Raw genomic sequence first — 61,997 nt, 5'->3', positions numbered from 1 at the left:
CAGGATCATGACCTGAGCCGAAGGCAGTCGCTTAACCAACTGAGCCAACCCAGGCGCCCCAACATTAAATTTTTTAATGTCACCTTAAACAGAATTCTCTAATAAAGGCCAAACATTAAGAAATTGTAAAAAGAGGGCACCTGGGTGGCTCAGTTAGTTAAGCGACTGCCTTCGGCTCAGGTCATGATCCTGGAGTCCCTGGATCGAGTCCCGCATCGGGCTCCCTGCTCGGCAGGGAGTCTGCTTCTCCCTCTGACCCTCCCCCCTCTCATGTGCTCTCTCTCATTCTCTCTCAAATAAATAAATAAAATCTTAAAAAAAAAAAAAGAAATTGTAAAAAGGTAATCTGAGCTTTGGTACTATGTTCAGAAATGCCTTCTGTTAACACAGATAATAGATCTATAGGTCAGAAGTAAAATCTTTCTCAAATGCATTGGCACAAATTACTGAAATAGTGAGGACTTGGGTATACTCTACCCATTCATTGAAATTAGTGCAAATAAAACAAAAGACTGGGAGGAAGCCAATAAATGATAGGCATGGTATTTCTGTCAATAATGCCAGATTAAGATTTAAATGATGCTCTCAAGTAAGAAGATACTTTTAACAATGAAGAACTACATTTTTAGAAAGAAATCACTTGAGAAAGTTCTGCTTTTGTGTCTTTATGTCAATTAATGACATTCCTATTACTAACAAAAATAACTTAGCACTACATGGCAGGCACTGTATTAAATGCTTATATGTATTAGCACATTTATCTTTCCAAGAATCTTTGAAGTAGGCACTTACTATTTTTCTAATTTTATGTAAGAGGAAACAGGCTTAAGGAGGTTGAGCAATGTGTCCAAAGTCACAAGCTAGTTAAGTGCAAACAGGTTGTCCACTCAGGTCATGTGACTATACAAAATGACCCTATTTACTACCGTGCTATTTTGCAGTAAGGTGACAATATGACATTCCCTAAAGACTTTAATTTATTCCAACAACTTTAGGACAGTAGGGTAACTGCAGTAATAATAACAACAGTAACTTAGTAAGTACTTACTATGTATCTGGGTGCTGTTACAAACACAAACGTGTCCATTCCTTTAATCCTAGCAGTCGTCCAATGAGGTAGAAACTATCAGTATGCCCACCCACAGCTTAGGAAACCGAAGCACAGAAAAGTGATTAGTCCAAGGCCCTAAAGCCAGATGAAGCCAGAATTCAAATATGAGAAGTCTGATTCCAAAGCCTTTTGTCTTAAACTGTCTCTGGAGGAAAACAGGTTAACATTAAAAAATAATAGTAATAATTAATGCAAATTCTAAAGTAAATCTTGGGATCTATATCTCTTCAGTCCAGTCTCTACAGAAATAATGCAACATAAATAAAAAATGTTGCAGCCTGGAGTAGTTCAAAGAGCTGTAGATTATAAGTAGAAGACAGCACATTCTGAACCTGTTCTGCTATTTTTTTAGCTCTGTAATCCTGGAGCCATTTGCTCTCTGAATCTCCTCTTATGTTAAAAAGGACAATCAGCTAGCAATAGATGAATGAATAACAAAGAGGTGGTACATATATACAGTGGAATACTACTCAGCCATCAAAAAAAATAGAATCTTGCCATTTGCCATGACATGGAGCCAGAGAACATTGTGCTAAGCAAGTAAGTCAGAGAAAGACAAATGCCCTATGATCTCACTCATGTGTGGAATTTAAGAAACAAAATAAATGAGCAAAGGGGAAAAAAAGAGAGAGAGAGAGAGAAAGCAAGAAGCAGACTCTTAATTATAGAGAACAAATTGACGGTTACCAGAGGGGAGGTGGGAGGATGGGGGGAATAGGTGAAGGGGATTAAGAGTACACTTCTCATGATGAACACTGAGTAATGTATGGAAGAGCTGAATCACTATATGGTACACTTGAAACTAATATAACGCTGTATGTTGACTATACTGGAATTAAAAAACAAAACAAAAAAAAATGGCAATCACACTACCTGCCCTACTTTGTAAGTTTCTTCTAAGGATCACATAAGAAAATATATGAAAAAACATTTTTGCCTTTGGAAGGTTTTTCTGTACATCAAAATCAACTTATAGGGGCACCTGGGTGGCTCAGTCAGTAAGTGTCTACCTTGGGCTCAGGTCATGATCCCAGGGTCCTGGGATCGAGTCCCACATCGGGCTCCCTGCTCAGTGGGGGAGTCTGCTTCTCCCTCTCCCACTCGCCCTGCTTGTGTTCCCTCTCTCACTGTGTCTCTCTCTGTCAAATAAATCAATCTTAAAAAAAAAAAAATCAACTTATATAATGATTTGAGAAAAATTCAAGTCATTCAAAATTCAATACTTATAGTTCACGTATTAAGCTATACATAAAAGGCACAATTTCATTACCTTTTCATATGCCATAATACAATACATTTAGCAATGCATAACACTAACAACCTCTATCCTAAGTGCATTGTAAAATACTGAGGCTATACAAGTTATGATCATTTCAGTAATTTATACTGTGAACTGGGGAAATTATCTTTGTAAATAGATTTTGATTCTTAGTCAAGCAATTTTAAGCATATGTATGATGCAACAAAAATAACTAACAGTACAAAAGTCTTAAATTGGACAGTCTTACTGATGCTGATAACAGCTAGAGGACAGTGACCTAATATTTTAACAACCTGGTAGCCTCTAAAATTAACTTGGTTGTAACAACATTTACAGTATGCCCAAAATTTGCTAGGGTGCTATTTTACACATTTGCTAAAGTTGGTCCCTATGGTAAAATTCCATTAAGTTGTATAAACATCAATTGAGCACCTAACTATGTGTAAAGGACTGTGCCAGGTACTATGCAAAACCAGGATGAGAATACTAAGCCCTGCTTTCAAAACTTACAGACACCACACTCATATGCAACACATATACACAAGCTATATGCTAATTACTACCGTAGACATTCCTAGTTTTTAAAATTCTTACATTTTGCTTTAGATTATTATCTGCCTTTAGATGACATATAATGTGGATATCATGAGGGAAAAAAACTGCAGCATGAAAATTTAAGGATGCTGTGACTCTTCAAGTAACCTACTGAAAGAGTCTAAAATCTCCTTTTGTTGTCAATACTAAAAATACACACCCTGTAAATAAATATTTCTATGTTAGTGAATTAGCACAATATTAAAACATTTATAAAGAAACTGTCTACTTAACACACTCTATACAACGTATGCTAATGAAGCAAACTTGTCACGTGGCTACAAAAACTTATGAAAATATAAAAATATGTTAAAATTATGGGGCACTGAAGAATGCATCTAGATTTAGAATTTTAAATGACATAAAATACTGATCTTAACAAGTACAGGTCATTATATTTTTATTTTTGGAAAATGACTTATAAATAGTTCACCTGAGTACATTTCTCATTACTTAAGTCACAATTCACCATATAGTTAATTAACTTATGTCTAAAGATAATCTTTTCCTGTATGATTTCATTTTCTTAAGAAGCAAAATACTTTATTTTCAGTAAAAAAAATTTTACATATGAAAGTCAAAGACAATAATTTCAGTAAAAATGAAAATCAACCACCATATCTTTTCTTGAGTTCTTCAACAGACTTATCCTTCAATCCTGATTTGTCTATGTGATTGAACAATATATGTGCAACTGAAAAAAGAGAAAAAATTCATTTTAATCTCCATTTTCTAAAAACTAAGTGAGACAAAAATTAAAGAGAGTAATCTGATAAAACTTTTTATATTTTAGAGCAATAACCATTAGGATTATTTATAAATTCTAATTCAGATATTTAAAAAGCTAATCTGAGAATATTATATAAGAATCTAATGTTTCTTACCAGAATATTTTCTAAAAAATTTCCCCTTTCTCAATAACATTAATCTTGCAGATTTAAAAACTTAACTCATTCCGTACTACCTTAAACATTTTGCCCTCTGTAACAAGTATCCTTTATTACTTAATATTTCAATTAACTCTTTTTCAAACTGAAACCATTTTATAAGAAAATTTTTTATCTACTACTGTAAATTGAAACTTAGTAATAACATCTACAAAATATTAGCTATACATTTTTATAATATCCAATAAACTATGTAACTATTAAAAATTAAAACAAAACTTCTCTGTAAATCATATAAAATCACCTTTCATACCACTGAATGGTCCACACTCAACACTTTGGAAAACTCTGTATAGTTCAAAATTAACACTGGCTACCGGTTGTTACTGATAAAAAAGGTAACAACAGCTAAGATTGATTGAATGCTTATTAGTTACACTCCAGGAACCATTCCAGGTGCTCCCTGTGTTTAGCTTAGCTGACAGTGGTGACCCAACCAAGACAGTAATGTTGGTAGGCCAGTCTAAAGAACCAACTCATATTCTTTGAGTATACTTGTACTTATCACATTACAGTAGCAAGAAATTCATTTACTCAATGCATTTACACTGACATGTTGTTATGCACTGTTCTACACCCTGAGACCTAGAGAACAAGGTATACAAAGTTCCTGCTCTCACGGAGCTTTCATTATTTCAGGGAGAGAGAAATAATAAACAAATACATGAAATATTTTCAGCTAGTTACATATTATGAAGAAAAATAAAGGAGGGGACGCCTGGGTGGCTCAGTTGGTTAAGCGACTGCCTTCGGCTCAGGTCATGATCCTGGAGTCCCAGGATCGAGTCCCGCATCAGGCTCCCTGCTCAGCAGGGGGTCTGCTTCTCCCTCTGCCCTCTTCCCTCTCATGCTCTCTGTCTCTCATTCTCTCTCAAATAAATAAATAAAATCTTTAAAAAAAAAAAAAAAAAGAAAGGAGGGTAAGAAGCCAAAGGGTGATAAAGGGAAGCGGACAGTTGTTTTGAGTAGGTCTGTTGAGTAAATAGTGTCTCTGAGGTGGCAACTCTAAGGTGGAAACTGAATGAAGTCAAGAAGCAGGCAAGGGGAAGATCTTCTAGGCTGTGGAAATGGCCAAATGCAAAGCACCTAAGGCCAAAATAAGTTTACCAGCTTGGTATATCAAAAAATATAAAGTCCGTGTGGTGGGGCAGAGTAATCAAAAAAAGTAGTAGTAGAGGTTAGAATAGTAGTAAGAGAAGCTAGTATTTTTCAGGGAACTTCAGGGACTGTTTTTGAGTAAAGATAAACAGAAACGTCTTTTAGCTTAAACCCTATTTAAAAATCTCATGTAAAATGATGTGTCCTCTTCTCTAAGTACAATGTAAAAAGTATTTTTCTTAGTGATTCAGACTCATTCAATGTCGCTGCTAGAAACATAAAGAAACAAGAAAAAGAGCCCGAGGTATGTTTAGTCCAGGAGATCTGTGAAAATGGTACCCAGAGTTTCTGCAATTTTTAAAACTAAAAACCTGGTACTCTTGTGTTCTAATAATTTTTCCTTTTCCTAAAACTAGAGTAAAGCCCAAAACTCTGAAGTAACTGAAGTTCCTGAATAATTTGATTTTATTTAAGGTTTCCCTAAACTGGCACTTCATGGGAAAAACTGAGATGCAGAAATAGATAAGGAAGAGAATTCTGCAAGCTCATCACCTGCCAATTGTCCCCTGACTCTACAATCCAGCTGCACCATACTTCTTTTAATTTTCTGAAGGCAATTTCCTCTTTCCTGCCTCAGAACTTCTGCATACATCATTACCCGGGTCTAAAACTCCTCCCCACCCCTTTCATCTAACTGACTCCTGCATGTCTCCATCACACACACACAAGGAAACGGGCTCTCACAGAATGGGGTGGACCTCCCCTGCACCCATGCCCAGTGACATGCGTCTGTGGTAGGTACCCTTTACGTGTCCCACCACAGCAAGCTCTCAACCATTACACTTTCATGCATTTTCAAGTAGAAGAGTCCAGACTATAAAGCCTAACTTTAAATCCTGGGTCTGGCTTCCTACCTAGGTGACCTTGGTCAGGTTCCTTACCTCTCTATGCCTCAGTTTCTGCCTCTGTAAAAGGGAATTGATAATCACACCTAAACCTCATAATGCTGTTGTCAGGATTAAAAGATCTGATTTTACTTAACTGTAATTCAATTTAACTTGTGATTAATTTAAATTTAATTGTATGTATCTTAGAGTAAATATTCAATAAATGTCCACTATTTTTGTTGACTAAATAAAGGAACGTCAGAATAAAGAGATCTGGAAAAGCTTTCTTCACAGACTTACTTTTTTTCTCAGGTTCTGACATAAACATCACTGCCATATCAAACCTTTTTAGTTCAGAAAGTTTTTGTAAGATTTCAAAGATGAGTGATGGTTCTTCTTTCCTGAAACAATCCAAATATAAAACAAATGATCAGTTAAAAGTAGCTCATGTAATTCTGTTTTTCTAATACAATATTTCCAATTATATATAAATAAGGTCATTTATCTTTTTTCCCTGGATGTGATCTACATTTTAAGTGCCCAAATGAAGAGATTTATCAAGTCAATTGAAGAAATTATAATTTTCTTTATTTTTTTAAATTTATTTTTTAATTAAAATTCAATTAACATATAGTGTATTAATAGTTTCAGAGGTAGAGTTCAGTGATTCATCAGTTGCATATAACACCCAGTGCTCATTACATCCCATAGCACAGACTTAATTAATCTGCTATCACATTTGTCACTTCTACACCTCCCTTTCGTTAAAAAAAGTTTTAAAGATCTTTTTCCTCCTACCTAATCATTTCCCTTTTTATTGCTTGCACTTGTCATCTCTTCACAACTTATACTAGAGAGCTAATTTTGCTTTACAGAAGGTAGTAATATGACATCAAGGAGAATGACTTTCCCAAATCACCAGAAATAGCATAACATTACAATATGCAGGTATAATGAAAAAAATTCCACTTACTCAATATAAAAGTCATGCAGAATTTTAATGATTTGGTTGAATACATCTGGATCTAGATTTTTCTGAAACAACTTAGGATACATGGATGGCTCAATTTGCTTGGAAAAGATACAAAGAGTTAGAAAATTACATCATGACAACATTCACATATCACAAATTATGTATCTAACAACTGCATAGGTGAATATAGGGAAGAGTAACTGCTATGCACTAGTCCTTACTGAATAATAATGGGGTCACAGTGCAATGTAACTGTGACAGAAGAATGGAAGTCAGAGTAACTCTAAGATAATCACTGTTCAAGGCAGAGAAAAATCTCATGAACAGAGAGATGTTCCCTGAGACAGGAACTTGAGAGAGCGCTCAAGGAGCAATAAAAATAACTAGATAGTTTAAAAAACAGAATGACATGAGATAATGTACTTAGAAGTAATTGGATATTAGAAAATTGTAAGGGATTATTCCTATAGTCACACTAGAAAAAGACAATGCTAAAATCCATTATTTGGTAAATTTCGTAAGATCTGGTCTTTTTTCTCGGGAGCAAATAAGAGCTCATTTTCAGGAGAATGATTGTCTAAATACTGCAAGCACAGTGCTTGGGGCACATGGAAGGCACTCAATGTATTTTAACTTCCTTCCCCATCTTGAAGAATGAAGAATTAAGTTTAAGTTATGATTTCTGAAATTAGAATAAGTTGTTTTAGACCACAGAACTTAACACAGACCTATTTCCAAAGGTTTCCTGGCTGCAAATATTTAAAACAGTCTGGCCGAGGTAATACATGCAGCAGGCAAGGAAGGGGTCTACAATCATATTATACAAAAAGCAGATACAGTGTCATTGCACAGTACTAGCGACAAAAAAAGTTCTTTGACCTTCTCCTTAAACTAGAACTACCAGCTTCCTCTTTCTTACCTTCAAATACTGATACAACATATCCGGAGAATTTTTCAGTTGTCTGAAATCAGACTCAAGCTGGAATGAGTTTGCAGGAACTGGAGGGAGAACAGTTGTGACAAACTGAGCAGGCGTCTTGTCTATCTCTACAGAATTCTTCTCACTGAAAGACTGACATACATCCTGTTTCAAGTTGACTGGAGGCCTGAAATATTTCAGAGGCATCAGTCAAACAATTAGAAAAGAACCAGAGACAGTTACAGCTTATATAAGGAAACATCAATGGTGATTTCTCAATTTCTGACTTTATTAATATAGTATTGTTAACTATTTATATTCTACATGTAGCAGATTCTCTCAGCTGATAAAAATATACCTGTATTTTTGCCAAGACAGATTATGCTTTTGCCAATTTTCACATGCTGGCTACGTAATGACTGTTCTCATCTGCTGGGCTAATGTAGCCTGGCCACCTTCCGAAGCACGCCATTTCTATACACTGCGTTACTACATCCTATCACATATACTCACAACTCAGCCTTTCAGAAATCTGAATTATCACAGTTTCAAGAGAGATAGCCCTAGACACCAAGAAATGCTTCCTCCTTTAAAAAAATCTGCCTGGTTAGCGTTTTCCCCAAATCACTAAATAATCACTATCACTTTAAATAAAACCACTCAAGTTCAACATTAAAAAAACTTTTAATAGGATTGCTGAGTGGCAATACAAGAATGCATGAATAAAGTTTCAACATCCCCAAATAAACCTAATTAATCTAGATCTTTTATATTCTCACCATCAAGCAAACACATGACTATTTTTTAAAATTCCACACATAATTTAAAGAGCCCACAAAAAATCTTAAATATTAATGGCTAGAATAATGATAACTAAATTCTACACTTTTTATGAAGTTTCCTTTTAAAAACTTTAAAAAGTGAAATGCATATACTGAAGTTCTAGAATAAAAATGCACAAAATCAATTTGTTCAAGATACTTTCTTACCTCTAAATTCCCCACGATGGTGTAGGAATAGTGATCATACCTTAAGCAAAACCTCTCTTAAGTACAAATAAAAATCTAGAATGTGAAGTTGGGCAGTTCAAAGAATTACGGTGATAAGCACAAACCAGAAGTCTCATCAGTAACACCAATTCTCTAGTGAATTATTACCATTCTCGAGGAGTATCAAGTAAGAGTATTTCCTCTGGGGCGCCTGGGTGGTGCAGTCAGTTAAGCATCCAGCTCTTGGTTTCGGCTCAGGTCATGATCTCAGGGTCATGAGATGAAGCTCCACATAGGGCTCCTGCTCAGCACAGAGCCTACAAAAGACTCCCTCTCCCTGTCCCTCTGCCTCTCCCCTCGCTCTCACTCCCCCACTCTCTAAAACAAATTAATAAATCTTTAAACAAAAAGAGTATTTCTTCTACTCACGGCAGGGCTGAGGTATCACTGATTTCTTCTACTTTCAATACTTTTGCTTTTGGAGTATCACTTGCGGGCAAAGGGCCACCCTGGCTTGAATTCTTCTTACTTGCAGGGCCTGCACTCGCTCTTCCGTTTGCCAGGTGAATAGGATTACTCTGTGCAGCAGCAGCAGCAGCGCTTTCTGGCACATCAATAGTCTGCATCAAATCACCAGTTTCTTCAATAACAACTTTCTTGAGCGGTTGCTAAAACAATTAAAACCAATTCTTCACATCAACGTATAAAGGTTTCCTATTTGAGGGTCACAAGTTGAAAGGCTGCCGTGTTCTTATAACTAATATCTGCTCCACATTTAGAGAATGTACTTAGATTTTAATTTCATAGACTAACAGCTGTAAGTCAGTTCAGTCTGATGGCTAGACAGACAGGAGTCATACTCTGAGAATACAAAGAATAAAAAGATGCAGAGCACCTAGCACGTGTAAGTGTGATTGGGAGAAGAAGAGATGTACGGATCCATAATTCCAAGGCAACGGGCAGCATGCCGTAAAAGGGGAAAGCACCACATGCCAAGGGAATACAGAGGAAGGAAGACAAACAGTGGCATCAGGGGAGTCGTCACAGAGAAGTACACACGAACGGCAATGTGGAAGGGCAAGCACGGTCAGTGGGAAGATGAGAAGTCCAAAGGGGCTAGAGCAAGGCGAGGAGTTGGGGGGACAAAGCCTGAAAGGCTGCTGCTTAAAGACAGCTTATAAAGGAATTGTGCGCCATGTCAAGGAGTTTGGACTTTATCCGAGAGGCAACAAAGCCAAGAAACATTATGGCCAAACCTACAGTGGGCTAACTGAAGGCAAGCAGAACAAGGTCAGACAATAACCAGTATCCTGTATGAAACAGAGTAACGTTAAAATCTAACTAGATTAAAACATAACAATAATAAACAAAAAACACCTAAGTAGATTTTCTAAATATGTAGCTGCTGGATAAAACCAGCCCAGGATTAAAGATTTGCCAAATATATTCACAAAGTTTCTAAGACGTGACCACAATGGTTTCTAATTTAACAAAATATAAATAGGATTCACTGTTTATTTCAATCATTACAAATGTCAAAAATGTTCAATTTCTTCTTAAGTTTACATATAGTATTCTATTTTTAACAAAAAAACTTTTCTTCAATTTATCCTAAGTGTTCATTCCAACTGTATGGTTGAACTTTAAATCAAAAAGTTGTAAACATAAAAACTGTAGACATATATATTAAACTCAATGTTAAATCCAGACATTCTATTAACATAGCTAAGACCTAACAGCAACAACCAAGTGTTACTGGATGAACAAACATAAATTTTAAAAGCTATTAGCAAAATTGTTAACAGAGTCCTAGTAGCAGTTCTATTTAAAGTACAATCATGTTAAGCTGAAGCCTTTGCCTTGCTGAGAACTCTCAACAACAACAGTTTTCTCTGAAGATATGGGCATGTCTTAGTGCTGCACAATGGACTATCATTTCTGACAGGCAATAATCATTGGATTAAATTAATACAGTCCCATTTAAAACCAAATCCCTTCACTGACAACAGATGTGTGAACATGATAATAATTTTAAAATTTCCTAATCAGTGGTCTCTATGAAGTGTAGACCAGCGGGTACTGGGAGCTGCTGAGGGCTACTGATGGTTGGGAGGGATGGGGGCGGGGGGAGGCAGTGACAGTATGCTGGTTAACAGGAATGAAACACAAAAGATATCACTACAGAAAGATTTAAGAAAATATGAAAGGTTGAACTAACCCTTTCTCAAAACTAAGACTTAGATGCATAACATTTTATTTAGCTCTACGTTATGGCCATTTCAAGAAAAGAGCCTCTCATGATAAAGCATGGGAATTTTATACCAGAAATCAAAACACATTTGCGTTAATTCTGTTATTTAGAATTTTTGCCTCCTTCTTCCACAGAACATAATTACTCTGTGTCTCATAGTGTCCTTAGAACTACCTATGAATTGATAAGATAAACATAGCTGAGCTTAGCTGACATTTATAAGGAACATGTTCCTCCCAGAAAACACCATCTCAGTTCCCCTCCAAGACTGCAGGCATCCCCATCTCCCAGAGGTCTCTGAGGCCACTGACAGAACTTCCAGAGAGAAGACCCCTTTGTCAGGGAGGGAAACAAAGGAAGGTGGTCATGGGCTGGCAGGCAGAACTCTTCCACAGGAGTGGAGAATGGGCTTTTTATTCTCACTCATTCTTCCTGTTCTCAATATCCAAAGAACCACCTCCTGCAGCCACGGAGGAGGGACACAGGGTTATCCTGGACACAGACGCCTGCCTGTCTGGAGTACACGACTTTATTCGTTTGTAATTACTTCCGATAATCCTCTAGGATGGAACCCCTTGCCGTTCCACACTGCAGACATGGGCAGTGACGTGTGGTGACAGTCATTTAACCTCCTGGCCTCTAGTCCCCCGAGCTGCAGGCGGCACCCAGTGGAAGGGCCAGAGTTTTCTGGCGCTGATGCTGCCCTCTGGGAACCTGGTGATAGGAAAGGTAGCAGGTGCTGATGCCTGCTTTTCTGGGGTTCAGCTGTTGTTGGTATTGGCTCTTTTGTCTGTCATATCAACATAGCTTCCACTTCTGCTCTGCAAGTCAGTATGGCGACAAGAAGATCCCCTTCCTTACCAGGACCATCCTGCCCGTGCTACTCCACGGGCCCCCCTTTATCACTATCCATGGGCTATGAGCCACCTCCACCTCCTGCACCTCAGGGGCCCCAGGGACCACATGCACCACCCCCACCTGCACCAGCTGATAAATGATGTGAGCAGTGTGAGATGACTTGTAAAGCACGTTCATCTTTTGTTGTTGTTGGGATTAAGTGCTAATTTTAGATCTAACCCCATATGAGATGCAAGGCTATTATTATAATAAAATCATAATCCCAAATAAAAATGGTACTAGAAATTAAAAAATAATTATTATAAAATGTAAAACTACCTAAAATTCCTTTAATATCAGAAAATATGTCAAAATATTTAAATTTATAGTGCTAAATTAAGTCACTGAAAAAGTTTTCCCAGAATTCTAAACAGCTGAATTTTCCCCATTTTTATTATGTCAATAATTATCCTAAGAGTGCTTTTTAAAGATTCTAAGAGGAGTTTATTAACTCAACAGTGTGCTTCCAACTCTTATTAATACAACACTGATATTTAAAAAGGAAGGAAAAAAATGAAAGAAAAGTGCTTCACTTACAGTTGACCCAAGATGAGATGGATTATCAATAGGTTTTATCACATTTTGCCTTTGTGTAGAATCGAGAAAAACGTCATCCCAGTGTCCTTTCTCAATTAAATCCTTGAAAATAAATTTGTAAGCATGACTACCAAAATACATTCTCAAGTTAATTATGTAACAGATAATGTGTTTCTGTTTTAGAAAATAAGACCATATTTTGGTGAAAAGATTACATTACCTTTTTAATTTTGGAAAGTTCAGTTACTGCTTGCTTATTCCCAGGTTCCAAAAGTAAAACAGTTTCAAAATCTAAAGTGAATTTTTAAGAAACAGAATAAATTAGTGAAAATATTGACAGAGTTCAAGCCATGATACATTTAGTTAATAACCCATGTTTCTCTCTAGAAACTTTACTCAGGACGCTAGGAAACAGGTGAGCAATAATAAGAGCTAAACATTGACTAAGTGCTCCTCTAGTTACTTTATGTGAATTCTCGTGTCACCCTCATTACAATCCCACTTTCCAGATGTTACAACTGAGGCCTAGAGGTCATCTTACTTATCAAAGCTCATACTATTAAAAAATGACAGGGTTACTCACCAAATGTAAGACAGAATCTAAGAGAATTCCATATAATGGAATATTATTCAGCCTTAAACCTTGAAGACATTATGCTAAGTTAAAGAAGCCAAACACAAAAGGACAAATACTGCATGATTCTACTTATATGGGTTACACCTAGAATAGTCAAATTCATTGAGACAGAAAGTACAGTGGTGGTTACCAGGGGCTGGAGAAGGGGGGAATGGGCAGTTCTTGTTAATGGGTAGATTTTCAGGACTGGGTGATGAAAAAGTTCTGAAGATGTATGGTGGTGATGGTCGCACAACAGTGTGAATGTACTTAATGCCACTGAAATGTACACTTAAAAAATGGTTAAGATGGGGGCGCCTGGGTGGCTCAGTCGGTTAAGCAGCTGCCTTCGGCTCAGGTCATGATCTCAGGGTCCTGGGATCAAGTCCCACATGGGGCTCCCTGCTGAGCAGGGACTCTGCTTCTCCCTCTCCTCCCAACTTGTGCTCTCTCTCGCTATCTGTCCCTCTCTCTCAAAGAAATAAAATCTTTAAAAAAAAAAAAAAAAGGTGAAGATGGCAAATTTTTATGTTATGTATATTTTACTATTTTTTTAAATGCATGAGCTTCAGCTGAAGCCAGGCTTAGAGAGAAACTGTCAGATTTAAATGTACATATCAGAAAAGAAGGAAGGCTTAAAATCAATTATCTAAGTATTGATGTCAAGATATCAGAAAAACATCAAATTAAACCTAAACAAAATTGGGGCGCTTGGGGGCTCAGGTCATGATCCTGGGATCCTGGGATCAAGCCCTTGTTGGGCTCCCTGCTCAGCAGGGAGTCTGCTTCTTCCTCTCCCTCTGCCCCCCACCCCCACTCATGCGCATGCGCGCGGCATGCTCTCTCTCTCTCTCTCTCTCTCTCAAATAAATAAAATCTTTTTTTTTTTTTTTAAAGATTTTATTTATTTATTTTGACAGAGAGAGAGAGAGACAGTGAGAGAGGGAACACAAGCAGCAGGAGAGGGAGAAGCAGGCTTCCTGCTGAGCAGGGAGCCCGATGCGGGGCTCGAGCCCAGGACCCAGGGATCATGACCTAAACCGAAGGCAGACGTTTAACAACTGAGCCACCCAATAAAATCTTTAAAACAAAATAAACCTCAACAAAATTGAAGGAAAGGAATAAAGAGCAGAAATAAATGAAACAGAAAACACCCACAATAAAACCAAGCTGGTTCTTCAAAAGGACTAATAGAACGAATACTTAAAAGATAGATCCTGGAAAAATAAAATAACTAGTAGCAACACTGCTACTAGTTATTTATAAAAAGGAGCATCACTGCAGATCTCACGTTATCCTCTAACCTTTAACGGCTGATTCCCTTTCTTTTTATTTTTGCCTTTTCCTTCTCACCTATAATTCAAATTATTCATTAACTTTGATTGGCAATTAGCCAGGTCAGACTGTACACTATTAAAGTAAAAGATAATCTGGTCGGGCGCCTGGGTGGCTCAGTTGGTTAAGCGACTGCCTTCGGCTCAGGTCATGATCCTGGAGTCCCTGGATCGAGTCCCGCATCGGGCTCCCTGCTCGGCAGGGAGTCTGCTTCTCCCTCTGACCCTCCCCCCTCTCATGTGCTTGCTCTCTCTCAAATAAATAAATAAAATCTTTAAAAAAAAAAAAAAAAGATAATCTGGTCCAGTATGGAAGCTGCATTCCTTCAAATCTGCAAACTATTCACGATCTGAACTGTGAAAGAAAATTTACTTCTCTAAGTTCTGTATCCTTGAACAACAGAAAAGCTACATAAATCTCTGTGTCTGTAACTTAGGAGTCTCATAAGGACAAGTGAGTGATAGTTGTTTTAAAAATAGTCGTACCTTGTTTGGCCTCATTTAACTTTCCCAAAAATGTTCTTGCCGTTCCTCTTCTGGCAAAAGCTTTAGAGTATGAGCCATCTAATAAAATAGCTTGTGTGCAGTCTTTTTCGGCTTCTTCGTATCTATTTAATATGACAAAATTACCAACTGGAAAATGCAGCTTATAGATAAACTTCACATACACGGAGTTTCTAACGTAAAACGCAGGCATATTATTTTAATTAAAAACTCCCAAATCTGTCTTTGAGGGGAAAGACTATTTTTTTTTTTAATTGTTCACTCACCAAATCTTGGAAACATCTAGGAAGGAGTGAAAAGGTACGAGGTTAAAAGAAAGTCAGGAAGAGTGTGCTGGAAGAATGTAAGAAATGATGGCAAAATACAAGCAGAGCAGACAAAAGAATACCACGTGCTGGCAGCCCACTTCCCCCTCAACATTCAAAACACAAGGGTACTACATTGACAATTAAAACTGGCATTAATTTTCTAATATTTACCCACCTAAGGATCACCTAAGGTATACATCACCTAAGGAAAACCAACCTACGCAAAACTTAGGACGCGTTATATGTGTGATGGCATATCATCTAATGTTTTCATAAATTCTACTCAACCATGCAACCAGCCATCAATTCAGTCAGACTGGGTAGTGCTCTAAAAAACAAAAAGTTAAAGAGAGCTAAACAAAACAAAACAAAACAAAAACCAAACAAAAAAACTGAAGACCCTCCTATATGTCAAAATGACATTAATGAATTACTGTAAATTTATTTGGCATGATAATGGTATTACAGTTATGTACAAAAGATCCTTTAGGGACAAGATGTCATCATGTCCTAATTTGCTTTGTAACAATTCAGATGGGAAAAAAGCTAACTAAATATAATGACAAATGTATGGCTTGTTAAAACTAGATGATTTGGTACATGGGATTTATTATATTACTTTCATGAAAGCCATAAAAGTTTCATAATAAAAAATTCCAAAAAAAGAGACTCTCCCGTGATTACATTCTCCCCAAAGCCTAAAATGAATGCCATTCTACCCTCAAAACAAGACCTCTTAAGAACAAATCAAAATTTCTAATGAAACATCTTTTAATTCTTTAATTCACTTTTCAATGAAATTATGTCTGTCTGTACAAGTGTGTGTGCCCACGCCCCACTAACAGATTTTCTATTTTGCTGATTGTATCATTCTCTCATTCCAGACACATGCATGCCCTCCTCCCCCCGCCCCAGTTTTCAGGGTAAAGTACTTTAAGGAACACAAAGTCAAGGGCTTGCCTGACTCTCCAGCCTTATCTCTACCACTGTACCCTGTGTAACAGCCATAATATGGGCCACTTGCCCTTTCCAGAAGTTACATCAACTTTTCCACTCTTGTGCCTTTAAGCCTATACTGGGATACTCAACCTGTTTTTCAGCTCACTTACTCTAACCAAAATAATGTATCTCTATTGTGTCTGTTAGTTTAAATGAGAATAAATATGCAAACAAAATTTACTCCTGTGACAGGAGTTCCTAACCTGAGGGCCTTTGAGAGATCTGAAAAGTTGGATGGGAAAAATATTACTCACTCCTTATTTTCACTAACTCTTAAATGGGATTTGGCTTTTCTATTATAACTGCAGACAAGAAAACCACAGTAGCAAAAGCAATAGCTAGGACTTCGCCCCAATAAGTATCATTGATATTTTCATATCACAACTGTTACAGATATCTCAAAATATTAATTATGTTCACCACTATTTCAGAATTATAGTAGTAATGAAACCTGCTATTTGTTTGTATGTGATCATAGCATCCCGGTCTATAAATGCTCCTAGAACCTAACTGGCCAACTATTAGGCAACTAACTCTGCCCCTAGTAGTCATTCAGATACCAAAGAGCAAAGTCATATGTCACCACACTGGTAACATAATCATCTGTGTTACTTTTCTTACTTCCTATCCACACTTATTAGTTCATCAGTATGTGGAAGAAGATGTCACAGATCAGCCCAAATTTAAATTTTCATATTATGTCTTCAAAGCAAATTTTTAGCTTTAAATCTACCTGTATTTTAAATGTAGCTTCTCATTTTGTTGTGTCAATAAAAAAGTATATATACCACTGTGTCACAAATTGTAGTATCTTAAAAACTATATTTCAATATAATTGGCTCCTCTGTAGTCTCAAATGTATAATTATGCATTCAAAGATATCCTGAGAAAGGTTCCCCATGCAGCCAAATGGATCCACAGCACCAAAAAAAGTTCAGAATCCCTATTCTAAGTATTCAGGGTTTTTTCTTAAATTCTGTCACTAGTATATAAAATATTATTACAAGAGATGTAAAGAACTGTGAGACAGTTTCTGCGAGCAGATATATCCAGCTGATTGTTCAACTTGGAACCCTTGAGTGCATCCAGAAACAGCTGTTAGTATACCACAGGACCAAGTCTTAGCTGTATATATAATCAATCAGCCGATCTCAATGGCAACAATTCTCTTTTGTTATGTATGGATATGCATATATAAAACACTGCCAGATAAGAATTTGCCCAAAAGGTTCTGAGGTTAAAAATAATTTTTAAATCACTAATTCAGAGTAACATGCATTAAACAATTAATGAAATGTTAAATTGTGTAATGCCACACTATTACAAGTGGGAAAATAATAACAAGAGCTAACACTTACTGAATATGTACTGATACACACTCAGTTTCTCTCTCATTTAAATTTAATGCTCATGAGTAAATAAATTATATTTTATTATTTATCTAACATGCCAATTTATGGTAAATTTCATTTTCATCCTGAAAAGCATTAAATAGAACCAATACTTACTTCTGAATCCTCAGATAGGCCATCGCTCTGTTACCTGGAAGAAGGGCATTAGTGCCATCTGCTGCTATCCCCCGAGTATAGCATTCAATTGCTCTTTCGTATTTCCCCTCTTTGAAAAATCCATTCCCCTATCATTTTGGAGAGAAGTATAAAGAAGAATGACAAAATATGCAAAAAATTAGCTGAATTCAAATCTTAAGTAAACACTACAAGAATACTCATCAACACTGTATCAGTAATGAAAGTATATTTTAATGTTAAAAATTTAGTCCATGATACATGTTCTAGAATCTGTTAGTTTAGGTTGTTTTTTGTAATGGCATTATTCTCTTTTCAGTACTAAAAAGAAAAAAATGTATACTACTATACTACTTTTTACCATTAATCATTATTCTACTAATTAAATATTACACAAAGCTTAAATCTAAAAACACACTTCAATAAATAGAGGCCCAAATATTATACTCCTTAGTTGTATTGGAAGCTGTACAATAGAATTTCATTAACTCAAATAATTTTTGTGAAAGAACAGAGTACCAGAATTGTACAACTCATTCTTTGGTAATACTAACATGCCTAAAACACAGGATAAATCAAACCATATTGGAATGTGTACCAGATTTCACTGTAATATTTATTTATAATCAGTCAGGTTTATCACAGTCAGTATCATTCTGTAAGTACTTATCATTCCGTAAGTATTTTTCCAAGAAAAGCTACAAATATGTTAAACTAAATCTCAACTCAGGATTTCTAAAGGAATTTTGACCAGAAAACAGTCCAGTGTGAATTAATGAAAAAAAAATTCTATGTAAGAATGAATTGTAACTTATTTCTATGTTAAATTTATAACCATCTATATGTAAATATGTTAAAATCCTCAAAAGTAACTTCTTCCCTAAACTATACTATTTTTTTAAATTATGTATTAAATCATCAATTACTCAAATTTTGAATTAGTAACCTCCAGGGGTTTTTTAGTATAATTTTCAGTTCCTACTGAAGAATTTTAATATTAGAGAAGACAGAAAGAGACACAAGAAATGAAGAGTAAACTCAGCAAAACATATGTATGTTGAAATCCCTCTGGATTACCAGATCTTTCTCTGAAATGGCCTGCTGCTTATTCTTTTGCTCTTCAATTTGTTTTTTCTCTCCTTCAGTTGATTTAATCATTGTATCAGCTCCCTTTGGATATGAATTTTCTTTGGATGTTAAAGCCTAGGAGACACAGTAGTCAGCTAAAATAAAACAAGTAACGCAAGATGCATATACATTTGACTTTAAAATACTAAATCATTCAAATGTATTAGAACTTGTCACATTTCAAATTAATATTGAAATAATAGTTTTTACGCTAATCAAAGTCTAATTCAAATTAAAAAACAAAATAGTGGATTTAATATACATCTTATTCCAATTAAAATAAGCCATATCCACTAATGGTAGTTGTTCATTTATTTATTCAAGAAATATTTATTGAATTTTTACACAGGCCAGGCACCATTCTAGTAACTATTTTCAAAAATAAACAGATAATTAAGACCACATCACCAAATTTCTCAGATTTAATATTGTCATTATTTAATCTCAGACAAAATACAAAAATATGTAACATAATTCACCATTATATAAGCGAGTTGATGAATTTATCAGCAGATTATGTGCAATAAGTAATGGCAATACTTAAAAGCAGATTTTCCCCAAACATTGTCACTTTTTTCTCAAAGTTTCAACAGATGGCACAATACTTGTAACTGATTCAACAGCAACATGAAAGGAATATGTAACATCATTTGACAGCAAATTTTATAGCTAAGTAACAACTTTTTCTCACTGTTAAGTAATTAGTATTGCTTTTGCTAAAATATAAACTATGAGGATGGAGCAACTTAAAATTACAAAATCAAACTTACTTACTTTTACTTACAAAAGTAAAAGTTTAGTACAGAAATCAAAGCACAAGCCAAAAAAGAAAAATCAGTGGGATAAAGAGAAATAATTCTATCATCTGGGAAAAAATAAAGCAGCAGGAGTTCACAGACCTCAGATGACTTTTTTTTCTTTTAAGACTTTAAGTAATCTCTACACCCAATGTGGGGCTCGAACTCACAACCCCAAGATCAAGAGTTGCATGTTCTACTGACTGAGCCAGCCACGTGCCCCTCAGATGACTTTTTTAAGATGATGACTCCTAAGGATCTTTAAATACCATTCATTCTACTTCCTCTGGCTTGCAAATCTGTTTAATAAAACTATACAGTACAAAGAACTAAAATTAGAAAAAGTCTGTATTAAGTAATCTACAGTACAAAGACTATGCAAAAACTTTTACTTCATCAAATAAAGGTAAGTAATGCACTTAATTTAAGTAACTATGATTTACCTGATTAATTTTCCTGAGTTCATTCGTTGCTTCGAAGTTATTTGGTTCCAGTTCTAATACTTGTTCATAATCTGGGTAAGCGAGAAGATTAATATTAAAAGATAGGATATTTTTAAAATTCTGTAAAACAATAATCATCTGCTACCTGTGACAAACAGGCAAGTGTCCTGCAGCAAAATTAAGAGAAATAAGAAATACCAACCAACAGCAGGCTACTGGACTTTCTCCATTCTCCCCCAGGACAAACAAAACCCTGACAGGATCCCACAACAAATCATGTTCTTCCACCAGCCCCAGGAAGGATACTTGCTATCATTAAGTTGTACATCATAAAACCAAGAGGCAGCAGAATCCCAGCTTATCAACTTTATTCAGATTTTGTAATTTACAGTACACAAACCTATTTTAGAGAATAATAAAAGGCTTAGATTTTACAAATAAAGAAAAACGTGTTAAGAACTTTATGTACAGTGCTTCTGCCTCAAATTATCCAACAAGGTGTTTTAATCCCTATCTTACAGGCAAGAAACTGAAAATCATAGGAGATCCTTCCATAACCTTCCCTTTGGTCACACAGCTAATACACGGTGGAATAAGAATTTGAACCAAAGTGAAATTGGTGGCAAATAATGCATTCTTTCCCAAAGTATCAAGATACTTTTAAATAGCAAAAGTGAGCTTATTAAAATACAGAAAGCTCTCTGAAGGTAAGAACGGTGATTGTCCAGTATTCTTTGTAAAGCATCTGTCAAATTAAACAAAGAATTTTTTAGATACTAGGGCCTGGAAAATAATACCTTTTTTGGCATCCTCTAATTTTTGCAAAGCAAATCGAGCAGCACCTCGTCTTGCATAAGCCTTTGTATAACTTCTATTCAAGGCAATTGCTAAATTACAATCAGACTCAGCAACAGCAAATCTGCAATTTAAAAAAATTAAGGTTAATAAAATTCATGTGTTAAACCAAAACTTCAAAATTTGTTTCTGAAACCCCCAAGAAGGGGATTTAGTTCCCAATCAAAGGTGTGTTACCCACCTTCTTTTATTTACTTAAGGCTACTGAAAAACAGTAATTCGTGATGGTGAGATGTAAGTAATGTTCCCTTTAAAGCAAGGAACGAGAATGTCCACTATCACTGCTTTTTGTCATTATTGTACTAGAGGTCCTGACTAATGCAGTTTCATAAGGAAGAAAAACAGATAAAAAGACTGGAAAGGAAGGAATAACACTGACATTCTCAGATGATATGATGGTCTACCTAAAAAACTCAAAACCATCTAGAGAAACTGTTAGAAATAGTGAAAGTTTGCCAAGTGGCTGCTTTACTAGAGATAAGCAACAAAAACAGAAATAAATCTAACAGAAGATATTTAAAGACCCATACACAGAAAATTTGAAGACCGTCTTCAAAAACATTAAAGACTTAAGTGGAGATACAGCATATTCATGATCTATAAGTCACAAAACGTAGCAATATAATTCTCCCCAAACTGAGCTATGAATCCAAAGCAATTGTAATCAAAACCCCAACATAATTTTTCAAGGAATTTGACAAGATGATTCCAATATTTACACTGATAAGCAAAAGTCCAAGAATACCCAAGACATTCCTAAAAAATAAGGTAAAAAAACATGCCCAGTGTCAAATATCAAGACTTGTAATTATGGGGCGCCTGGGTGGCTCAGTTAGTTAAGCGACTGCCTTCGGCTCAGGTCATGATCCTGGAGTCCCGGGATCGAGTCCCGCATCGGGCTCCCTGCTCGGCAGGGAGTCTGCTTCTCCCTCTGACCCTCCCCCTTCTCATGTACTCGCTCTCTCTCATTCTCTCTCTCTCAAATAAAAATAAATAAATAAATCTTAAAAAAAAAAAAGACTTGTAATTATAATGCTATAGCAATTAAAGATAGTATGGAATGGGCAGAGGGATAAGCAACAGATCAATTGGAGAACAGAGTGATAAAAAAGAGATCAGTGCAAATTTGATATAGAACAATGGTGGCATTGCAAATCCATGGGAAAAGCATGGATATTCAATAAATAAGACTGGGGGGCCCCTGGGTGGCTCTGTCGTTAAGCGTCTGCCTTTAGCTCAGGTCATGATCCCAGGATCCTGGGACCCCTGCTTGTGCTTTCTCTGTCTCTCTGTCTCTGACAAATAAATAAATAAAATCTTTTTTTTTTTTTTAAGAAAAAAAAAAGATATTTCTTGAATGTTAACATTTTTAACTGTTAAATTATTATTTGGAAATATAAATTATATGGGTATCTGAGTTTTTACTATTTAAATGACATATTTAAGTCTTTGAAACTTATTAATATCTTGACAAATTACAATATTTACATTCTGTAATATACCTACAATTTAGTATGTGTAAGTTATGGAAAATAATTTTAAATAAACCCACATGCACCCACCATGCAACTTAGGAAGTAGAACATTACTATTATTTTTGAAGCTACCTTGATACTCCTTTCCATAGCCTGACCCTTGCTTCTCTCCCAGTTAGCCACTGTTTTAAGTTGCATATTATTCTTTTGGTTTAAAAAAATTCATCGTATATGTATATATTCCTATGTAGTATATTGTATGACTGCTTATTTTTGAGCTTTAGGAGTGTATTACACTGAATATAATTTTCTATGGCTTGCCAGTTCTCTGAATATTATATTGCTAAGATTTGTTCATGTTTTGCATGTAGCTGTAGATTTTTCATTTTCAGTTATATGTAATTCTTTTCTAGGAATATACTATTCTGTATCCATTCTCCTGTTGGCTGGATTATTGGTCTCCTTTCTTTCTTTCCTTCCTTTCCTTCCCCTTCTCCCCCTCCCCTCCTTTCTCCTAGGGACTCCCACACTTCTTTTCTTCCTTATTTAAAGCAGTGATGGGGCGCCTGGGTGGCTCAGTCGTTAAGCGTCTGCCTTCGGCTCAGGTCACGATCCCAGAGTCCTGGGATCGAGCCCCGCATCGGGCTCCCTGCTCAGCGGGAGGCCTGCTTCTCCCTCTCCCACTCCCCCTGCTTGTGTTCCCTCTCTCGCTGTCTCTCTCTCTCTCTCTCTGTCAAATAAATAAATAAATAAAATCTTTAAAAAAAAAAAAAGGCAGTGATACTGTCAAGATTTTTCTGTGTGTCTTGGGGCTGGGTCACAGGATATATGTGCAACTTTACATGGTGACGACCAATTGTATAAGTAGTCAAAGGTGGTTGTATAAGTTTATATTCCCATTAGGAGCATGTAAGAAGCTTGCTCCATTGTCTTTACCAACACTGGTAGAATCCTAGTGGATGTAAAATGGTAATTCATTGTGGTCTTAATTTGCATTTCCACGATTGCTAATGAGGTTGAACATCGTCTTATATATTCATTCACCACTTGTATTTTTTTTTTTCCTGTGAATTGCCTGTTTTGTCTTTTGGCCATTTTTCTGTTAGGCTATTTTTCTGTTGATTTTTAAAAATTCTTTATTCTGGATACTAAATCCTTCAGTGTTTATTTATAATAATTATTTTCTTCCAATTTGCAGCTTTGCTTTTTTTCTTTCTCTGTGAAGTCTCAATGAACAGAAATTCTTAATTTTAATATATTTCAATTTATTGATTTTTTTTAAAGGCTAGCACTTCCAAAAATATGATTTGTTAAAAAAAAATAGTTTCCTTTCCTGAGCTCATTATAGTCTTCTATATTTCCTAAAAGTTTTTATGTTTTACTTTTCACGTTTAAGTCTTTACATATGCTTAAGGTAGAATTCAAATTTCATATCTTTTCATGTGAATATTTCAATCATTTCAGTCTTATTTTTTATTTTATGTTTTTTATTTTTTAAAGATTTTATTTATTTGACAGAGACACAGTGGGATGTGGGACTCAATCACAGGACCCTGGGATCATGACCTGAGCCAAAGGCAGACGCTTAACCAGCTGAGCCACCTAGGCATCCCTCAAGAAATATCTTGATGGTATTTGTCTTTGTTTAAATTCTTATGATAAGTCCATTCTCTGCTTATGATAAGACCGTAACACATTCATGTTCTTCAACATTAAATATGTATTTAAAGGGTCAGTATGACTTAAAGATAAACAAAGATTAGAACACATTTTAAGTTTATTATAATGAAAGGTCTCTAGGTTAAAGAGTGGATAAATGATTTTTCAAAATAAGGAAATTAATTTCTAAAAAGTTTTACCCAGCTAACTTTCCTTTCTTTTGTGAATTAGGTAAAGAACATAATCACTCAAATTTTTATTGGAGGATACATCTTCGTAATGTAAACTACAGGAGCATGGTCTGAGTATCTGAAACCATTTAAACCATTTAAAATTGTTTGAATAAAATAACTCAATAAAAAGAAGTGAGCCAGGGGCACCTGGGTGGCTCAGTCGTTAAGTGTCTGCCTTCGGCTCAGGTCATGGTCCCATGGTCCTGGGATCGAGCCCCGCATCGGGCTCCCTGCTCCGCAGGAAGCCTGCTTCTCCCTCTCCCACTCCCCCTCCTTGTGTTCCCTCTCTCGCTGTGTCTCTGTCAAATAAATAAATAAAATCTATTTAAAAAAAAAAAAATGAGCTGTAAGAATTTACAGTTGAAAAGAAATGTAGTATGTGTTTAATCTTTCACAGATACTTTAACATGAAAGATTTTTTTATTCAAATTTCTTTTATTAAGATAAATTTTCTAGAGCAGTTTTAGGCTCATAGCAGTACTGAGGGGAAGGTACAGATATTTCTCATCTGTATACTCCCTGCCTCCACACATGCATAGTTACCATTATCAATATCCCACATGAGTGGTACATTTGTACAAGGGATGGACCCATACTGGCACATCATTATCACCCAAAGTCCATAGCTTACATTACAGTTTATTCTTGGTGTTGGATATTCTATGGGTTTGAGAAAGTATAAAATGGCATGTATCTATCATTACATTATTATAGAATGTTTTCATTGCCCTAAAAATCTGTCTATTCATTCCTCCACCACCCTCAACCCCTGACAACCACTCATCTTTTTACTGTCTCCACCATTTTGCCTTTTCCAGAATATCATAGAGTTGAAATCATGAAATCATACAGTATATAGATTTTTCAGATTAGCTTCCTTCACACAGATATATGCATCTAAGGGGGGAGCTAAGATGGCGGCACACTAGGAGGACCCCAGGCTTGCCTCATCCCTCCAACTCAGCTAGATAAATATCAAATCATTCTGAATAGCCAAGAAATCGACCTGAGGACTGAAAGAACAAACTGTACAACTAGAGGGAGAGAAGAGGCCACATCGAGGAAGGCAGGAGGTGTAGAGATGTGGTTTGGGTGCTATGGAGCGGAGGGAGCCCTGATGGAGGAGAAAGGTGAGAGTAGAGTACTCGGGGATATGCACAAAGAGAGCACGACCCCAAAGCCACTGGCTTCGAAAACGAGAGGAGCTGATTTTCATGAGTTTTTGCAGCCAGCTGGGCTCAAAGCCTGGAGTTTTAGAGGTCGGGCTTGGCTGGGATAGAGCCCTGAGGGCGCTGCCCTACTCCTAGAAAGAAGACAGGCAAACTACCGGGGGCAGGAGGTGCGATCTGAGGTTCACCTATGGCACATGGGGAGAGACCGTTTGTGCTTCTTGGAGTGCATACGAGAGGTGGCATTCACAGAGACGTCTCTCAAGGGACAAAAGAGCCAAGAGGCACCATTTCCCCCCTCCCCCAACCCTCAGCAGAGGCGCAGAGACCCCTGCTGAGGGCGGCTAACCCGGACACTGGCTTAGCCAGCTTGGCTCCAAATCCCACGCCCCTGCGCTGACTACCCTTCTTGGTCAAAGCTGCATTCGTCCCAGTGCAGTGAGACCCTCCCCCAGAAGACCAGCGCAGGCCCTTGCCACAGCATGTCCCTAAAGTTTGGAGTTTTAAAAGTCAGCAAGCTTGGCTGGGACAGAACGCAAAGTACACTGCACTGCTCCAGGCAGGCGAGCAACCTGGAGACAGACAGCGGGAAAAGAGCGACCTGAAAAACGCCTGGCAAACTGTCTGCTCTTCTGGAAGTGCTTCCCTGAGAGCAGCAAGTACGGAGACCCCACTCCGGGGGAAAAAGGAGCCATTTTCCTCCCCCGCACCCGGCCCCCCTTAGCATAAACCAACTTCAGTAAACAGCACAGCACCAATACTGGCTGCCTAGCCTGCTTACCCCAAGTCCCAGCCCCCCGCGCTCCACCGGTACAGCTGCTCTCAGGCAAGCGTGCCCAAGTCCCAGCGCGGCAGACCCCGTCCCCAGAAGACCAGCAGAAACCGCCACACGCACGGCTCCTGACCAGAGAGTTCCACCAGGCTTCGGTTCTAGTGGAAGTAGCAGCAGCAGGTCTCACTGAACAAGCAGACCAGAGCACACCGAGTTAAAACTCAGCACACTGTGGCCAAGGCTCAAACGCTGCCCACGGCAGGCAAGGAGAGCCCCTGCAGACGACCGACCTGAGGGACAGAGCGGCCGAACCACAGCAGCACGGTGCGCGCGGCACACACCAGACACGCCCCGAGCGCCCCGCCCCGGACACGATCTGACCTCTTCTCCATAAAGCCATTACTCTCAGGAGCAAGACACAGAACAGGCTTTTCTAACACACAGAACACAGTGACTTAGACAAAATGCCAACACAGGAATTCATCCCAGAAGAGAACAAGAAAAGGTCATGGCCAGAGATTTCCTCGAAAAAGATATATAAGTATCATGCCTGATGTAGAATATAAAGCAACAATCAAGGATACTTGCTGGGCTTGAGAAAAGTATAGAAGACATCAGGGAGAACCTTACCACAGAGATAAAAGAGTTAAAAAACAATCAGAATGAAAAATGCAATAACTGAGATTCGAAACAGACTGGATGTAATGACCCCAAAGATGGAAGAAGCAGAGGAACAACTAAGTGATACAGAAGAGAGAATAATGGAAAATAATGAAGCTGAACAAAAGAAAGAAAAATTATGGATCACAAGAATAGACTTAGGGAACTCAGTGACTCCATCACACATAATAACATTCGTATCATAGGAGTCCCAGATGAAGAAAAGAGAGAAAAGGAGGCAGAAGATTTGAGTAAATAATCACTGAAAACTTCCCTAATCTGGGGAAGGAAACAGACATCTGAATCCAGGAGGCACAGAGAACTCCCATCAAAATCAACAGAAACAGGCCAACACCAAGACATACTGTAGTTAAATTTGCAAAATATAGTGAGAAAGAAAAAATCCTAAAAGCAGCAAGACAAAAGCAGTCCCTAACTTACAAGGGAAGACCCGTAAGGCTAGCTGGAGATCTCTCCACAAAAACTTGGCAAGCCAGAAGGGAGTGGAATGATATATTCAACATGGTGAATGGGAAAAATATGCAGCCAAGAATATTCTATACAGCAAGGCTGTCATTCAAAATAGGAGAGATTAAAGAGTTTCCCAAACAAAAACTAAAGGAGTTCATGAGCACTAAACCAGCCCTGCAAGAGATATTAAAAGGGACTCTTTGAGTGGGAAAGAAAAACCAAAAGTGACAAAGACTAAAAAGGAACAGAGAAAATCTCCAGAAACAACAAAAGAACAAGTAATACAATGACACTAAATTCGTATCTATCAATAATTACTCTGAATGTAAATGGACTAAATGCTTCAATCAAAAGACGTAAGGGTGTCAGAATGGATTAAAAAAACAGACCCGGGGCGCCTGGGTGGCTCAGTCGTTAAGCGTCTGCCTTCGGCTCAGGTCATGATTCCAGGGTCCTGGGATCGAGCCCCGCATCGGGCTCCCTGCTCGGCCGGGAGCCTGCTTCTCCCTCTCCCACTCCCCCTGCTTGTGTTCCCCTCTCTCGCTGTGTCTCTCTCTGTCAAATAAATAAAATCTTAAAAAAAAAAAAAAAAGACCCATCTATATGCTGCTTACAAGAGATTCCTTTTAGACCTAAAGACACCTGCAGATTGAAAGTGAGGGGATGGAGAACCATCCATCATGCAAATGGAAGTCAAAAGAAAGCTGGAGTAGCAATACTTATATCAGACAAACTAGATTTTACACCAAAGACTGTAACAAGAGATGAAGAAGGGCACTATACCATAATAAAGTGGACTAACCAACAAGGAGATCTAACAATTGTAAATATTGATGGCCCCAACGTGGGAGCACCCAAATATATAAAATAATTAATAACATAAAGGAACTCAATAATAACACAATGACAGGAGGGGACTTTAACACCCCACTTACAGCAATGGACAGATCACCTAAGCAGAAAATCAACAAGGAAATAATGGCTTTTGAATGACACACTGGACCAGATGGACTTAACAGATATATGCAAAACATTTCATCCTAAAGCAGCAGAATACACATTCTTTTCAAGGGCACATGGGACATTATCCAGAACAGATCACATACTAGATCACAAATCAGGCCTCAACAAGTACAAAAAGACTGAGATCATACCATGCATATTTTCTGACCACAACACTATGGAACTTGAAGTCAACCACAAGAAAACATTTGGAAGGAGCACAAATACATGGAGGTTATAAACAACATCCTACTAAAGAATAAATGGATCAACCAGGAAATCACAGAAGAAATAAGAAAATACATGGAAACAAATGAAAATGAAAACATGACGGTCCAAAAGCTTTGGGATACAGTAAAAGCGGTCCTAAGAGAGAATTATACAGCAATACAGGCCCATCTTAAAAAGCAAGAAAAATCTCAGATACATAACCTAACCTTACACCTAGAAGGAGCCAGAAAAAGAACAACAAAGCTTAAAGCCAGCAGAAGAAGGGAAATAATAAAGATTAGAGCAGGAATAAATGATACAGAAATAACAGTAACAAAAAACAGAACTGATGATCAATGAAACCAAGAGCTGGTTCTTTGAAAGAATTAATAAAATTGATAAACCCCTAGCCAGACTTACCAAAAAGAAAAGAGAAAGGACCCAAATAAATAAAATCACAAATGAGAGAGGAGACATTAACAACCAAGACCACAGAAATACAATTATAAGAGAATATTATGAAAAATTATATGCCAACAAGTTTCCCAGAAACATATAAACTAACATAAATGAAACAGGAAGAAACAAAAAACTTGAACAGACTGATAACCAGCAAAGAAACTGAATCAGTAATCAAAAATCTGCCAGAAAGCAAAAGTCCAGGACCAGATGGCTTCCCAGGGGAATTCTACCAAACACTTAAAGAATTAATACCTACTCTTCTCAAATTGTTCCAAAAAATAGAAATGGAAGGAAAACTTCCAAATTCATTCTATGAAGCCAGCATTACCCTGATTCCAAAACCAGAGTCGACTAAAAAAGAGAACTACAAGCCAATAACCCTGAAGAACATGGATGCAAAAATTGTCAACAAAATACTAGCAAATCAAATCTAACAGTATATTAAAAGAATCACTCATCATAATCAAATGGGATTTATTCCTGGGCTGCAAGGGTGATTCAATATTTGCAAATCAATCAACGTGATAACACCACAATGAAAGAAAGAATAAGAACCATATGATCCTCTCAACAGATGCAGAAAAAACATCTAACAAAATACAACATCCATTCATGATAAAACCCCTCAACAAAGTAGGAATAGGAGGAATATACCTCAACATTACAAAGGCCATACATGAAAAACCCACAGCTAATACCATCCTCAATGGGGGAAAACTGAGAGCTTTTCCTCTACAGTCAGGAACAAAACAGGGATATTCACTCTCACCAGTTATTTAACATAGTACTAGTAGTCCTAGCCTCAACAATCAAGACAACAAAAAGAAATAAAAGGCATCCAAATCGGCAAGGAAGAAGTCAAACATTCACTTTTGCAGATGACATGATATTCTATATAGAAAACCTAAAAGACTCCACCAAAAATTGCTAGAATTGATACACAAATTCAGTAAAGTCACAGGATACAAAATCAATGTACAGAATACTGTTGCATTTCTATACACCAATAATGAAGCAGCAGAAAGAGAAATCAAGAAATTAATTGCACTTACAACTGCACCAAAAACCGTAAGATACCTAGCAATAAACCTAACTAAAGAGGTGAAAGATCTGTACTCTGAAAACTGTAGAACACTTATGAAAGAAATTGAAGAGGACACAAAGAAACTGAAAAACATTCCATGCTCATGGATTAGAAAAACAAATACTGTTAAAATGTCTATACTACCCAAAGCAATCCACACATTTAATGCAATCCCTATCAAAATACCATCAGCATTTTTCACAGAGCTAAAACAATCCTAAAATCTGTGTGGAACCACAGAAGACCACGAACAGCCAAAGCAATCTTGAAAAAGAAAAGCAAAGCTAGAGGCATCACAATTCCAGACTGCAAGCTATATTTCAAAGCTATAGTCATCAAGACAGTATGGTACTGGCATAAAAACACACACAGATCAATGGGACAGAACAGAAAACCCAGAAATGGATCCACAATTCTATGGTCAATTAATCTTTGACAAAGCAGGAAAGAATATGCAACAGAAAAAGACAGTCTCTTCAACAAATGGTGTTGGGAAAACTGGACAGTAACATGCAAAAATAAATGAAACTGGACCATTCTCTTAGACCATACACAAAAATAAAATCAAAATGGGTGAAAGACCTAAATGTGACACAGGAAACCATCAAATTTCTAGAGAACACACGCAGTAACCTCTTTGACATTGGCTGTAGCAACTTCTTACTAGATACATCTCCGACATCAAGGGAAACAAAAGCGAAAGTAAACTATAGGGACTTCATCAAAATAAAAAGCTTCTGCACAGCGAAGGAAACCATCAACAAAACTAAAAAGCAACCCACAAAATGGGAGAAGATATTTGCAAATGACATATCTGATAAAGGGTTAGTATCCAAAATCTATAAAGAACCTATCAAAATCACCACCGAAAAAAACAAATAATCCAGTTAAGAAATGGGCATGAGTTAACATTTCTCCAAAGAAGACAAATGGCCAAAAGACACATGACAAGATGCTCAACATCACTTGTCGGGGAAATACAAATCAAAATGAGATACCACCTCACACCTGTCAGAATAGCTAAAATTAACAACACAGGAAATAACAGGTGTTGGTGAGGATGGGCAGAAAAGGGAACCCTCTTATTCTGTTGGTGGGAATGCAAGCTGGTGGATCTACTCTGGAAAACACTATGGAGGTTCCTCAAAAAGTTAACAATAGAACTACCCTACATTCCAGCAATTGCACTACTAGGTATTTACCTAAAGGATACAAAAATACTGATTCAAAGGGGTACATGCACCCCGAGGCTAAAAGCAGCATTATCAACAATAGCCAAATTATGGAAAGAGCCCAAAAGTCCATCACTGATAAATGGGTAAAGAAGATGTGGTATGTATTAAATGGAATATTACTCAGCCATCAAAAGAATGCAATCTTGCCATTTGCAATGATGTGGGTGGAGCTAGAGTGTACTATGCTAAACAAAATCAGTCAGAGAAAGACAAATACCATAGGATTTCACTCATATGTGCAATTTAAGAAACAAAACAAATGAACATGGGGGGAAAAAAAGGAAAGACAAACCAAGAAGCAGTCCCTTAACTATAGACACAAACTGAGGTTTACTGGAGGGGAGGTGGGTGGGGGGATGGGTTAAGTAGGTGATGGGTACTAAGGAGAGCACTTGTGGTAAACACTGAGTGTTACATGTAAGCAATGAATCACTAAATTCTACACCTGAAACTAATATTACACTGTATGTTAACTGGAATTTAAATAAAAATTTGGAGGAAAAAAATGAAGATCCCATCTCCATTTTCAAGGAAAGAAGAAAGTTATCTTTTTATGATGTATGATTCCCAAATGCTAGTCGGCAGGTTAAGTGCCAGAATTTGGGACAAGTTTTTACCACGTCATGATGAAAACTGGGAAAAGACAGGCCATACAGTAAATTCTTATAAGGCCAAATTATTTCATTTAAAAGACTGTTCTGGGGAGCCTGGGTGGCTCAGTTGTTAAGTGTCTGCCTTCGGCTCAGGTCATGATCCCAGGGTCCTGGGATCGAACCCCACATCAGGCTCCCTGCTTGGCGGGAAGCCTGCTTCTCCCTCCCCCACCCCCCCTGCTTGTGCTCCTGCTCTTGCTATTTCTCTATCAAATAAATAAAATCTTTAATAAATAAATAAATAAATAAATAAATAAAAGACTGTTGGTAAGATTATGTCCTTAATACTGCCAAACAGTCTTTTGTTCAAGAAATTATAATGACAGCAAATGACTGTATGTTTGTTTTACTAGGCTTAGTTATGAGAATAAAAAGTCAGTAACACTAAAAAAAGAGAGAGAAAAAATATGCATCTAAGGTTCCTCCATGACTTTTCATGGCTTAATAACTCATGCCTTTTTATCGCTGAATATTATGTCATTGCCTGGACGTATGAAAGATTTTTTTAAAAAATCAGGCTCCAAAGGGAAACAAAAGCGAAAATGAACTTTTGGGACTTCGTCAAGATAAAAAGCTTCTGCACAGCAAAGGAAACAGTCAACAAAACAAAGAGGCAACCCACGGAATGGGAGAAGATATTTGCAAATGACACTACAGACAAAGGGCTGGTATCCAAGATCTATAAAGAGCTTCTCAAACTCAACACCCAAAAAATAAATAATCAAGTCAAAAAATGGGCAGAAGACATGAACAGACACTTCTCAAAAGAAGACATACAAATGGCTAACAGACACATGAAAAAATGTTCATCATCATTAGCCATCAGGGAGATTCAAATCAAACCCACCTTACACCAGTTAGAATGGCAGAAATTGACAAGGCAAGAAACAACAAATGTTGCAGAGGTTGTGCAGAGAAAGGGGAACCCTCTTACACTGTTGGTGGGAATGCAAGTTGGTACAGCCATTTTGGAAAACAGTGTGGAGGTTCCTCAAAAAATCAAAAATAGAGCTATGACCCAGCAATTGCACTACTGGGTATTTACCCCAAAGACACAGCCATATGCACCCCAATGTTCATAGCAGCAATGTCCACAATAGCCAAACTGTGGAAAGAGCTGAGATGCCCTTCAACAGACGAATGGATAAAGATGTGCTCCATATATATAATGGAATATTACTAAGCCATCAGAAAGGATGAATATCCAACTTTTACATCAACATGGATGGGACTGGAGGAGATTATGCTAAGTGAAATAAGTCAAGCAGAGAAAGTCAATTTTCATATGATTTCACTTATTCGTGGAACGTAAGGAATAGCATGGAGGACATTAGGAGAAGGAAGGGAAAAATGAAGGGGGGGAAATTGGAAGGGGAGATGAACCATGAGACTATGGACTCTGAGAAACAAACTGAGGGTTTTAGAGGGGAGGGGGGTGGGGGGATGAGTTAGCCTGGTGATGGGTATTAAGGAGGGCACATATTGCATGGAGCACTGGGTGTTATATGCAAATAATGGATCAGTGTACACTACATCGGAAACTAATGACGTACTGTATGGTGACTAACATTAACATAAAAAAAAAAAATCAGCCTCCATACACATATAAAATAGTCACACACATTATGGGAATCCCTTACTTTTTCAACCTAAAGTATGCTGATGCTCTGTTTGTTGGCAACACAGGATTATATGGATCAGCATCCATGCCTTTGGTGTAGCATTCAATTGCTTCATCATATTTTCCTTGTTTGAAGTATTTATTGCCCTGAAAAAGCATATGAGTCAGATATATACTGGCAGAGAATTGCAGAACCATTTTCTTTCAATATTATGCATCTTTTTCTAACTCATTAGCTCTGTGTTCAAGGTTAACAGGAAAGAAAAGAAAATTAAGCAAAATGGTCTTTCAACAAATGCTGAAATTCACTAGATAGTCATTGTATGAGCACAAGCCAAAAAAGCCTTGGGAGAAAAACGAGTTAACATACATAGAATTAGGTACTTTTGATTGACAATACCCACAGAAATGTAACAAAAGAAAGACATCAAGATGAAGTTTAATCTGAAAAGAGTTCCACCTTTTTGAAAAGCAATATAGTTAGTTTTATAATGAGGCTTTCTGAAGAGGGATGTTTAACATTCCAAAAAGTAACCAGAGATGACCTGTGATATGGAAGGGTAGAATTTAATGTTCATGTCAAGATTCACACTCTGATTTTAAGTTACTTTAGTCTACTACAAAAAACCCTAAAAGGAGTCTCTGTACAGTCCACGCATTTTACATATAATAATTCATTTAATATTCATAACAACCCATTAAGGTTTAGTAATAATATTAATCTTATTTTTATAGTTAAGAAAACTGAGGTACAGGGACGCCTGGGTGGCTCATTCGGTTAAGCGTCTGCCTTCGGCTCAGGTCATGATCCCAGGGTCCTGGGATCGAGTCCCGCATCGGGCTCCCTGCTCCGCGGGGAGCCTGCTTCTCCCTCTGCCTCTGTCTCTCTCTCTGTCTCTCATGAATAAATAAATAAAATCTTTAAAAAAAGAAAACTGAGGTACAGGTAATTAAAGAACTTGTCACAGGATCTGAACCCGTACAATCTGGCTTCAGACATAAACTCCTAACCAACAAGCTATACTGCCTCTTGATATGGATACGTTAAAGTCTGAACACCCCACCCCGCCCAAAACTACATTGAAGAAATACTGGGATCCACATGATTTTCTACATATCCTGCTTACACGAAGGAAACTAATGCTAACCTAAAGAAAAATACCTTTTCTTTTAGAGCAAGAGCCTTTTGTGAATCTACATGAATCCCATCTTCTTCTGACTCTGATTCTTGAGACACAGAATCATGGATACTCTCTTCTTTATCAAGCTCATCAAGGATACTGTCCTGAAATTATAAGTAGAACAGTGCTCATAATTACATGACCATTAAAATAAAGAAGACATTAAAAAAAAAAAAGTACACTCAACTTAGGTTGTAATGATCTAAAGGCCTGAAGGCCTAAGGTTGCTTTCAATCCAAATAACCTCTCATTGTTAGGATTCTCTCCAGAGAAAAATGTACCCCTGTTTAGAAAACCAAGATCCAAACCACTTAAAAGAATCTAGCTCTGAACTCATTAAATAAGCTAAAAGTCAATAGAGTCTACAAATCACCCCTAAATCACAAAACTATTAGTAGTGAGGTATTTATGGCTTGACATAAGGCAAGTTTGGAAATAACCCCAAACTAATGTAATAAATAACTAACAACCAAGGAAGGGTTTTTACTAAATGCCTTTTTTCTTCCTTATTCTCAAAACATGAAAAACTGCCTGCAAAGCACATTAACTCCTAATCCTCACAAAAACATATGAGGTAAGTATGATTCCCCATGTTTTTTACTGGAAGGAATGAATCAAGACACAGAGGTTTGTTAACTCAAGATCACCTGGCTAATAAGTGGCCAAGTCAGGATTTGAATCGAGGCAAATCTGCCTGCTCTGAAGCGCTCTCAATGACTATGTTATAGTCTCAGTGAATTCCAAAAATACAGCCGACCCTACCAAAGAAAATACATAATATACTAGTCCAACAATTCCCAATCTCTTTTGGATCACACATTCCTTTCATGGTAATAAATCATCTCATAAACCTCATCAGGATTTTTTAATCATATTTATCATATATGATAAAAGAATGGTTTTTAGTAAGAGATTTTAAAACCAGTAAGCGTTAAAAAGTTCATTAAAGCTCATCTAAACAAAAATTTTAATTATAGAAAATCTTTTTTGCATTTAATATCATACTATTTTATGTCAAAAAGCCCCAAATCATTGACAAATTAAAAAATAAAATAAAATCTATGCTTAGTTTCACTGAATGAACATTAAGATAGACTAAAACTCAGCTACGTGTTTTAGCATGAAGATTCTACAAATACCACCAGCCTACCAACATTAAAGAGCCAAGATTATCCAACGCTGCTATGCTTGCAAGTGGAGACCACCACCAGCAGCAGAACACTAAAGCAGCTGCTCAGATCTCAACTAGAGTGGAATGGTAAGTAAACACCTACATCTTGTATAGATACCCTAAATTGACGTCAAGCAATGCAGTACATCATGATGGCATCGGCCACACAAAGCATGAGTTCAATCAGTATCTGCTGAATGAGTAAAAATGACTGTATAGAAAGCACCTCTCTCAGAAATGATCTGAGGATGATGGCTTTCAGGAAAAAGCAGTATAAGAAGATACCATCTTATGAAAAGGAAAAAGCTATATAATGAGGGATAAGATCACAAAAAATGAAAGTAGACTATATAATACTCAGCAGAGAAAATATCATGTTCAGAAAGCATCATTTCCCACAGCAATAAATCCAAGACCTAAAACTATACTTTCCCTACATCAGGACAATACTGAAGCAGATGGCAAACTATTTAATTGGTAGTGCCAGCTCTATCTTCAGTCAATTGGCCTTGGTTTCATTAAGAAAAATACAAGTAATTTGGAAAACTATCGAGCTGTGTCTTCTAAAACTAAATGTATATATAAAGTATGACCTGCAAATTCCCTCCCAGGTGCTTAGATCCATAAAAAGACACATACAAGAATGTTCATAGCAGGCTTGTTCATAATAGCCCCAAACTGGAAACAACCCAAATGTATGTCAATAGGAGAATGGATATACAAATTGTGATATATTCACACAATGGAATTCTGATCAGCAAGGAAAAAAATTACTGTTACTGATAATATGGATCAATCTCAGACAATGCTAGCAAACAAAGCCAAACACAAAAGACTGTATACTGTATGATACATTTATATGAAATTCCAAAACTGGCAAAACGGATCTATAATATTAAAGATTACAATAGTGGCTACCTCTGGGAGGTAATCAACTGAAAAGGAAGGCTTCTGGGATGCTGAAAAGGTCTTGTATCTTGATGTGGATGGTGGTTTTTCAGGTATATACAGGAGCAAAAATTCAGGAAGCTGTACACTTAAGATGTTTGCACTTTACTGTATGTATAACCTCAAATAAAAATGTTAAATAGAAAAGAGCCAATAAAATAATAAATCTAAAAATCAGAAGAGTGGTTATTTATGGGGGTAGAGGGAAGAAAAGAAGATGGGATGGGGATGCAGTATTTTTGAATTCTAAATGGTGGTTACCTAAATCTATGTGATATATATATATATATATACATTGTACCATATCGATTTCCTGTTTTTGATACTGTACTATAATTAAGGAATTACTGGGGTAAACTGGGTGGGGAGTACGCTGGACCTCTACGTACTATTTTTGCAAAAAAAAAAAGAGAAAGAAAAAATAGAAAAAAAGAAAAGAATCCTGGCTGTTTTAGCCACTACTCACTGAAAGAGGGCTGCAGGAGAAAAAATAATCTAGTTAATTGAAAAGAATTGTAATTAAAGTTGGATTCACATAAAATAATCTATAAGTGAAAGACACAAGGGTAAGATACTTTACACTATTTTTCATTTAACCCATTACTCTTAGCTAACTCCAAGACAATCTTATTCAAATACTAAGAAGCATATAAGTAAATTAACTTACCACATCAAGTTTTGCCCATGCCTCATAATCATAAGATTTTATCCTGTTTTTTGTGTTTTCATCTTTGGTTTTTTTAGAAGACTCTTTAGGTTTGCCTTTCTTCTTTTTCCTAAAATTCCCATTTCGAATAGGAGGTAAATTCTAGGGATGGGAAAAAATAAACACATGATGTTTGAGCACTGCTCTATTACTTTTTTGTATAACTACCAATGTTTAAAATTCTCACTAAATTATATTTTCAAGTAAGAAGTACTTTTAGGGCGCCTGGGCAGCTCGGTTGTTAAGCGTCTGCCTTCGGCTCAAGTCATGATCCCAGGGTCCTGGGATCGAGCCCCGCATCAGGCTCCCCGCTCCGCGGGAAGCCTGCTTCTCCCTCTCCCATTCCCCCTGCTTGTGTTCCCTCTCTTGCTGTGTCTCTCTCTTTCAATTAAATAAATAAAATCTTTAAAAAAAAAAAAAAGTACTTTTTATTTTTTAAGTGCTTAAAAATACCAATTTGCCATCTTCACTTACAACAATTCATGCTTGAAAAGTTTAATTCATTCTTTGACAAATGCTGAATACTGTTTAGTCACAAGGAAAGTATTATCTAGAAATTTTAATTATACATTTAATTTGCAATCCTAAATTCACACTTCAAAACTGCCTGATCTTCAGCCTTACTACAATGAATTAGCAATAGTACAACAGCAAACTGAACTGCCTGCACATCATTAGTATGAAAAAGTTATCCATATTTAAATGCACAGTCTTAAGAAAAACGTTTGGTTGAACCTACATAAGTAATCTGTATTTTATGCCAATACTATATGTTAAGATATTATTAAATATATAATTATATATGATCTGTATTATACACACACACACACACACACACACACACACACACACCCCTAAACATCGAAAATGCTATTCATTTACCTTAAGAATTATCACATGGTCTTCCTTTCCCTAACTATTGGCTAAGCCTTAAAATGTCTTAATAGAGTTAATATAAGTACTACAAAGATTTAAAAAGCAGAATTTTTCAAAATGTTGACAGGCAGCAAATCACTTCAATTTCAGTATTTTCACAAAACATTTTAAAAGGCTGTGCTTTATTTTAAATCAAATAGTTTTGCTGGATGCTAAAGTAGGATTTAATTAAGAAATTTACCTCTTCAGGAACACCATTCTGTCTTCTTAGTTCCATATCCTTCTGTTTAATATCCTTTTCCCAGTTTTCTAAATCCCTCATAAAGTCCTGTAATTCTTCTGCATTTTGTTTCACTTGTAGTTGTAATTCAATTGCTTTATTTGTCGAAGTCATTATGTCCTGCAGAGTTTTGACCAACCAATTTCTGACAAGAATTAAACAGATTTGGTTTGTTTTTGAAGCATAGCTATCAATGAGTTTTTACCACTTCATAAATGGCAAAAATACACAGAGGAGAGCCTAAAGTATGCTGAAGAAAGAAAACATCAATATATTATTTTTTAAATGAATCAATGTTTGCTGAATGAAATGAAAAACAGACAAGTCTGGGCATCACTGAAATGCATTATGAATAAAAGGCAATGAGGGGGAAATCACTGAAATTAGCAAGTACCCCTTGGTAGCAGACTCTGCTCGTCTCCCATTTATAAATTAATCCTAATTATCTCCTTTACTCCTTTTCAAAATTTATTGAACTTCTGCTATGTGACAGGTCCTATAAAAACAAGTAAGACAAGGTCCCAGGTCTAATGGAGAAGGAAACAAAATAATCAAGTATCGAGAGCCACAAAATATTATGCTGACAGGGTCTTTCAACCTTGGAGTTATTGACATTTTGGGACAGATATATCTTTGTGGTAGAAGGTCTGTCCTATGCATTGTAAAATGGCGGGTAACATCCCTGGCCTCTTCCAACTACAGAGCAGTATTCTCCCTCCCCTCCAGACTGTGACAATCAAAAATGTCTCCAAACATTGTCAAATATCACCTAGACGGCATAATAATTCCTGGTTGAGAACTGTGCTAGAGGCACATACAGATGCTGTGGGACTGACCGCAAAGGACAGGCATAAATCAGATGGTGGGTAGGGTGGTGGGTTCAAGGAAAGAGTCCCCAGAGGTGCTATAACTAGCCACATTTCAAAGAGGCCAGCCAAAATGATTAACCATGGAGGAGCGGGCAAGCAGACCAAAGGACTAAGAAAGAGAATGATGGAAGAGAAGGCTGAGGTGGCTATGGGAAAGATCTCAAAATGCCAGGCCATGAGGTCTGAAAGCTATGAAAGTATCGTGGAGGTAAAATAAAAAGTACCTGATGACTGATTCAACTGAGGAGCTGGGAGCAGAGAAGGACCTAACCAGTGTCTTAGATTTCCGGTTTGGTAGCCTGGTGAAATTAGCAGTGCCATGTGAGTCAGGATCACAATTTTAAAAGGAAAAGAGGGGGGGCACCTGGCTGGCTCAGTCGGTGGAACGTGCCACTCTTGATTTTGGGGTTATGAGTTCGAGCCCCACGGTGGGTGTAGAGATGACTTAAAAAAAATTTTTTTTTAATCTTAAAAAAGGAAAGGAAAAGACATTTCAGGATTGGAGAACAAGAAGAAAAACAAATATTTCAGCTTGGGATATGCTGAATCGGGTGCTTATGGGACATGAGGATGACATATCCAGTAGGTAGTATAAGTTTATAAATTTGAGTGTCACTAGCTTAAAGGTGGAAGTTACAATCACGAATTTGGACCTGCTTAAATCACTGTGACTACTGGGTTGGGTGGGCAGGGGGTGGAGCCTGCAAAACACTACTATTTAGGGAACAAGCTGAGGAGGAGATACCAATATAGGAAAAACTAGGGAGCAACATCTAGAGAGCTGGGAGGAAAACCTGGAGAGTACTGTCACAGGAGAGAATTTTCAAGAAAGAGTTCAAGGTGACAGAGGTTGGCAGTGCCTAAAGACACAAAGGTGGCATAAGGGGAAAGAACGTGCATTGTATTTAGTCATATAAAGATTTATTGAGAGTTTCAATGAGATTTAAGGAAAGGATAGAAATAAAATGAGCTGCTGAGTAAATGAGATTATATGGGGATTAGCGTAATTCTGTCTTTAATAATCTAAGACTGCTCACGAGTATAGTCTGGTAGAAGACGACGAAGAGAATCAAGGTAAAAGAAATCTAGGAAAAAGGATGAGAGATGGGGCAAAGTCCGCAAAAGGGTGGGAGGGGATTCAACGCTTAAGGAGTGGGGGAGTAGCATGGGAGACGGAGCAGATTAGAAAAATCATTTTTCTAATGGTTGCAAATGCAGATAGGTCTTCTGACCCCTTGCCTGGCCTTGTAACCTAAACTAAGTTTAACCTTTTTTTCAGGCAGCGCCCAAGTTTGATCACATACGTATATCTCGTTTTTAAAAAACGAAACCATTATAGTGCTTTGCTGGGGCTCAAAAATAGGAATAAAAGCGCAGCAAGCCACTGCGATGCTGCAAAAGGTCGAAACCCTTTTCCATTTCACTCATCACCTCCGCTGCTCCCGCAGCTACAACTGCTCCCACGGAACCTGCGACGGGGCTGGAGTCCGAGCAGGGAACCAGAAACTTCCAATGCTGGGGGCTATCGCTTTCACACTTTCACACTTTCACATTCAGTATCCCGGCGAACACAGCACACCCACGCCGAGAGGGGGCGGGCCCCCCCCGCAGTTCTCCAGGGAGGGTGGATCTGCTATCGGATCACCGCAAATCGGCCCAACACCCCGGGAAGCGGGGTCGAGGGACAGTCGGTAGAGCAGATCTTCCATACCCGGGGACGCAGGGCGAGCTCCTTCCGGAACGCTCGCCCGGGACGCCGCTACCCTGGACACCACCGCGCCGCCCGCCCTCACGCCTTCCTGCCCTCCGCCTCCCCCGGGACCCACGGCCGCACGCCCTCTTTGCGCCAGACCACCCCCAAAGCCTCGTCGGCTACTGCAACCGGCGATAAACGTAAAGCCGGCTCACCTCGCTAGGCCGTTACTGCCCACAGGGCCGCTACCCCAGGCCCGCAGCGTCTCACGCCGCGCCCCACCTGCCCGAGCTTTCCCACAAGTCCCCGCGTGCCCTCGCCCCGCCCCCTGGCGTCCGGGCGGAGCGTGCGCAGAAGGGCAGCTACGGTGTGCCTCGCTTCTCAGGGTAGAGTTAGAGAATTGACAGGTTAAAGCCAGATCTGACGCCTTGCTTGCTTGCTTGCTTCCAGTATGACTGAAATTCGCGGGAGATAACGCCCAAACTGCAGAGTCATCCTGACTCGTTCTGATTCCCAAAATAGTAACGCCTTGAGTATTAACCTGGAATCCCCTCGTTCTGATTCCCAAAATAGTAACGCCTTGAGTATTAACCTGGAATCCCCTCAAAACAATTTTAGCCCGAATATTTGCCTTGCGGGTATCAATAGGTCACGACCTTTGTAAGCATGATGATCATCTGAGAAATTTACTGTTTCGAACAGACTGTGTCATCTTGTAACTCTGACAATTGTGCAGGGTTTTGTTTTGTTTTGTTTTTCCTTTAAGTACTTGTATTTGGCAAACCAGTTCTTCAGTCTGACTCTTTTCACCTTTGCAAGCAAACTCTCCTTTTCTAAGTGTATCTACATCTGAGTCTTTCTTGGACGTGTGTCAGTGTTAAAGTCTGTCTTTAGATGTGCCCTGGCTTACAAAGAAGAAAGAATGTGAAGCTTTTAATACTTCTTGCTTCTGCTTACCATATGAGTAAGCTGTCTTTCATTTTCATGACAACTCTAAAATTGTAAAACAAAAATAATGTCAACAGTCCACAAAAACAAACAAAAGCAAACAAAACTGTCAGTTTGAAACAACTCAGTGATCTCAAACATTAGCCCCAAAATCCAGTTCAGTGACTCTCAGTCTTGGCTGAACTTTGGAATCATCCATGTAGCACTGAAAAATCAAGGGGGGAGGGCGCCTGGGTGGCTCAGTCAGTTATGCCTCCCGCTCTTGTTTTTGGCTTAGGTCATGATCTTGGGGTCCTGGGATGGAGCCCCAGTTAGGCTCCATGCTCAGCAGGGAGTCTACTTAGGATTTCTCTCTCCCTCTGCCCCTCCCTCTTGCATGCTTTCTCTCTCCAAAATAAATAAATCTTTAAAAAAATACTGATGTCTAGGTTTTGTCCCTAGAGATTCTGATTTAATTAGTGCAGCCTAGACATCATGATTTTTTTTTTATTTTTATTTTTTTTTAAAGATTTTATTTATTTATTTGAGAGAGAGAGAATGAGAGACAGAGAGCATGAGAGGGAGGAGGGTCAGAGGGAGAAGCAGACTCCCCGCCGAGCAGGGAGCCCAATGCGGGACTCGATCCCAGGACTCCAGGATCCTGACCTGAGCCGAAGGCAGTTGCTCAACCAACTGAGCCACTCAGGCACCCCTAGACATCATGATTTTTAAAGCACAAGGATACAGCTGTGTCTTTGAGGTTGGGAATCACTAATCCAGGTAATGGTCAATGAAAAAAAACACCCTGGGGTCCTCTCTTACAAGGGAATATTATTAGCTCATCTTTCCAACTGTAAAATTATAGGGTATCTTTGTATTTTAACATCATAGTAGTCAAATCATTAAGTATATCATCAAAATATTTACTAACGGAATGACTTTTTGGGTTTTGTGTTAGATAACTGAATTTTCAGAGTGATTTTGTGTTTTAAAATTAATCTAATAATAAATAATTTTAAAACAGATGTTGATTTATGGATGTTCTTAACAAAAGCAACTGTATTTTTTTTTTTTAAGTGAATTCTACCAGAGTCGATTGAGATGAGAGAGAAGGGGACAGCTGGCTGCTCTAGTAAAACCTCATAGACCCTTGGGTGAATCCTCCCTTCTCTATCTCCCTCTTAAGTCATATAATAGTTTCTTAGTGAGTTCAGAAGCAAAGTGAAAAGAGTTATTCGAATGGTCTTGATGGCCATTGTTACCTAATTCTGAGGCTTGCATTGTTCTACCAAAAAAAAAAAAAAAAAAAAAAACCAAAAAAACTATACTTCAGTGACAGCCTTCTCTCTTGTGAGCTCAGACATGGGCCATCTTAAGTTCTTTTCTAGATTACAGACCTCCCCACTTCTGTTGACATGTCTTCACATAGTTTTCACCAAGATTGATAAATTATGCCTTTCTTTTATGTCTCTTTTATTAATTTATTCTTAGTGTGAATAAACTCCAGTCATCTCAGTTGCATTTATTGTTAATATCTCAATAGTCCTTGTTGAAAAGATATCTCTTTTCATAGTGGAAATATAGATGAATGTTTTATCACAAGAGTAAAATGCTGCAATTAATGATTATGGTGTTAATTTTGTGTTAATGTCCAAGACAATTATTGAGATCTTTCAAATAGCTAAATAAGGAAACATTCTGACAGTTAATATCAATCTTAAGAAAGGGAGTATGAGGGTGCCTGGGTGGCTCAGTCGGTTGAGCGACTGCTTTCGGCTCAGGTCATGATCCCAGGGTCCTGGGATCGAGTCCCACATCGGGCTCCCTGCTCTGCGGGGAGCCTGCTTCTCCCTCTCCCACTCCCCCTGCTTGTGTTCCCTCTCTCTCTGTGTCTCTCTCTGTCAAATAAATAAATAAAATCTTTAAAAAAAAAAAAAGAAAGAAAGAAAGGGAGTATGAGCTAAGTAGCTTTATTTAGCAAGAACATTTATGAACCTTGGGGCTTCGTGTTACAAACTATATGAGGTTTGATTGCATGTAAGATAAAGCCCAGTATAAGAGTGGCTTAAACTTGAGAGAATAGTATTGCTCTCTCAAATAAAAGAAGACTGAATATGAGCAATCCAGGGTTGGTATGATCATTCCAAGGTCAGACCCAGGCACCTTCTGCCTTGCTGCTCCATCTTCTTCAGCACATGGCTTCCCTGGTGGCTCTAGCCACCACTCAAGCTCCCGCTATCTTATCTTCAATCCAGACAGCAGAAAGGGACAGAGTAGGATGAAAGATGGATGTAATGTACCCCCTGGCCTTTAAGAACTCCCTTTTGCATGCCACTGGCCAGGACTTAGACACATGGCCACTGCTGGCTGCAAGAGAGGTTTTTACTCTTGGAAGTCATGTTGCTCATCTGAACCCTAAGAATTCAATGATTAAGGAAAAACAAGAGGAGAGCAGATATTAAGGGGAACCCAGTCACTTCTACCACAGGCCTTGATAAGTGTTTTTTGAAAGAATAACAAATGAATCAATGAGACAATACTGCTGGGAATCCAGGCTCACCATAGCGTGAGGAAAAGGGTTAAATTTTGTAACACTGTTCTGCTACTTACTGTGAATGTGACTTAGTCACAGTAAAATTAAAGTGGTAAAGGTAAAAAATAACTAATAGACTGAGAAAATGTTTGTAAAAACCCTACCTAGCACAGCTTGGGACAGCTTGAGATCTTAAATATTAATTCCTGCCCCTCTCTCCTTGGCAAAGCTAATGTCCAAGCCCTGGGATATGGTCACTCTTTAGGTTTCCAATTAATTGAGATGAAGTTACCAAGATTTCCCATATACCACCTGCCCCCACACATACATAGCCTCCCTCATTATCAACATCAGTCACCAGAATAGTACAATTTTTTACCAAAGTTGAACTTACATTGACACATCACAGTCACTCAGAGTCCATAGTTTAACTAAGGGTTCACTCTTGGTGTTGTACAGTGAGTTTGGACAAATTTATAACAACTATATATCCATCATTGTACTATCATAGAGAATATTTTTACTGCCCTAAAATTCCTCCGTGCTCTGCCTATTCATCCCTCCCCACTATCTGCATTTCAGGCAGCCACTGATCTTTTTTATTATTTCCATAGTTTACCTTTTCCAGAACATCATATACTTGGAATCATACGGTATGTAGCCTTCTCAGATTGACTTTTTTTCACTTAGTAATATGAATTTAAGTTTCCTCCATGTTTTTTCATGGCTTGATAACTCGTTCTTTTTGGTCTGAATAATATTCTGTTGTCTGGATGTACCACCGATTATCCATTCACCTATTGAAGAGCATCTTGTTTGCTTCCAAATTTTGACAATTATGAATGCAGCTGCTATAAATATTCACATGGGTGTTATTGTGTAGACAGAAGTTTTCAAACCCTTTGGGTAGATATCAGAAGAGTAATTGCTGGGTCATATGGTAAGAGTACATTTTTGTTTTGTTTTGTTTGTTTTGTTTTGTTTTAGAGAGAGAGAGAGCACGTGCAAATGCATGCGAGCAGGAGGGGGAGGAGGGAAGAGAGAGAAACTTAAGCATGCCCAGCACAGAGCCCGACACAGGGCTTGATCTCACCACCCTGAGATCATGACCAGAGTCAGAATCAAGAGTCAGACGCTTAACTGAATGAGCCACCCAGGCGCCCCAAGAATATGTTTTGTTTTGTGAGAAAATGCCAAACTGTCTTCCAATGTAACTCCATTTTGCATTCCCACCAGCAATAAGTGAGAATTCTTGTCGCTCCACATCTTCACCAGCATTTGGTGTTGTCAATGTTCCAGATTTTGGCCATCTAATAGGTATATAGTAGTATCTCATTGTTTTAATTTGCATTTCCCTGATAAAATATGATGTGGAGCATCTTTTCATATTCCTTTTTGCTATCTGTATATCTTCTCTGGTGAGGTGTTTGTTATGGTCCCATTTTTTAAATTGAGCTGTTTTCTCATTGTTGAGTTTTAAGAGTTCTTTGTATATTTTATTTTATTTTTTTTAAAAGATTTTATTTATTTTTATTTGAGAGAGAGAGAATGAGAGAGAGAGAGAGCATGAGAGGGGGGAGGGTCAGAGGGAGAAGCAGGCTCCTCACCAAGCAGGGAGCCCGATGCGGGACTCGATCCCGGGACTCCAGGACCATGACCTGAGCCGAAGGCAGTTGCTTAACCGACTGAGCCACCCAGGTGCCCAAGAGTTCTTTGTATATTTTAGGTAACAGTCCTTTATCAGGTGTGTATTTTGCAAATATTTTCTCCTAGTCTGTGACTTATCCACTAATTCTCTTGATGTTGTTTTTCACAAGGCAAACGTTTTTAATTTTAATGAAGTATAACTTATCAACTTTTCTTTCATGGATCATGTCTTTGGTGTTGTATCTAAAAAGGCATCACCATACCCAAAGTCATCTAGGTTTTCTCCTATGTTATCTCCTAGGAGTTTTATGCTTTTGTGTTTTACATTTAGGTCTATGATCCATTTTGAATTAATTTTTGTGAAGGGTGTAAGGCCTAGACAGATTTTTTTACATGTAAATGTCTGGTTATTCCAGAATCTTGTTAAAAATAATATCTTAGCTCCATTGTATTACCTTGGCTCCTTTGTGAAAATCATTGACTATATTTATGTGAATCTATTTCTGGGCTCTCTATTCTGTTCCATTGAACTATTTTTCTTTCACCAACACCACACTGTCTTTTTTTTTTTTAAGATTTTATTTATTTATTTATCAGAGAGAGAGAGAGCCTGCCCAAGCATGGGGAGACCAGGCAGAGGGAGAAGCAGGCTCCCCACTGAGCAGGGGGCCTGACGCGGGACTCGATCCCAGGAGGATCATGACCTGAGCTGGAGGCAGATGCTTAACCAACTGAGCCACCCAGCGTCCCAACACCACACTGTCTTGATTACTGTAACTGTATAGTAAGTCTTGAAGTCAGGTACCATAGTCCTTCAACTTTGTTCTTCTCCAATATTGTATTGGCTCTTCTGGGTCTTTTACCTCTCTGTATAAAATTTAGAAATGGTTTGTTGACATCTATAAAATAACCTTCTGGAGTTTTGATTGGGATTGAGTTGGGAAGAATTGACATCTTGACAATATTGGGTCTTCCTATCTGTGAACATGGAATATCTCTCCATTTACTTATTTTTACATCTTATTCATAAGAATTTTTTTTAGTTTTCTTCATAAAGATCTTGTGTATATTTTGTTAGGTTTATACTTAAGTATTTCGTTTTGGGGGGTGCTAATATGAATGGTATTATGTTTTTTCATTTCAAATTCCACTTATTCATTGCTGGTATATAGGAAAGAAACTTACTTTTTATATATTAACCTTGTATCCTTTCTATAATTGCTTGTTACTTCCAAGAGATTTTTTTTGTTGATTCTTACAGATTTTCTACATAGATGATCATGTCATCTGTGAATAAAGATGTATTTCCCAATATGCGTAACTTTTATTTCCTTTTCTTGCCATATTGCATTAGCAAGGACTTCCAGTTCGATGTTGAAAAAGAGTAGTGAGAGGGGACATTTTTGCCTGGTACCTGATTTTAGTGGGAAACCTTCAAGTTTCTCAGTATTAAGTATGATGTTAGCTGTAAATTTTTTGCAGATTTTATCAAGTTGAGAAAGTTTCCTTCTATTCCTACTTTACTGAGAATTTTTATTATGAATGGGTGTTGGATTTTGTCAAATGCTTTTTCCGCATCTATTGATATGATCATGCAATTTTTCATTTTTAGTCTGTTGATGTGCTAGATTACATTAACTGATTTTGAATGTTAAACCAGCTTTGCATACCTGGAATAAATCCCACTTGGCTGTGGTATACAATTCTTTTTATACTTTTTGGGGTTCTATTTACTAATGTTTTGTTGAGGATTTTTACGTCTATGTTCATGAGATATATTGGCCTGTAGTTTTCCTTTCTTATAATGCCTTTGTCTGGTTTTGGTATTAGCGTAATGCTGACCTCATAGAATGAGTGAGGAAGCATTCCCTCTTTTTATATCCTCTGCAAGAGATGGTAGAAAATTGGCTAAATTTCTTCCTAACCTATTTGATAGAATTTACCAGGGAACCCATCTGGGCCTGATGCTTTCTCTTTTAGAAGGTTATTAATATTATTTATTTATTTAATGGATATAGATAGGCCTATTCAGACCATCTACTTCCTCTTGCATCTTTCAAGGAATTCATTCATTTCATCTAGGTTATTAAATTTATGAGCATAGAGTTGTTCATAATATTCCTTTATTATCCTTTTAACTTCCATAGAGTCTGCAGTGTTGTTCTTCTCTCATTTTGATGTTAGTAATTTGTGTCCTCTCCTTTTTTCTTAGTTAGCCTGGCTAGAGGCTTATCAACTTTATTGATCTTTTCAAAGAACTAGCTTTTAGTTTCATTGATTTTCTCTATTGATTTTGTTTTCAATCTCTTTGATTTCTGCTCTAATTCTTATTATTTCTTTTCTTCTACTTTTTATTTTTCTCTGCTTTTTCTAGCTTCCTAAGGTAGAAACTTAGGTGATTGATTTTAGATCTCTCTCCTTTTCTAATATATGTATTCAATGCTATAAATTTTCCTCTAAGCATTATATCTCACAAATTTTGATAAGTTGTATTTTCATTTTCATTAGTTCAAAATATATTAAAATTTGTCTTGAGATTTTTTTTTCCTTTGCTCATGTTATTTAGAAATGTGTTGTTTAATGTCCATGTATTTTATGGTTTTCCAGTTATCTTTTGTTATCAATGTCTAGTTTAATTCCCGAAATTGTGAGCTGAGAGCAGACATTGTAGAATTCTATTCTTTTGAATTTATTAAGTGGTATTTTGTGGCCTGAAATGTGGTCTACCTTGGCGAATGATCCATATGACTTTGAGAAAAATGTACATCCATTCTATGGATGAAATAGTCTATAGATGGCAATTATATTCAGCTGATTGATGGTGTGGCTGAGTTTAGCTGTATTCTTCCTGATTTCCTGCCTACCAGATCTGCCTGTTTCTGAGAAAAGGATATTGGCATCTCCAACTATGATAGTGGACTCATCTATGTCTTCTTTCTGTTTTATCAGTTTTTGCCTCATGCAGTTTCATGCTGTGCTGTTAGATGCATACACCTTAAGAATTGTTACATCTTCTTGGAGAGTTGACCCATTTAACATTATGTAATGCCCTTCTTTTTCCCTGATAACTTTCCTTACTTTGAAGTCTGGTCTGTGTGAAATTAACATAGCTGTGCCTACTTTCTTTTGATTGGTGTTAGCATGGTGTATTTTTCTCTATCCATTTACTTTTCATCTATGTGTGTCTTCATATTTAAAGTGGGTTTCTCGTAGACAATATATAATTGGTTCTTGGTTTCGATCCACTATAACAGTCTCTTTTTTATTTGTTGCATTTAGACCAGTGACATTCAAAGTAACTACGGATATAGTTGAATTAATATCTGCCATAAGCATTACTGTTTTCTACTTGTTGTCCTAAGTCTTTGTTTCTATTTTTGTCTTCCATTCCTTTTCTGGCTTTTATGCTTTTAATTGAGGATTTCATATAATTTCATTTTTTCTCCTTTCCTAGCAAATCCATTTTACTTTTTACTTTTTTTAATCATTGTCCTAGAGTTTGCAATATACATTTACAACATCAATCCATGTCCACTTTCAAATAACACTATACCACATCATGGGTAATGTGAGTACCTTATAATAACAAAATAATCCTAATTCCTTCCTCTCATCCCTTGTACCTGCTATTCATTTCACTCATATATGAGGATAAATATATATATATGTCCATAATACATATATGTATACAAGTATACATAAATATATGTGTATATGTATGCGTAATACATATAATTGAACACATTATTGCTGTTGTTATTTTAAACAAACTGTTGTCTCTTAGATCAATTAGGAATAAGAAAATAAAAGTTTTTATTTTACCTTTACTTTTTACTTCTTTGATACTCTCTTTTTTTCTTTATGTATATCTGAGTTTCTGATCTATGTTATTTTCCTTCTCTCCAAAAACTTCTTTGAAAATTTCTTGCATGGCAGGTCTACTGGCAACAAATTTTCTGGATTTTTGTTTATTTGAGAAAGTCTTTATTTCTCCTTAGCCTTTTGAAGGATAATTTTGCAGGGTACAGAATTCTAGGTTGGTGGTTTTTTGGTCTCAACTTTTTTTTTAAAGATTTTATTTATTTATTTAAAGGGAGGGAGAGTGTACATGAGCAGGGGGAGGGGCAGAGGGAGAGGAGAATCTCAAGCAGACAATGTGCTGAGTGCAAAGGGTGATGCAGGGCTCAATCTCATGACCCCAAGATCATGACCTGAGCTGAAATCAAGAGTTGGAAACTCAACTGACTGAGCCACCCAGGTGCCCTCTCTCAACATTTTAAATATTTCATGCCATTCTCTTCTTGCTTGCATGGTTTCTTAGGAGAAGTCAGATGTATTTCTTATCTTAGCTCCTCTGTAGGTAAGATTTTTTTTCCTCTGGCTTCTTTCACAATTATTCTTTATCTTTGATTTTCTGTAATTTGAAAATGATGTGTCAAAATATAGTGGTTTTTTGATATTCATTCTGCTTGGTGTTTTCTGAACTTCCTGGATCTCTGGTTTGATATCTGACATTTAATTTGGGGAAATTCTCAGTCATTATTGTTTAAAATATTTCTTCTGTTCCTTTCTCCCTTTTTTCTCCTTCTGGCATTCTCGTTATGTGTATATTACACCTTTTGTAGTTGTCCCATAGTCCTTGGCTATTCTGTTTTTGTTGTTTGTTGGTCTTTATTCTCTTTGCTTTTTGGTTTTTGAGGATTCTATTGAGATATTCTCAAACTCAGAGATTCTCTCCTCAAATGTGTCCAGTCTGCTAATAAGCCCATCAAAGGTATTCTTCATTTGTGTTACAGTGTTTTCATCTCTAGCATTTCTTTTTGGTTCTTTCTTAGGATTTCCATCCCTCTGTTTACATTGCCCCTCAGTTCTTGCATGCTATCTACTTTATTCATTATAGCCCTTAGCATATTAATCATAGTTACTTTAAATTCCCTATCTGAAAATTACAACATCCCTGCCATGTCTGTTTCTGATGTTTGCTCTAGCTCTTCAAATTATGTTATTTTACCTTTTGATATGCTTTGTAATTTTTTCTTGATTGCCAGGCATGGTAAATCAGCCTTTGGTAATGTGGGGGGCGGGGGAGGGAAGCATTCTACGGTCTTATGATTGTGTCTCAGTCTTTTAGTGAGCCTATGCCTCTGGATTGTGAACTTCACAAGTGTTTCTCAGGTTTTTGCTCCCTTTGTGTGAAAGAGGATGGCTAACGGGTGGAGTTGGGTATTTCCCTTCCCCAGGTCAGTTAGGCTCTGATAATAGTCTAGCAGGTTAGCCAACAGCTAACAGGTTTCCCCCAAGGGCAGGCTTTGTTAGCAAGGACAGAGTTCTTTGGCTATTTCAAAATGGTTCCACTTCTCCTCCCTGTGCCAGTAACCCAGCAGGGTTTCTCTCTGGTACGCACTATGGGAACCTGGTGGAGCTCCTGGAGATAAATCTCACAATCCTGTGGCATCCCCCTATGCCTGGCTCCCCTGGAGTTTTGAACTCAGAATAGTCTGCACCACCTCTCCTTCAGGCAATTCACCTACTGCAGTTCAGATTTTCCTATCCTGGCAATGGTTTCTGCAATGGTTTGCTGCATGAGAGTCTCTGCTCCAGTATGCTTGTCTTTCCAAGCTTATTCCAATTTGTATTTGCCTGACTTTCCAATCTTGAGGGCACTGGTTTGCCTGTGTCCTCTCCTCTCTTGCAGATCCAAGAAGACTTGTTGATTTTTCAGTCTGTTCGTTTTTTCACTTGTCGTTAGGATGGAATAGTGACGTCTAAGCTCCTTATATGTGGAACCAGAAGTCATAAGTACCCTCCTTCTACACTTCACATTACAAATCAACCAGGAATAATTCTCTTCCCCTCTTGGCTAGAGAGACTTGATGAGTCCTCAGGGACTTCGAGTTACCACATTCTCCCCACCATCCTGAAGAGACACTGAAGCCAGCAACATCACTCTCAGCTCCAGGGAAAAGGCAGGGAGGGAGACGGACAGTTGAGGGGGGTCATATACAAAAAGAAGATAGATTTCAAGTTTTCTTAATGACTTTAATTGGAGACTCGAACCCTGTAAACCATAGTTCAAGCCTAGTTCTGTGGGACAGTGTCTGGTTCTCCCTGAGGTCATGGGAGGAGAAATGCATAATTGAGGTTGGAACAGGGAGCCCCTGTCTTTAATTCCAGAGTAATTCCAGCAAACTATGGCTGCTGGATAAGCCTTAAAATAATTGTTAATGTCACCAAGCTATAAGTTCCTTTCTTCAGATGCAAAATCTTCCTCCTATTTGGGGAAGTCTTTCACAAACTATGTGGGATCAAAATACACCTCTGTACCTGCACTAAACATCTACAAGTAGAAAGCTTCTTAATGCAGTCACTGAACTGGCTGCAAAAACACTCAGGCCTAGAGAAGTTCACTCCCTCCCAAGCTCACTCACTGTGCTAACCCACTATCCCCTTCATCAAGCATCAGAAGTTCTCCCAGACCCTGTTCTGAGAGGATAGAACCCTAGAAAAGACCAAATACCCACTGCTTGATTTCCATGACCAGAGTCCTTTGAGGCCCCAACATAGGGCTGAACTACAGTTTGCAAAGCTGTGTATGATAACAGCTATTATAGTAACCTTGAATTTTTATCTGCTGTTCTTCTTAAGAACAATTGAAAACACCTTCACAGTAATGATATCATCAGGTTTGCCCTCTCACCGACTCCAAAAAGAAGAAAGGGGGCAAACCCCTTCCCTTTACATTAAAAGGAAACATGAGGCCTGGAGAGGTCAAGGACTTGTCTATGGTTTCACCTCCCATCAGGGCAAAGGGCTACAGAGGGCTCCCATCTTCTCTGTCTGGACTCTATTTGCAAAATGCTGGAGCACAAAGATTTGACTGTTTCTCTGCATTTTTCTTATTTGTGTCTTTTCTCTCTTAACCATAAGGGCATTTCTAGACTTGGTAACCCCTCCCAGTCTCCTCCAGCCCCCTGCAGCCCAGAGCAGATAGCCCCTGAGTCCTGCAGGAATTCTCACTGCCCTCATGCTCCTATCTGGCTCCAAGCTCTATTGGGTGGAAGACACCACGTATGCTGTGGCGATGTATTTCTTGCCATTTCCATAGGTGGACTTGTCCCAGGGATAGGTCTGGATGGCCAGGGGATATCCACCCAGGCTTAACTGGCACCTGTGGGGAAAGATGGCCAAGTCATAGGAGCCCACCACATCTCTCCATGCCCATCCCCTGACTGGGAAGATCAAGCCCAACCCATGCAGAAGGGCTCCGCCCTGACTTCAACAACCCCCAGGAGAACTGCCACAGCTTTCTTCAGACATTGCCTCCCACTCTCCATGCACAGGCAGCCCTTCAAAATTGTGCCTTAGTTTCTATCTTCTTAAAGAACCCTGCTCCTCACATTTCCCAGAACAGTATTCTAAAATCTCAGATTCTAGAGCTGAACCCCCCAGAAATTAAATGTCTGCTTAGGGTTTCAGAAGTAGTAGGGCCCAAAGTCCTCAGATGTTAGAAGAGATGAAGCCCAGTGGTTTCAAACTATACTCTCTGGGGCTTCAGGTTTCCCCCTAGCAGCCTTGGGGACCAGATAGAGAGGGTTGGAGCACCAGGGCAACTCCATTCCTAACTGTTTTACATATGAAGGTTCTGCGTAAGATTTCACATGGTGGTTCTGCTGCTAAGATAAAGTTTGGCAACCACCAGTCTTATCTAACAACCTCATTGCCCAGGTGAGAAAACTGAGGTGCAGAAGGGTGATTTGTCCAAGCCACTAAGTTGCAGAATCCAGCTCTCCTGATTGTCCTGGCTGAGGAGAGCCTGTGGCCCCAGCCTGCTCCCCAGGCCTGGCTGGCCCAGTACTTACACTTTGCCTGGCCTAGCAATGAAGCACAGGGAGTAGAGCGCAAACTCAAATTCAGGGCTGCTCCCAATGAAAGCTGAGCCCACTTCCTTATAGTAGCCGTCCCAGTTGAACTGCATGGCTAACACGTCGGGGTAAGAATCCCACTGTGGAGAGTAGCAAAGGGGGCCTGGTGAATACCATGAGCAGAGTCTGACAGAGAGGTGGCACATGGTTAGCAGTCAGCCAGGGTTTGCTGATGGCCCGTTAGGGGCCTGTGTGAGTTTTCTGGGGAGGCTGGATTCTTTACGTGGACCAAGGAAACAGTCTGCCCTGCTAAGGTGTCTGAGCCCTACTTGGACCCTCTGTCTGGAGCTGCCAGTGTGCGTCTCCCAGAGAGGCCAGAGCCCACATTCCTGTGACTGCCACCAGGGCCGCGGGGGCCATGACTGTTTCTTGTGGCCATCACACGTGGAGGAGGACAATTTACTGTCCCCAAATTATTTCCTGGCACAGGGCAGCAAAGGTTTCTTTTTTATAAAATGTAAGGAGTTGAACTCAGACTAGCCAGGCTGAAACTTCCAGCCAAAGCCACATTCTAAGGAAATTTGGGCAGGGGGTCATTACACACCTTTGAGACTTGTCTTCCCCTCTGAGGATCCTCGCCTGCCCCCAGCCTCCCATCCAGGGATAGTGCTGTCTGCCTCCTGCCCTCTGCAGCTCTGGAGCCTTCACTGTTTGGAAGGGAATCTCAGGGTCCTGGCTGCCTATCCAGCAGATCGGGAAGTCATCTTCACCATCCCCACTGGGCGGCCAATGAGAGTCAGGGTGAGAGGCAAGTCTGGCTGCTGAGAGTGCAGAGTGAGGGCAGGAGGTCTGGGTACTAATAAGCTTCTCCAGCCCACGAGGTCAGCACTCAGTACTCACGGGGCCGTCATAGACGTGACTGTAATAGTCAACCAGGCCCTCCTTCTCTTGCATATAGAAGCGGATCCAGTTATGGAAGCCGGTGACCTTGCCTTTTTTTATTTCACCTATAATGAAGAGTTCAAGGTGGGTGATCTGGGCCTCCCCTCCAACCCCTTTTGCCCCTCCCATGCCAAGGCTGTCCCCCTTCTTGAGACTTTGGCTTGTAGAATGCACACCTGCTTATCCCCTTGCCCTGACTCCCCAGCATCCCACACATCCCTTAACTCTCACCCAGGAAAGCCCTCCCCACCCCCTTTCAGCTTAAGCCCTTGGGAGAATTCCTCCTCCTGGTTGGCCCCTGGTGACCCATCTGGGATATTCCTCTCAGCCATTTCTCCAGTAGCAAGCCAAATTTGGTAGGAGCTTTATGGGGTGGAACAGTGGGCAGAAAGACCTTGGCCCTCTTGGAAAGCAGAGAACCATTCAGAAATAGACAGCTCTGCCCCCAAACACACCTCCTTCCTATGTGTGCCCTTTGGGAGCCCCAGTATCTGGTCTCCTTTCCCCTTTAAATACTCCAGAAGACACTGTTCCTCAAAAACAGCTCCTCGGACCCCTCCGTCTTGGCTTGGGAGTGGACATTGTCCGTCCCTGAGAGCTGGCTCGGCCGCTGATTCATCAGTGCCTGATGCTGCCCTACTCCTGAGGGAAGCCGTCTCCCTTCATTCCTCCAACTCTTTCTTTCCAAGCAGAATGATCCCACCTGAGAAGACGTGTTCAAAGCCACTTGAGTCCTCCTCTTCATTGCCTCTTGAATAGAGCCCAAACCACATGTTCTTCAAGTCATTGACAAACTCTTGTTCCGAGCTGTAGCGGTCTGCGGGGAGGAACACAGAGCACCTAAGAGAGGGGAAGGCGGAACCAGGTCCTGGGAAGCAGGGAAGGGCCACCTGCTCCAGCACATCAAGAAACACAGTGGTTCAACCAACAAGCGTGTTCAGCTGTCCATTCAGTAACTATCCACAGTGCACCTGTTCTGTGCCTAGCCAGGTCTACAGGCTGAGGATTCAGCAGGGAATAGCAAGGACAAGATCACTGCTTTCATAGTTTCCATTCCAGTGGAAAAGACAAATAATAAACAATATGATCAGAAAGACCTCTCTGAGGAGGTACCACTAATCAGAGACATGAAGGAAAGGAGTCAACCACACAAAATCTGGGGAAAGATTCTTCCATGTGGTGGGAACAGCAGGTGCAAGGCTCTAAGACGACCTGGGCTTCGTGTTTAAAGAGCTAAGGAAAAGTCAGTGTGGCTGGAGCATAGTGAGCGCACGGGGCAGTGGGCAGACAGGAGGTCCGAGAGGTAGGCAGCGGCCAGGCCTCACAAGCCATGGCAAGAAAGTTGGGGGTCAGTCAAAAAGTAAAAATACAAAAATATTTTAGATTTACTGTCTCTGTTCTATGTGCCCCAACTGTTCTAAGTGCTTTCAGTCCTCACATTGAATCTTCACATAAGGTCTATACTAATTATCCCCAATTTAGAAATGAGGAAATTGAGGCAGACCAAGGTTATGTAACTCACACAAGATCACACAGTTAATAAGAGGTAGAAACGGCACTCGAGCCCGCGCGATCATTACACATGTTAACTGGTCTCTTAACGACTTTATAGCTTCTTAGAGGTGAGAGAGCCACCCAAGGGTGTAAAGCAGGGGAATTATGTGAGAGCTTTGTTCTTAAAGGCTCACCCTGGCTGTGTATATAAAAAAGTCAGTGGGGTGTAGGAGCCGGAGAGAGACCAGTTTTGAGGCTAACACTCTGTCCAGGTCAGAAGCAGTGGTGGCAGCCATGGGAGGGGGGGTGAGAAGCGGTCAGATCAGGGATAGATTTTGAAGGAGGATGTGACAGACGTTACTGATCGAGGAGTGGAGGTGGGGAGCCATGAGGTAAAGAGAAGAATTGAATATAACTCCTGGGGTTTGGGCCTGAGTAATGGGGTGGACTATGGTGTCATCGATGGGATGGGGAAGACTGAGGAAGGAGGAAGGGGTGGGAATCATGAGTTCTCTTCACACTAAGTTCCGAGTAGATGCCATGAGAGAGCCACGTGAGATGTTAGGCAGCTGGGGCAGGTGCAGCGTCGGCCATGAGGGATGTGAGCTAGAACTTGAAGGACAGTCTGGATTTGGACAGGGAGAGAGGTGAGGACAGGAGAAGTAATGGAACAGCCCGGCCTCAGTGTCGGATCCCTGGGTCCCAGACCCGGCTCCGCTCTGGACTTCCCTGGTCTCAGACCAGTCAGCCAGCCTGGCGGGCTTCTGTCCGGAACGCTGGAGGGCGGGCCGGACTCCCAAGACTCTCGCTTGTGTTTGCGGCAGAGGACCGCCAGGGGGCGGTGCGGGATCGCGCCCTCTTCACAGGGGCGGCCTGTCCCCCGCTTTACCCAAAAACCGCCGGTGACTCACTCGTAAGGGAAGGCAGGCAAACGGAAGGCAGCCGCTCTGGGCAGAGGGGAGACCTGGACAAGAGCTGCCCAGGGGGCCCAGCCCAGCGGCCTGGAGTTCCGTGGAGGAATCTGCGGGACACGAAAGAAACACAACCCCTTGCCAAGAACTCCTGCGGCTCAAACCTTTTTTGGTCTGATTCAGATGTATCCCTATCTGGAGCCATGCTAGCCAGAACCCCTCCCGGGAGAAGCTCTGGGTGCTTTTCTGTTGCTGTTTCCCCATCAAAAACGTGGAGTGAGCCACGCATCCTTCCTGGAGCTGGGGCAGGAGAGAGGAGAATCAGGGACCCTCGGCGCCTCCGCGATCCGCTGAAGTGGGGCGGCGCGGGGTGACTCCGCGTCTTGCAGGGAGCCTGAGACTGGAGCAGTGAGTGCGGGGATGCGCGGCGGCCCAGAGCAGATCCGAGGAGAGCTGACTTCCGAGCCACACCGCCTTAGGCCCGTGGTCTCTCCGGGGCTCCTCTGTGGCCCCCTCGGAAGTCCGCTGGCCACCGCACACACACCCCCGCCCCACTCGCTTCACCTCCCCACCCTGGAGCCCCAGGCCTGCCAGGCCCTCGTGTCCTCAGCCCTGCCCCGTGGGGCTTGGGGAGGCTCACTCACTCTGGTGACGGAGGAAGCCATAGAGCTCCTTCAGGACCGCGGTCTTCATGACCTCTCCGAGGAAGGCGTCCTGCTCGGCCAGCTGCTGTGCACTGAAGTGCTCCCCGCGGCCCGTGGCCCGCTGGTAGTTGTTGAGGAGGCTGATGAAGGCCGCGTAGGTCGGCTTGGAGAACAGCTTCTCGTTGACATACGTGAAGAGCCTGGGGGAGGCGGAGGGAGGCCCGAGAGAGGCCTGAACATGGAGCAGAACCCGCACCCCCACCCCCGCAGGGGCGGCCAGACCCGGCGGGGCAGGCCTGCGAAGGTGCGCGGCCGGAGCAGAGTGGGGCGGTCAGCCCCTCCAGAAGGGTGTGCCTGAGGCGGCTCTTTTCTCCCGCTGCAGCGCTTGGAAGGTCGGTTCTCTTCGCAGCCCGTCAACCACAGAAACCCTCCAGCTGCACACCCACAGTCCCTCAAGCTGTCTTTCTTTGTCTCCGAGACCTACTTTCTTCTCTCCCTTCGATCCTGCCTGCCCTGAGGAGAAAAGGGCTGAGGCGTGGAAGGAACCGAAGCCAGCCGGGGGTGGGAGCCGGTGCGGGGCACTGCGCAGGAAGAGTGAAGGGGACTCACGGCTCTGGGCAGCGGTCCACGTGGTCTCTGGCCTCCGAGGGCGAGATGCGGTTTTGGCTGTTGAGAATGATGTCTTCCTTCTGGGCTTTGTTGATGTCCGCCCTGTAGATCTTCTCAGAGATGCTCTGTAGCTCCTCCTTGGTTATGGCGTCCCTGCTGTAGGAGAAGCCCTCTGGGAGGGATGGGGAGGGGGCTCTCAGCCCAAGGAAGGCCCTGGGGGAAGGGAGCAGTCTGTGGGCCCCCTCCCCTGGGCACCTTCCAGAAGCCGGCAGCCAGGGAAAGAGGCGGCAGTCCATCACCCTAATGGTTGGACGGCAGGGGCCCTCGGGGCCTCAAGGCTACTTAAAATCGGCAGGTGGCCTCCCTGCAGAATGTCCACACACTCCTCTGCAAAGGTTCTCAAACTTGGGTGCCCACCAGAATCACCTGAAGGGCTTGTGAAAACAGGTCTGGGGGCCCCGCCCCCTGAGTTCCTGATTCAGTGGGTCTGGGGGGAAGCCCTAGAGTCTCCCTTTCTAATACAGCCCCAGATGGTCCTGACGCTGCAGGTCCAGGGAGCGCACCCGCAGGACTATTGCTCTGGAGAGTTCCTCGGTCCCTGGGGCCGCGCCAAAGGGAGCAGGAGACTGACCGTGGCCACACAGGCTCTCGAAGTCCTTGCAGCAGTTCCCAAACTCTGGGCAGCGGGCATTGCAGTGACACGGCTGGTGCCTGTCGAAGGCCTCGTGGCAGCGGTCCCGGCAGGAGCTGGGTGCCGAGTACAGGTCTGAGAGGACAGGGAGGGGTGTGTGTGTCCTGGACAGACCCCTAGAGGTCGCTTCGGGCCGGCCGCCGGGTTCTCCCAACACCCCCACCCCCACCACCCCAGCCTCGCCCTCCGCACTCCTAGTGAAGATCTCCAGGGAAGGAAAACAAACAGGCTGAACTGGTACACACCCTCCACGGTCAGGAAGCCCTTTCTGAGAGGCCAAACTCTACTTTCTGGCCTGTTGTTTTTATAATCTTCCCACCCTAAAAATAAAATCTCTTCCACTTCCCTCCATAGGCCTCAGACTCCCTTTCCTGCCTACACGCCAGGCTGCCGAGGCCAGCCCCTCGTACCACCTCCGGGTGCTGGGTTTGGGGTCCGCCTGGCTCAGGCCTGTGCCTGCTGCCACTGGGATGGCTGCCTCCTCCTTGTCACCTCCCATGTCCCTCCTCCTTTAGCCTGCAGGCCCCCCTTTAGAAAGGCAGACTTACTGCTCGCTGGGGCCTCCAACATCTCTTCCTCCAGCCCCAGGAATGGCTCTGGCTCTTCGGGGTCCTCTTGCACTGTAGGTCAGAGAAGTAGAGTCACCAGCCCCCCCCGAGGGCTCCCTTCCCCTTATGTCCGATTCTCAGTTCCCCCAGCCTCCGGGACAAGCAGTGCGGTGGAAGAAAATACAAAACAGGGGCTAAGGCACAATGAACAAGGAGATAAACTGAAAATGGAAGACAGAAGGGGACAGATGGCTGAAAACTGTTACAAAAAGTGCAAAGAATTTCCCCAGGTGACAACTCTCCCCGCCACTTGAGCATTCTGGTACTCAGTGTGCTCATCCTTACAAAGAGGAGGGGAGGCAGGAAGGGGTGCCTTCTGGATTGAAAACCCTGATTGGGGTATAACTTTTCTTTAACGCGCTTTGATAGATGGACAGGCTTGCCCTTCTCCAAATGACAAGGCCCTCACTTAGGAACATCCCTTACCTATAATAACTCCCAGTCACGGTCAAGGGTGAACTCCACCCAGGCCCTCTGGGACTAAGAACTGTTTCCTGAGATACCAACTTCCCTTCTTTCTTTACAACACTTGGCAATGGCCACAGAGATGGGGGGAGGGCGTGTTCAGAAAAGCACGTTCATATAGCTGCCCCGTTCCCTTGGCCTGCAGGCTGTGTGACTGGAGCCTGGGCTGGGGGCAGAGCAGTGTGGGCAGAGTGGGGGTGGGGAGGAAGAGGAAGGATGCTCCTGGGGACACTGAGCTCCTTTCTCACACGCAGTGGGGTAATTTCCCCCAAAGAAGCAAAACGATTACAAAGTGATTCAGAATCCGTTAGTGAGTTTGCTGGATAGTGTTGTCTTATTACCATCAGAACCACAGGGCAGGTGATTCGTTCAGCAACACACATCTTCTGATCACTTACTTGGTGCCAGGCTGTGCTCTAAGTGCTGACAATCCACAAGGTCCTTAACTCCTCGAATGTTTTGCTAAAGAGACTTCCAAGGGCTGATTTAGAGTCTCAAGCATCATCCATATTTTTTTCTGTGGGAAAAGGATTCTGAGGTGCAAATCAGAGACTTGGAGATGGACTGGCTCCTAAGCTAAGTATTTTCTGTGCTGTGAATGCCAGCCCGATGGTCCAAGGTAAACAGGCTCTCCTGTGTCTGCTGAATAGGGCACAAGGCAAGAGAAAGGTGCAGGCTCTGATTCTGGCACTGAGCTCTGGACCTGGGTCTCCCTCCCTGGGCTTGATCAGCAGAACTTCTGCTGGTATAGATGGTGTTTTCATGTAAATTGAAGGAGGGTTCCTTCTGGGTGGAGGCAACCCAGTGGGCACATGGCTGGGTCAGCATATACCACCTTTGGGAAAATTAGGAAAAGGTACTTCTTTCTCTCAGCAGACACAACTCTTCACCAAGGCTCATGGGTTAGCAAGAAGGATATGGACTCTATTTTAGTCAACTTGCCTTCTCAGCCACGTGCCCCTGTGCAGTGCACAACCTGCACAACTGTATGCCGTGGTCTTGCTAGCCATTCCCTACCATGGCTTTAGTGATCATGTTTTCCAAACTGAGAGTCCGGGCACCTGGTTTGACAGTGAACTTAACAAGGCTTCATGTCACAAAGCAGAAGACCATTTATCTGGCGGTCTAAAACACTGGAAGCATCCAAACAGGGAGATTATTCAAAACAATTTGTTCAAGTGATTCCTTTAAAACTATGTTGTTAGAGTAGCAGAGAAACGATTGGCTTCTGAGAGCAGTGCGTGTCCCATTTAGTCACTG

General features: G+C 40.0%; 2 protein-coding genes across 3 annotated transcripts in view; both read right to left on the bottom strand.

The window, feature by feature from the left end:
- Window positions 1-3,349: 3,349 nt before the first annotated feature.
- Window positions 3,350-41,721, bottom strand: RPAP3 (RNA polymerase II associated protein 3). Of its 2 annotated transcripts, none has more exons than XM_035002806.1 (17): window positions 41,620-41,721; window positions 38,804-38,987; window positions 37,648-37,788; window positions 34,843-34,965; window positions 33,700-33,827; window positions 20,917-21,038; window positions 20,120-20,190; window positions 18,829-18,954; window positions 17,734-17,861; window positions 14,901-15,022; window positions 12,685-12,755; window positions 12,465-12,566; window positions 9,209-9,447; window positions 7,791-7,977; window positions 6,872-6,969; window positions 6,199-6,299; window positions 3,350-3,660 (listed from the first exon to the last, which is right to left on the bottom strand). In XM_035002806.1, exons 2-17 carry the CDS (start codon window positions 38,954-38,956, stop codon window positions 3,575-3,577), a joined length of 1,998 nt encoding a protein of 665 aa, XP_034858697.1. In that variant the 5' UTR covers window positions 38,957-38,987; window positions 41,620-41,721; the 3' UTR covers window positions 3,350-3,574. The 2 variants fall into 2 exon arrangements, with proteins under 2 accessions (XP_034858697.1, XP_034858698.1); XM_035002807.1 differs by having other exon boundaries at window positions 9,209-9,399.
- A 10,524-nt stretch (window positions 41,722-52,245) lies between these two features.
- Window positions 52,246-61,997, bottom strand: part of ENDOU (endonuclease, poly(U) specific) — a 15,410-nt gene continuing 5,658 nt past the window's right edge. The window contains exons 3-10 of the mRNA XM_035002805.1: window positions 60,213-60,284; window positions 59,605-59,739; window positions 58,974-59,145; window positions 58,365-58,564; window positions 56,019-56,132; window positions 55,274-55,380; window positions 54,371-54,513; window positions 52,246-53,679 (exon numbers count right to left, since the gene is read on the bottom strand). Coding sequence (XP_034858696.1) covers window positions 53,559-53,679; window positions 54,371-54,513; window positions 55,274-55,380; window positions 56,019-56,132; window positions 58,365-58,564; window positions 58,974-59,145; window positions 59,605-59,739; window positions 60,213-60,284 — 1,064 coding nt within the window. The 3' untranslated portion in view covers window positions 52,246-53,558. The remainder of the gene's footprint in view (window positions 53,680-54,370; window positions 54,514-55,273; window positions 55,381-56,018; window positions 56,133-58,364; window positions 58,565-58,973; window positions 59,146-59,604; window positions 59,740-60,212; window positions 60,285-61,997) is intronic.

The sequence above is a fragment of the Mirounga leonina genome, unplaced genomic scaffold (assembly GCF_011800145.1).
Source record: "Mirounga leonina isolate KUSES-001 unplaced genomic scaffold, KU_Mleo_1.0 Mir_126, whole genome shotgun sequence".
NCBI lineage: Eukaryota > Metazoa > Chordata > Mammalia > Carnivora > Phocidae > Mirounga > Mirounga leonina.
Note: the sequence above shows the minus strand (reverse complement) of the source record. Positions and strands in the feature narration are given on the sequence as shown.

Bases quoted from the DNA above. Each gene is read 5' to 3' on its own strand.
- RPAP3 (XM_035002806.1), bottom strand. From the start codon at position 38,956: ATGACTTCGACAAATAAAGCAATTGAATTACAACTACAAGTGAAACAA. The intron at 33,828-34,842 runs GTATTTTTCTTT...ATGCTTTTTCAG, and splicing joins CTCTTGCTCTAAAAGAAAAG to GGCAATAAATACTTCAAACA. The intron at 15,023-17,733 runs GTAAGTATTGGT...CATATTAAATAG, and splicing joins GCCTATCTGAGGATTCAGAA to ATACGAAGAAGCCGAAAAAG.